This window comes from Paroedura picta, chromosome 2, assembly GCF_049243985.1.
Source record: "Paroedura picta isolate Pp20150507F chromosome 2, Ppicta_v3.0, whole genome shotgun sequence".
Lineage (NCBI taxonomy): Eukaryota > Metazoa > Chordata > Lepidosauria > Squamata > Gekkonidae > Paroedura > Paroedura picta.
Window position 1 is genome coordinate 82,356,005 of NC_135370.1, and position 72,089 is coordinate 82,428,093.

At 44.4% G+C, this 72,089-nt stretch overlaps 1 protein-coding gene across 1 annotated transcript; it reads left to right on the top strand.

Moving 5' to 3' along the window:
• The first annotated feature begins 3,341 nt into the window (after positions 1 to 3,341).
• LOC143829824 (ras-related and estrogen-regulated growth inhibitor-like) lies at positions 3,342 to 57,541 on the top strand. Its single transcript, XM_077321281.1, has 4 exons — positions 3,342 to 3,982; positions 33,492 to 33,548; positions 50,449 to 50,522; positions 52,144 to 57,541. The coding sequence occupies exons 1-4, from the start codon at positions 3,886 to 3,888 to the stop codon at positions 52,627 to 52,629; spliced, it is 714 nt and encodes a 237-aa protein (XP_077177396.1). The 5' UTR covers positions 3,342 to 3,885; the 3' UTR covers positions 52,630 to 57,541.
• The last annotated feature ends 14,548 nt before the right edge of the window (positions 57,542 to 72,089 follow it).

Here is a 72,089-nt window from a genome sequence, read left to right on the forward strand (position 1 = left end):
GGTGGTCTCCCTTCCAAATACTGACCCTGCTCCACTTCCAAGATCTGACAACATTGGGCTATACCAGGGGTAGCCTGACTGCAGCCCTCCAGATGCCCATGGGGCTGCAGTTTGACTACCCCTGGGCTATACCATGCCCCCTTCCCTCATTGCGGTCTATTGTAGAGACATTTAAAAATGTATACATGTTGTGGAACGTATGTGAAGAAGTGAGGAAAGGGTAAAATAAGGGAAACGTGGCCAGCTTGATAAAGGAAATAAGCAATGCTGCTTTGTAAATCATGATCTATGTTGTACTATAACAGCAGGCGATGCTTCATAACCTTACATGGAAAGGAAAGGCCGCATTACCAAAAAAACACAAACCAACCTTAGAAGTACAATTATGAAACTCTGTGTTAGCTTCGTTTTTAAATGTCACGCAACTGTGATTCTCAGCCCACCCTGTTCACTGCCTGCCCTAGTCACATCATGCTTTGTATTGCAAAAGGAACTGCTGACCATAAGAAACCTAAGACAACCTCAAACACTGAAATGATTCGAGGGCACCGCCAATGTTTAGATAATCCTGACTTTGCCTAAACAGGAGTGCTGTGCGAACAGGGCTGTGGAGAGCAGAGGAATGCAGACACCTCTGATCCAAAAGACAATACGAAGGGCCTCTGCCAGGCATTGCAGATCGGTGGTTGTTTTCAATTAAAATAGAAAGCTGCCAACAATGTTCTAGCCAAACCTCCCCCCCTGCCCCCGAGGAACAATCCAATTTATTAACCATGTATTTATTCGAGCTTTTAAAAATAACTTGTCTTGCTGTCTCCACCAAGGGCATTCAATGGCTACTGCAGTTCCAACACAGAATAACCCCATACTAAATCCATGCATTTCTTGAAAGACAGATTTTTTTGTTTTAAAAATTGTATTTATTATTATATTTGTATTCTACCCTTCCCTGAAGACTCAGGATGGATCACAGTAGTTAAAACATACACAATACATATAAAACTAGAATTTAAATAATCTTAGGTTTTAAAAACATTAAAATGAAGAGCAGATTTTATTGTGAACTGCTGCGAGACCTTTTGGTGAATGGCGGTATATAAATCCAACTATAAATAAAGAAATAAATAAACAAACAAACAAACAAATAAATAGAAAACTAAGTTGTCCGAAGTTGCCTCCCTCTCAGGGAAGAGAGGGCAGGGGGACCACACAATTGAATCCTTGATGACATTGTAATTAGGTGGATGTTGCCAGGGAGACCAGCAGATTTGATGTTATGTCAGCCCTCAGCCATAGGTCTAGTGGAACACCCACAACTTAGAAGTCCAGCAGAACAGTCTGAGGTCCTACAGGACTCTGATCTCACTAGGCAGAGTGTTCAACCAGGCCAGGGCCAAAACAGTCCTGTCCCTGATTGAGGCCAGTATAATTTCTGGTTTCGGGATCCTAAGCAGATTTTGATCACTAGATCTTAGTGTCTTCTGGGGAACATAGTGGGAGAGGTGGTCCATCAGAAACAATGGTCCCAAACGTGTTTTTGTTTTGCTCTCCTGGAATCAACTGTACCAACCAATTCTTGTCTCTTTCACTGAGTGAAACCTGAAACTTTCCCGTATTTGCATAGTGGTGAAGGAAATGCACTCTGTGCATAAACAGAGGGATGATGTTGTGTCAAATGCTCCTGGGCTGAGATCTACTTTTGAAAACAAGTTCAGAGAATTTTTTATCCAACATTTAATTCACCTTATTCTTGTTTAACTCCAGGAAGTGTCAGGTAGACCGTTTATGCACTGGGAACTTCAGTGCCCCAGCTCCCGTGCAGGAGCACAAATCTGGGGCAGATGAGGTACACCAGGCCAAATGCTTCCCCATGTGGATGCAGGAAGAAGTAGGGCAACCTGCCACAACTTAAACTCCAGCCTGCAGCTCGGCATGAAACCTCCAGTGCATAAACGGTCGTAGTGGTGCTTTCCTCGAATGGTGAATGAAAGTGCTCAGACAACATTTGCTTTGCTAAACCCACACATACTCTAGTATTCGTAGTGTTGGCTACTTTGAGTGCTACTGAGTGACTTCCACCAAGCTGGCATTGCCTGTCTGGGTGTCTATTATATTCCTCTAGGACCCCAGGTTCTTCCTGCCTCTGTTTTATCCTTACAACAATCCTGTGAGTAAGCTTTGCTTGAGTGAGAGAGGGAGAAATGGAGTCAAAGTTCCCTCAATGAGCTTCATAGCAGACTGAGGACTGCGCACACATTGTGATTGTGAGGAAAACATTCAATACAAAATGAAATGTACACAGACAATGAGACTTTTCTGTCTGTTCTCAAAATCTTGCAGCCACTCTTTTATAAATTTGGGCAGGAATAGACAAGGCAAGCTGTCTTATACTTACAATCCAATCCTGTACTTGTCAATTTAGGAGTGTGTTTTCTTGTGGTAAATGAAATTCCTACTAAATGAGATCTTGAAGTGGTCAACTGTATCAAAAGCCACCTGAGAGATTTGACACAGATGTGCATCCTTTATTGGTCCCAGGGAAGACTGCAAATTTTTATGTGCGGGAGAGCAGAATTTCTTTAGTAATAAGCAGGAAAAGTCTCAGGTAACTTCCTGTGCTGCTGCATCTGGATAGTACGAAAGCTTTCCCTCATGGATTTCTACTTGCTGTCAAAGATGCAGCAGTTCCGCAAGAAAAGAGGCAGCACGTATCTTCCCAGGGTGTCTGTTCATGGAACTAGCCTGGCATGGAATGACCCCAGGAAACCCTGAGCCTATATCATGCCATGCTTTTGGCTCCCCAACAATCAGTGTCAGAAAATGGTGTTTGTGATAAACACTGCATAGCAGTGGCTGAACACAACTCTTTGGGGGCCAGCACATGAAGGCAGGATTTTCAAGTTCCTGTTCCACAGTTGCTATGTGCCGGGTGGACAGATGGGAAAGGTTCTGCCAGGCTGTAGGAAATGGAGGCACAAATGACTCCCCCCTGAGAATTGCCCAGAACTTTCCTGTGGAAAGTCTGCAGGGTGGCCATCATGCGTCAGCATGGTGCTGTAGCTGTCTCTGACATTACACATAGGAGACCAGCATGGAGGGAAATTACTGCACCGTTGGGAATCAGTTGAAAAATTGGCAACAGGGAAGTAATCCAACAGGTGCTGTTTTCCCTAACTTGTAAATCTAGCCGGGAGCACAATGGCGCGACACCTCCGGACTTTCTGCCAGTCCGTGCTGTGGTTAGGAGGGTCCTATCCGAAGTAACCGCGTGCAGGAGCCTATAAAGCCGCGTCTCCTTTGTGCCAGCTCCGCCGATTTGAGGTCGGGGGTGGCTTCAACCACTTCCGTCGCGGCGGCCCCGGGAGCCCGAGGCCGGACGCTGCCTTCTCCGCCCGCGGGGACGTGGCCCGGACGCTCGTCTCGGCCCGCCGAGAAAGGAAGCGGCGAGGCTGCTCTGGCCGGCCTCCGCGCCGTCCCAGCCCCAAGCGGCCGGCGCACACAAAGGGCGGGCGGGCGGGCGGCGGCGGCGTCCCGCACAAGTTTCGTGGCGCCCGCTTCTCCCGACTGCGCTTCCGCCCTGGGGCCGTCGGGGAGCCTGGACGGGGCTCGTCCTCCTGAGCTGCCTGGCGGCGGCGGGGCACAGGAGCCTCCCCTGCCGGCCGGGGGCCTCTTCTCCGGGGGCGCAGGCAGGAGGAGCGGGCCCGGGCAGCACAGCCCCCCACCCCCTCCCGGGGCGGAGCTCCCCGCCGCCGCCGCCGCCGCCTCCTCCTCCTCCTGTGCCTCGGCGAGCCGTAGAGGCTGCGGAGCGCCCGCCGGAGCTTGGCTGAGCGGAGCCGCGGAGGGCGCGGGGAGCCCCGCGAAGAGTCCGCCCGGCGCGCCAGCGGCATGAGCTTCCCGCGGCCCCTGCGCCGCTCGGTCAGCCTGAGCCCCGCCCGGACCCTCCGCCTGGTGGTGCTGGGACAGAGCGCCGTGGGCAAGACAGGTACGCCTCGGGGCCGGGGGGGGGGGGAGGGCGGGGGCCGTTGGGGCCGTCCCCGAAGCCTCCTGGGCAGGCGCTCCCCGCCTCTGCCCCGCTGTCCGTGCGCACCGTGCCTGTGCCAGGGAGCCCGCCGCCGGCCAGTGCGGGCACACAGGCGCCTCCGGCCGGGAAAAGAGGGCGGCGTGGCCCCAGGGGGCTCCCGGAGGGCCCCGGCAGGCCAGGACAAGGCGAGCTCCTCCGGGCAGGGACAGGGAAGCGCCAGGAAAAGGGTCCCCTCACGGAAGTGTGACTGACAGGCTGGCAGGGGTCCCCAAACACCTGTTCGCGGACGCCCCTTAGCCAGCGCCAGCGCCTCATGCGGGCAGGGCAAGGAGAGGACACGCATCTTGCATTCGCACGTGGCACTGCTGCTGCGACAAACCCCGAGGATGTCTCCAACAGCTTGTGGGTCACTTGGACTGCCAGCTACTAATGTCTGTGCTCTTTAATGTACCGGTGAGGGGCCTTCATTGGTGTGTGGCCTTTTGCAAACAACAATAACTAGAACCACCAGACCCCACCAATGTGTTCTAACTTTGCAAAAGCCAGATTGCATAGAATGGCACAACATTAATGCCTGGTTTGTGTTAAATGATGCCGAGAAAGCACTTGAAAACATGAAGATGCACTTGTTGGATCTGCCTAGTCTGGTTTTTGAATTCTCAAAGACAAATTGATTTTTTAAAAAAATCTAGTAGCCTTTGAAACATCTTAATGCCCCTTTTGCACCCAGTTCCAGGTAACCTGATTAAATCTGCAAAATCCTCCATTCCATGTTAAGACTCTGCAAACTGCAGACCAGAGAATCCGCTTTTATGCAGGGAAATGCTTTCTTGTCTCCCCCCACCCACACCAGTAGAAACATGTCTTTCTCTGCCGGACACCCAACTTGATGGAAGTTCTGGGGAAACTGGAACAGTGGCTGTTCATGGCTGCACACCTGGTGCACCCTGTCTGCTTTCACAACAGTCTGGGGAGGAAGGCTGAGAAAGTGACTGGTTCAGCAGGGATTTGCATACAAGCCTCCCTGTCAAAGAATGATACTTTATTCACTGCCCCACCATCAATGAAATCTTGTTCTATCCTAACGCTGGCAGAGGGGCTTGTGACCAGCCTGGAGGCAGTCTGTCACTAAACCTGAACCTTCCACCTTCCTTTCAGTTGATTTGGTTTTTCCCAGTCTCCCCCCCTCCCAATTTGCCTCCCCCACTAACATCAAAAACCTTTTAACATGCCTTGCAGAGAAAGGGGGAAGAATGACCTACTGGTAGCTTCTTTCATGTGTTAAGCATTGGTGGAGATCAAAGGAAGGGGGCTACACTGTACCTCTCCCATAATTAACAAAGCAACTTCCAGCCAAAGGATCATGCCTCAAAGAACTAGCAGTGCAGTCACTTCTAGATTCACTGAAGTCAGTGGCTTTAGACCGGCAGAACTCTGTTTAGCGTGCCACTGTCAAGTCCCTCCCCTCCCACGTCTCATGTAAATTTGCCACTAGATGGATATTTTGACTGGATCCTGAAGGGATGTTGCATTCTCTGTGATTTCTCCAGCGGGGCAAGGGGGGGGGATGTTCTGTGGGGCAGGGCTGGCTGTCAGGCTTTGCTTCACTAAACCTGTAATAAAGGCTGCCCTTGCAAATGTGGAAGCTGAGCATAGTGGGAGATTATTCCTAAAAACAGACTGCAGATCCCCAGAGAGTAATTTGTGCAGCTGCACCACCACCTTCTAACTCCAGCTAGATCCATTCAGCTGTCTCTCCTCAGCAACTCTCAGGTTATTTAAATGCCAACCTTTCCCTGCCTCTCTCACACACATCATATGCATTTGCAGCCCTTGTGGGCCCCATCTGTGCAAGTAGACCTCCCATTCAGGAAACAGTCCATGTGCCTTAAGACAAATCATGCATCAGGTTACCTAGTGATTAGCGCATTTCCACTTAGAACAATATCCCTCGTCTCAGAAAAGTTACCTTGACAAATGAATTCTCAATGCTTCTGGCTCCGAGTCTTCTAGGGCGACGGTGATGGTGGTGGTGGTGGGTAGGGAGAGAATAGAGCACATTGAGAAAAGATAAGAACATTTGATACATGGCATGGTCAGCTATTCATATATTACAACAATCAGCGTTTGTTTTTCTCAAGGGGGCAGGAGATCCCTAATCAAACCATTATAACTGTCAATTTAAAAAAGTTTAGCCCTTATTCCCCAAGGCGTAATTAGTTCCACAAATCCAGTTTGGTTCTTAATTGCTTTCTTGCCGCTCTCAAAAAACAAGTTGGAATTTTCTTAACCACTGTCTCACTCCCAGCCCAGCCCTCCGCTGCTTTCTACAAAGGAGGAGCCGCGTTTCCCTCATAGATTGGGGATATGAAGGATGCCAATTTGTTCCACCAAATCCCTATTTTAACTAACATTTTCCCTTGGGACCTTCTAAAACAGACTTGCCATTTCCCTGGACATCTTAGCACATTCCCTGACCGCCACCACTCCTTTGTTGTTAGGGGCATTATTATCAACACTCTTGATCCGAAGAACAAGATGACACATTTTGTCTGATGGACTGCATTTCAGTTTCTCCAGAGGCAGCACTGAAGGATGCCACTTCAGTGGGGAATTCCTGCTGGCTGGCAAAGGCCAGGCACATTTCCATGAAGATCACAGGAGAGTTCCAATCAAAGCCTCTCTCTCTTTGCAAGGGTCTTCTGTCCTGCCCTGCATTCATTTTTAAACCTCTTAAAATCCTCAGCAAGCTGTGGGATGCTTCCTCCTGCTGCCGCTTCTTCTTGCCACTCCAGAGCTGATTTTGGGCCCTCTCTGCTTTGTGCCTTGGTCACAACTTGTTGGCAACTAATTCACCTCATGGACTTCCTCGGCCACAGTCCACTGGGTGTTCTGCAGCTGGGCTCAATTTGACGCCTTGTAGTCCTTAGCACTCAGCCTCCAGACGCTCACTAGGGTCACTTTAATGTCTGCTGCGTGCTGCCCTTCCATCTTACTTTAGTCTGCTCTTGAATCCAGCTTTTCCATTTCATTTAACCCACTAATCTCAATTTCCCATAGTCAACAGCACTTCAGACATGTGTCCTGTCCCCTCCAGTTGTGAGGTGTTCCACCAGCAGGGCTACCCTGCTTAACTTTTTTGGGCTGATAAAGCACAATAGACTTCTGGTATCTTCTTAATGATTGAATTTATATATAAATGTTTAAGTAGAATACAGTGAGAAGTTACATTCTAAAAAAAATAAAAATAAACCAACACAAAAAAGCAGACAGGGGATCCTTAGAGTGCAACTTTCACATCTTTCCGTGACAAGGCAGGAACTCTGTTTCCTCTAACTCCTGTGAGACAGTGCTCTCTCTCTCCCCCCTTCTTGCCCTCTTTGTAACTCACATACCCCTGCAGATAATTCACTTCAGACCTTGCAAGTAACTGTCCATTAAAAAACTCACTTTCTTTTGTAAGGTTCTTGACCAGTCATGCACAGTGACCCAGCAAGCTGCATTTACAACAGAAAAAACCAACTGGCTCTATCACAGTGTCAGAATATCAGGTGTCTATTATTTAACAGTTATTCCTGTCTATTATTTAACAGTTCCTAGAGTAGTCGTGCTGTGTATCACTAGAGAAAGCCATATTTTTCCCAGGATACCTTTGAGAATTGATTTGACATTTGTTCTGGTCTTTCATTTGGAATTAGGGGCACAGACCTAGCTATTGACTGTATCTTAACAAAGTTTGATGGATTACTGCTTAACAAGTAGCCCAGGGCTAAAGGGCTGATGTTGTGGGTACATGTGTATATGCTGTAGCAGAGTGTATTTTACTGGCTCATAAAGACAAATAAAAGAAATTCTAAGGCATTGGGCAGCATCCTGAGAAGCACAAGTAAGACGACCGCCTGTTGATCTTTCCTGGTTTCCTTTTCCCCCAGCAGTCCCACAAGACCTGAAAAGTTGGTGCTTGGTGAGAGAGAAGCCCTGAGGACATAATCTTATAGAATACTGGGGAATGTGGTGCAAAAGCCAGAGAGTCATTTTGGGTTCTGATTAGAGTGTTGAATTAGGATTTGAGTGATCTGGGTTCCAGCTCCCCAACTACCATGGAAGCTCAGTGGGTTGCTTTTGGCCATTCATTTTTTCTCAGCCTAATCAATCACATAGCATTGTCCTTGAAAGGATAAAAGGGAGGAGGAGAGAACAGTGTCATCAGGCACTTTGGGGGGAAGAGTGAGTATGAATAGTTAAATAAATAAAATTAAATCTAGTGATGTTGACGCTACTTCTTTCTTGCACTAATAGAGCCTCTTGCATGACAGAAGAACTAAGAGGCATTGTCCTCTGATACTTCCTCACTCCAGCCTTCTTGGGTCCTGTTACATTTTGATCACAGTGTTCCCATGTTTCCAAGCATGACTTCTTTGAATGCCTTTTCATAGAATCATAGAGTTGGAAGGGGCCATACAGGCCATCTAGTCCAACCTGTCGGGGACCCGCTTGCTAACTGAAAAAACAGGGTGCCCCTTTGAAGAAAACGTCACGCCAGGCCTGGTGAACGATACAACAGGAACAAGCTTTATTTCAGCAACGTGGAGTCCGCTGGTATGGAGTAAGAGCTTCCACCGAACTCCAGGTGGAAGCTCCCTTTTATAGAAAACCCACCTCCTTAGGCTGTATTGCCCCACCCAGTACTTGCGGAGGGAACATGCTGATACAATCATGACTCATGCACATATGCGAGGTTTTCCGGGGTTCCTGATGGCCCATTTTCCTGGAACAAAGGGCCATCTCCGGGCCCTTGTCAAAAGGTGGAGGGGGACATTGAGGTTCTTTAGCGGCCATTGCCACCTCAACGATCGGGTGGGGCGCCCAGCTGCCGGCTTGCCTATGATCACCATGCCCTACCTCCGTGATCGCGGGCGCCTCTGATGGCGGGGTTCGGTCCGGTTCCCAAGCCACCAAGGACCGAACCACGACATTCTGCCCCCCCAAAGGTCCATTCTCCAACCCCCCGGGACGGCCAGGATACCGCTTGTGGAAACGTTCAGTGAGTCGGGGCGCAAGGACGTCCGCTGCCCAGACCCATTCCCGGTCCCCCAAAGCGAAGTCCTTCCATTCCACGAGGTACTGCAACTTCCCCCTGTGGAGTCTAGAGTCCAGGATATCCGCCACCTCGTGGTGCTCCCCCCCCGGCAGGACCTCGGGCGCTGGCGGGGAAAACACGGGGTGCCAAACGTCACCGTCCGGAGTTTTTTTTAGAAGGCTCACGTGAAAGACGGGATGGATGTGCCGGAGGTTCTTGGGGAGCTTGAGCTTGACCGAAACTTCGTTGATCGGGGCCAAGACCTCGAAAGGCCCCAAAAACCGAGGGCCTAGCTTCTTGCTGGGCAAATTCAACCGTAGGTTCCGGGTGGAAAGGTAAACTCGATCCCCCGGTCGGATCTCCTCAGCTGGTCGTCTCTTCCGGTCGGCGTCCTCTTTCTGCGCTGCCTTGACTTTGTGGAGCTGCTCCTGCAGCGACTTCCAGCAGCTCCCGGCACGCTTCCCCCACTCGCGAAGGTCGGCCGATTCCCGGGCGGGGACCTCTCCAAGCTCCGGGAAGTGTCTCAGGTCTGTCCCGTAGACGACGGCAAAAGGCGACATCTCCGTGCTGCTGTGGTCTGCGTTGTTGTACGCGAACTCGGCCAGGGGGAGCAGGGGCACCCAGGTGTCTTGATGATAGGAACCGAAACACCGCAAGTACTGCTCCAGTACTTGATTAACCCGCTCGGTCTGCCCGTCCGTCTGGGGGTGGTAAGCGGAGCTCAGCCCTTGCTCGATGTCTAACAGGCGCAGGAAAGCTTGCCAAAACCGGGACACGAATTGTGAGCCCCGATCGGAAATCACTTTGTCCGGCAGCCCGTGCAGTCGGAACACGTGATCCAGGAACATCCCAGCCAACTGTGAAGCACTGGGGACACTGGCGCAAGGAATGAAATGGGCCTGTTTGGAAAATAGATCTACCACCACCCAGATCACCGTTTTCCCCTTGCTGGGAGGCAAGTCTGTTATAAAGTCCATGGAGATCACTGACCACGGCCGGGTCGGGACCTCGAGCGGGTGCAGCAGACCTTTCGGCTTGCCAACCCCCGGCTTGCAGGTCAGGCAGACAGGACAACCACTGACGTAAGCTTTTGTGTCCCGCCGCAGACTGGGCCACCAAAACCGCCGCCGGGCCAACTTCCAGGATTTTACGAAACCGAAGTGCCCGGCGGTCTTAGCATCGTGGCAGAGGCTGAGGGCTTCCCGTCGTAGCCCTTCCGGGACGTAGACAGCCTCCCCCCTCCGCCAGAGACCGGAGTCCAAAATCAAAGAGTCCCGGAGCTCAGCCAGCTCCTCGTCTGTCCCGTAGGCTGCCACTAGGCGGTCTCGGAGCGGGGCGGTCGCCGGGTCGGGCTCCCATTCCTCCCTGGCCCGACGCCTAGTGACGACCCCCCGTCCCAGCTGCTCCTCACCAAACACGGACCTGGTGCAGGGAGCGTACCCCTCCCCATAATGCGGCAGACGGGAGAGGGCGTCCGCGAGGAAATTCTCTTTGCCGGGGATGTGACCAAGCTTGAAATTGTACCGCGAAAAGAACTCCGCCCACCTCATCTGCTTGGCGTTCAGGGATCGCGGTTGCCGGAGCGCCTCCAGATTCTTGTGATCTGTCCAGACCTCGAACGGCTCCTCTGTTTCCTCCAGCCAATGCCGCCATTCGGTGAGGGCGAACTTAATCGCAAACGCCTCCTTCTCCCAGGTAGACCAGTTCCGCTCCGTTTCGGCGAATTTTCGTGAGAGGTAGGCCGCCGGCCTCAGCTGTCCCGCCTTGTCTCGCTGCAGGAGAACCGCCCCGGCTGCTGCGTCGCTGGCGTCGACTTGTACCACCATCGGCTGGGTTGGGTCGACGTGCAGTAGCGTGGGCTCAGACGCGAAAGCTTGCTTGAGGGCCAGGAACGCTGCCTCCGATTTCTCATTCCAGCCGAGCGCTGCGCTGGGCCGCGTGGCGCGAGGACCTCTCCCCTTGGTACCTAGCAAGTCCGTGAGGGGAGCCACTACGGAGGAGTATCTGGGGATGAAGCCTCTAAAAAAGTTAGCAAACCCCAGGAAGCTTTGTAGCTGTTTCCGGGTGCGGGGCCTTTCCCAGGCCAGCACCGCCTGCACCTTCTCGGGGTCCATAGCTATGCCCTGGGCTGAGATGCGGTAGCCCAAATAGTCCAGGGAGGGACGGTGGAATTCGCACTTAGCCAGCTTCACGTATAGGTGGTTTGCCAGCAGGCGCTTTAACACCTCCCTCACCAGGGTCACGTGCTCTTGGGGATCTTGGCTGTAGATCAGGACGTCATCCAAATAAACAACCACCCCCTGAAACAGAAGGTCCTGCAACACCTCATTAATTAGACTCATGAAAACCCCAGGTGCCCCGCTTAAACCGAACGGCATCACTTTAAATTCGAATTGTCCCAATTGACAGTTAAACGCTGTTTTCCACTCATCCCCCTCCCGGATGCGTACCCGGTAGTACGCCTCCCTTAGGTCCAGCTTAGTGAACAGAGTCCCTTTGCCCAGCCGGGCCAGCAAATCCGGGATCAGCGGGAGGGGGTAAGCGTTCCCCGCTGCGATGGCGTTGAGGCCCCGGTAGTCCTGGCACAGCCGTCGGGACCCATCCTTTTTCCGGACGAACAAGACTGGAGCTCCCATGGGACTGGAAGCGGGCCGGATGAAACCTCGGGCCAGATTTTTACCCAAAAACTCCCGGAGGTCCTTGAGCTCACCCTCACTCATCTTGTAGATGCGCCCTTTGGGTAGTACCGCCCCCTCTGGGATGTTGATAGCGCAGTCCGTGCGGCGGTGTGGGGGTAGCTCGTCCGCTTCCCGCTCGCTGAAAACGGCTGCGAGGTCTCGGTACTCTGGCGGGACCTCGGGCTCTGGTATCTCCTGCTGCGCCGCCGCCGCTCCCCTGGGACGCGCCGCCGTCCTCTTGTGGCTGGAATTCTCGTGGGGGACCCGATGCCGTGCACCCACCGTCAAGTCGAACTTCAGGGTCCCCGCCCGCCAGTCCACCACGGGGTTGTGTTCCTTCAGCCAATCCAGGCCCAACACCGCCCGATATCCCGCTACGGGGACCTGGATCAGCCACCGCAGCTCTTGGTGGTCCCCTATGTGGATGGCGATAGGACCCACCTCCTCCCCGAAAGGTCCCCCCTGAATCGGGCTGCCGTCCATCTGGACGAAAACCAGGGGAACCTTCCGAATGCGCTTCGGTAGCCCCAAAGCCCGGGCTATCTGGGGGTGGACCATGCTGTGGTCGCATCCAGAGTCCAAAAGAGCCTCCCCCACCCAACTTAGTCCGTTCTCCGGGTTCCGGAGCTCTAAAATTACCACGTTCGGAGGTCGCGCCTCATGCTGTAGGGGTTTTCCCTCGCACCGCGGGACCTGCTGCCCGGCGCCGTCTACAGCAGGTCCTGGCCGTTTCCCGTCGCCTGGGCGCTTCCCGGTTCGTTGCGGAGGTCCTCCGCCCGGCGTGCCTGCTGGGGGCGTGTCGCACCTCCCCCCTGGGAGAGCCCGCGGTCCTCCCCCCCTTGCCGTTGGCACGCTGCTGCGAAATGTCCTGACCCCCCGCATTTCAGGCACAGACCTTCCCGGCGTCTCCTTTCCCGCTCGGGGTTCGGGGGTCGTTTGGGGCGAGAGTTGTCGGGGCCCGGTCTCGGCGCCTCGGCTGACCCGCCTTTGGCCTCCCGGGGGGGGTGCGGCGGCCCAACCCAGGCTGGCTTCCAGCTTGGCGACCACAAAACACCACCCCTCCAGTGTAGACAGATCTTCTTCCGTCCCCTTGATCACGGCCCATTCCCTGAGCTTCGGGTTAAGGCCCTCCCGGAAGTACTCGATTTGGGTCTCCTCGTTCCAGGAGAACACCTTGCCTGCTTCCCTCCGGAAAATGTCTATATAGTCCATAACCCCCCTAGTACCCTGTCGAAGTCCCTTGATCCGACTCTTTGCCTTGTCCTCAGCCTGGGGGTCCTGGAATCGTCGGCGGAGCGCGACCACGAAGTCCTGCAGGTCCCGCGTTGCCGGGTCGCCGCGCTCGGCCAACCCTAGGTACCACTGACCCGCCTTGCCCTGGAGACACGAGGCCACCCCCCAGACCAAGTCCTCGGAGTCCTCATACCGGTCTCCATACCTCCGGGCATGCGTCAGCGCGTGGAGGAGGAACTGCGGGAGGTCGTCCGGCGTCCCGTCGAAACGCGCCTTAAGCTCTGGGGGGGAACGTTTTGGAGAGTAGTCCGACCCCCTCCGGATCCGGGATTCTCGGCGTCCGCCGTCTCGTCCTGCTCCGCTCCACCGGCTACCAACTTGCCCAACGACGCCGTGCCGCTCCCTGCCTTGCACGTCGCTCCTGCGTTGGTCCGGCTCTCGCCGCCCCGTCGGCTCACCCGCTCCCCCGAGATCCTCTGCTGTCTCGCCTCTCCGCTGGCCGTCTCGCCTACTCGGGACTGAAAACTGCTCCGGGTCGGGGTCCGGGGCCCGCTCACCAGTGCCGGGCTCGTCCTCGTCGCTGGAGACGTCCTCACTCGACGCGATCCCCTCCGCCGTTGTATTACCAGTCCCTCCGGGCCCGGCCCGAGCTTGCTCACGGGCTTCAGCTGCCTGCAAGCGCCTGGCCAAGTCCGCCATGGCCCGCCGCAGGTCCTCTAGGGATTCCTCAGGTCCTACCGGGCGAAGCGCCTGCCTCAGCTGGGTGTCCCAGGTTGGGGCCAACCCCCCAGACCTCGGCGCGCTCCCCGCCGTGCTTGGGAACCCCATGGCCCGGCGCCTTCCCTTGGCCGCCGCTGCCGAGGGTCTCGGGGTCCCGGACAGCTGCTCCTGGCCCCCCGATTTTCGGAGGAAATCTCCCGGGGACATTAAACTCATGTTCCCGGGGTTCGTGGGGGTCGAGACCGCCCCGTTGCTTGAAAACGCCATCTCTGGATCCGTCCCGATAAGCGCTCGGATGCGATGCCGACCCTGGAGTTCGGAGGGAAGCTCTTACGATGTCGGGGACCCGCTTGCTAACTGAAAAAACAGGGTGCCCCTTTGAAGAAAACGTCACGCCAGGCCTGGTGAACGATACAACAGGAACAAGCTTTATTTCAGCAACGTGGAGTCCGCTGGTATGGAGTAAGAGCTTCCACCGAACTCCAGGTGGAAGCTCCCTTTTATAGAAAACCCACCTCCTTAGGCTGTATTGCCCCACCCAGTACTTGCGGAGGGAACATGCTGATACAATCATGACTCATGCACATATGCGAGGTTTTCCGGGGTTCCTGATGGCCCATTTTCCTGGAACAAAGGGCCATCTCCGGGCCCTTGTCAAAAGGTGGAGGGGGACATTGAGGTTCTTTAGCGGCCATTGCCACCTCAACGATCGGGTGGGGCGCCCAGCTGCCGGCTTGCCTATGATCACCATGCCCTACCTCCGTGATCGCGGGCGCCTCTGATGGCGGGGTTCGGTCCGGTTCCCAAGCCACCAAGGACCGAACCACGACACAACCCCCTGCTCAACGCAGGATTAACCCTAAGCATCCTAAAGCATCCAAGAAAAGTGTGTATCCAACCTTTGCTTGAAGACTTCCAGTGAGGGGGAGCTCACCACCTCCTTAGGCAGCCTATTCCACTGCTGAACTACTCTGACTGTGAAAAACTTTTTCCTGATATCTAGCCTATATCGTTGTACTTGAAGTTTAAACCCATTACTGCGTGTCCTCTCCTCTGCAGCCAGCAGAAACAGCATCCTGCCCTCCTCCAAGTGACAACCTTTCAAATACTTAAAGAGGGCTATCATGTCCCCTCTCAACCTCCTTTTCTCCAGGCTGAACATTCCCGTCCCTCAACCTATCTTCATAGGGCTTGGTCCCTTGGCCCCAGATCATCTTCGTCGCTCTCCTCTGTACCCTTTCAATTTTATCGACGTCCTTCTTGTAGTGAGGCCTCCAGAACTGCACACAGTACTCCAGGTGTGGTCTGACCAGTGCCGTATACAATGGGACTATGACATCTTGTAATTTTGATGTGATGCCTCTGTTGATACAGCCCAAAATGGCATTTGCCTTTTTTACCGCTGCATCACACTGCCTGCTCATGTTTAGTTTACAATCCACAAGTACCTCAAGGTCTCGTTCACACACAGTGCTATCTAGAAGCGTATCCCCCATCCAGTAGGCATGCTTTTCATTTTTCTGACCCAGATGCAGAACTTTACACTTATCTTTATTAAATTGCATATTGTTCTCATTTGCCCATTTTTCCATTGTGTTCAGATCTCGTTGAACTTTGTCTCTATCTTCCGGAGTATTTGCCAGTCCTCCCAATTTGGTGTCATCTGCAAACTTGATGAGTAGTCCCTCCACCCCCTCATCTAGATCATTAATAAATATGTTAAAAAGTACTGGGCCGAGCACCGAGCCCTGAGGTACCCCGCTACTCACCTCTCTCCAGTCTGATGAAACACCATTGACAACAACTCTTTGAGTGCGGTTCTCTAACCAATTCCCTATCCACCTAACTATCTGAAAATCCAGATTGCAGTCCTTCAACTTATCAGAACATCATGGGGAACCTTGTCAAAAGCTTTACTAAAATCCAAGTAAATGACATCAACCGAATTTCCCCGATCCAGCAAGCCTGTTACTTGGTCAAAAAAGGAAACTAGGTTGGTCTGGCAGGACCTGTTGGAGACAAATCCATGCTGACTTCCTTGGATCACCAAATTGTCCTCCAGATGTTTGCAGATCGCTCCCTTTAATATCTGCTCCATTATCTTCCCCACAACAGAGGTCAGACTCACTGGTCTGTAGTTTCCTGGGTCATCCTTCCTCCCTTTTTTGAAGATCGGAATAACGTTTGCTCTTTTCCAGTCCTCCGGGACATCTCCAGTCCTTAAAGAGGTTCCGAAGATGATGGACAAGGGCTGTGCAAGTTCTCTGGAAAGTTCTTTGAGTACTCTCGGGTGCATTTCATCCGGACCAGGGGATTTGAACTCATCCAGTGCAGCTAAATGCCTCTCAACAACCTCTCTATCCATGTTAACCTGCCACCCAGACACTATCCTTTGGCTATGGCCATCTCTAGATGTGCCTAAACACTTTGACCTGTGGGAAAAAACAGATGTAAAATAGGCACTAAGCCTTTCTGCTTTCTCTGCATCTTTTGTTAGAGTTTGTCCATCCGCACCCAACAGTGAGCCTATTGCCTCCTTTACTTTACGTTTGCTCCTCGCATAACTGAAAAATCTTTTCTTGCTACAATGGACTTCCCTGGCCAATCTCAGCTCACTCTCAGCTTTGGCCTTTCTGATGATTGATCTAGAGTGCCTAGTAACCTGTAAGTACTCTTCTTTAGAGCTCTGTCCTTCCCTCCATTTCCTGAACATTTTCCTTTTCTTTCTTAGTTCCTCTTGAAGTTCTCTGTTCATCCAAATAGGCTTCTTAGAGCTCCTGCAGTGTTTTCGTCTTTCTGGGATAGTCATTGATTGAGCATGCAATAGCTCTTGTTTGAGTAGCGCCCACCCTTCACATGCTCCCTTCCCTTCCAGCATTCTCGTCCATGGTATGACACTCATCATGTCTCTTGAGTTTATTAAAGTTTGCCCTACGAAAATCCAACATCCGCGTCTGGCTACAAGCTTTCTTGGCTCCCCATCTCAAAAGGAATTGTATGAGGACATGGTCACTTCCCCCTAGGGTCCCCACCTCCTTCACCTCATCCACCAACTCTTGCCTGTTGGTCAGTATTAAGTCCAGTATGGCTGAACCTCTTGTGGGTTCATCTACCATTTGATAAATGAAATTGTCAGCCAGGCAGGTCAGAAAGTTGCATGACTGAGGACGCTTTGCAGAGTTTGTTTCCCAGCACACATCTGGGAAACAAACTTTTGAGGCTGATGAGGGAAAGGGAAAGCTGGGGAATATCTGTGTTTGCAGGAACCCAATGAAGTTGATGGACAACAGATTCAGGACAGACAAAAGGAAGGGCCAGTTTGGTGTAGTGGTTAGGTGCGCGGACTTCTAATCTGGCGAGCCGGGTTTGATTCCATGCTCTCCCACATGCAGCCAGCTGGGTGACCTTGGGCTCACCCCAGCACTGATAAAACTGTTCTGACCGATCAATGATATCAGGGCTCTCTCAGCTTCACCCACCTCACAGGGTGTCTGTTGTGGGGAGAGGAATAGGAAGGCGACTGTAAGCTGCTTTGAGACTCCTTCAGGTAGAGAAAAAGCGGCATATAAGAACCCTCTTCCTCTTCCGCCTTGATTGCACTGCACATTACTCAGACCTCAAGACTCGAAGCTAAGTATTGAATTGGTTTGTCCAAATCAATATAATTACAGACCTCCTTCCTACCAAAGGGTTTCTTTTCTTTTTTTTCTTCACTATCACTGTGGTTGCTTGGCTAACAGTCCCTCAACTGCCAGACTGCCTCTGCCAGTTAACCCCCTTCTTTGTGACAGAACATAGCCCGCTCCTGTCTATCACAAATTACCTTCCATGTTTGAGATTCTCAGCCAATGTCCAGATAGTGGGTGCGGGAAGGCCCCAGTCCTGGTGAAGGGAGAACAATATGCTGAGGCTGAAAACAAGTGTGTTAGATTTCAAAGAGCCGGTCATTTTGCCTACTCCAAGGAGGAAGGGGTTTCACAAAGGCACTGCAGAAATGATGTACTTCCCTTGATCTGAGCAAGTGCAGAAACTCTCATAAAACTCTGTGTTTCTGCCTATACTGCCAGTGTAAGTTTAATTTTTAAGTTGGCAGGTACCATTCTTTGATGTTAGTGAGAATAAAACACTTTAATCTGGAAAATCTGTGGCATAAAACTTTTTTTGTATGGCATCATTTTGCTGTTTCTCTGAACTTTAATGTGAGTGAACAGTAACCGAGCAATAGCTGTTTTAATGGAAGTCTACACATTTAAAAAATATATATTCTGATTTCAATATATGAATACATATAAACACTGGAAGAAGGCCTCTTTCAGAATGTGACAGACCAGAAACTGAAACTGCAAGCAAAGAAACTCTAGCACAGCAAGAGCCAAAAGCCCATTAAGGAAGGGAATCCAAAAACTGAGGTATCCCTTTGCAAGTTTCCAAATTCCTACATTCCATATATGTATGATGTGCAGCATGTCTGCCCAAAGGATGCAATTGCATGCATTCTAGACAAGGTATGAATTGGCAAAATAAAGGAATTTTACAGACTGACAACAGCTGTTCCATAGTTCCAGAATGTGTCGTAATTAACACTGGCTTATTGAACATTACAAGGTCCTAAACATGCAAGATATCCCATGTGGGTAGAGCCCATGTGCTCAGATACGCACCCCCTCTCCCCAACTGCTTGCTTGCAAAACATGTATAAAGCTTATCCTATGTATAAAGCTTTCAGTACTGAATCACCATAAGTGGGATTGTTCAGAAAAGATTGTTCAGAAACAGTAAAGCAACAGATGGGAACTGAAATGGCTGTGGTTGTCCAATGAACTATATTTCATACAGCAAAGCTTTTGTGAAGAAGCCCTACAAGGATGTCAAATATAAGGCCTGGAGGCTGAAATTGGCCCACCTAGGGCCCTTATTCAGCCCCTGAGCAACTGGTGAAAGAGAGGGAACAAGAGCTTGTTTGGGGGGGGGGGGGTGTTAGTTCAGCAGGTTTTCCCAGCCCTCTCCCATGGTGGCTTTGAGGCAGAGGGTAATTAGGTAATACCCAGGCACATTGCTTTGGCTCACAGCACTGGCAATATAAGCAGGTTGGGGAAGGGGTTTGCCCCCCTCCAAACTTTGTGGGAGCATCTGCCTGGCACAGCACTGTTGGCTCTCCAGTCTGGCTAGGTATGTTTTTCTCTGTAGCTCCCTCCCAGCCCATGGGGCCTTGCAGTGAGGACACACCAACTCGGACCTTACCAGCTGCTGTCCTTCAAAAAGGCATCATGCTTGATGAGACACATGGCCCAGCTTGACAAAGTGACAGTTCAGTACCTCCACCCTAAGATGTTATAGCCAAGCAAGCTTGTCAAGAGTTTGAGGGCCAGTTGAAACTCAAAATTCCAGAATCCCATGTTTATGTATTGTAGCATAATGAAAAAGAAATCTTGTGGCACCTCAAAATCTAACACATTTATTATAGCATGGGCTTTCAAGGTGCATGAAATGAAACTTCATTCTGCAGCTATATATACATGTAGAGAGTGCAAATTTTGAACAGTGGGCCTAGGAAGTCATAAAACAGAAAACAGTTAACTTGTGACATTTCTTTTGCTTGCCAGCAGATGTGGAGGGAAAAAAAGTACTAACACTTTAATGGAGGTTCAATGTTTTGATATTTTACCTCCAAGCTAAGGAAAGCATCCACTGCCCATTTCTACACATTATTCTACACACTCCAGACAAACTGACAACCGTAACTCTTTTCTGACACCTTTTTGACCATTCCAACTGTAGTGAAATAGAGCAGTGATTCCAACATTTATTTTTATTTCTATTTATTAATGTGATTTATTCACCGCCCCTCCTGACATAGCCAGGTTGGGGCAGTTTACAACATCATCATTCTCCACCCCCCAAAATCATCTTGTGCCGGGACTCATTCTTGATGAATTTCCCAGTGTAGTTGCTGTCAAGGCTAAAATGTAGACATAATCATCCCCTTTGAGTTCCACAGGGGGCTGCTCCATAAACATGTAGCCCTCAAAGCTTTCTGAAAGCAAATACTTTGCTCCCACCCTCTGTTTGAAGAGACTTACCTGGTCCATGTACTGTGCATTAAACTTATATTAAAAGGACAAATCCATTTCTTCAGGCTTGATGACAGCCCTGTTTTCACACAAAACTGAAAGGAATCCAGTATGAGGACAGCAGCCATTCAGCCCCACCCCCCTAGTTAAGCTAATTTAATGTAGTAGTTGAGAAGTGTCATTTTGGTTGAAGTCCAGTTATTACAATCAAGCCTGTTGGAATGGATTCTAATTCAGGAATTTCACTCTGGGGTCTCCCACTGATGTTCTTTTGTTGAAAAATAGTAGCTTTCAGGTCACCAGCTGAGTGTGGCATAGTGCTGAACTACTGTAGATCTTAATGGTTATGTCAGCATGGTACAGTCAGTTGAACATTTTGTTGGAATACAAGACCATAACTTGCCAGTATTTGGTTGTGTGTTACAGTCTACTGATGTAACAGAATTGATTTTTGCTATATATTCCCATGGTCATGTAAGGAGTTCATAGTCTGAGGAAGAGTGCTTGCACTCGAAAGTTCACGCCCTGAATAAATCTTTGTTGGTCTTAAAGGTGCTACTGGACTCTGATTTTATTAGATTAATAAATGTTTAGCTACATATGGGTTTTGGTTCAGTGGCTTTCCGATCTCTTATGCAGTGGTCTGTTCCTACATCTGGTACTTAAGTCTCTTTTACCTGGGAAATGTTGCTGGGGCTAGAATGTGGGATCTTTTGCAAGCACAGTGTGCCCTCTGCCTCTGCCTTCTCAGTGGTGGCTTTTGCTATTTTTTTTCAATTACCCAGATGTCATAATTCCAGTCCTTTCAGTGACAGTCGGAAGCAGACAGCAGTTTTTCAAGCTATAAAACAAGTGGTGGTTTATTGCTATATAGTCCTGGGTGGCACACAGACTTGGCTCATCTAGGAGCCACGATAAGAAACAGGTGTGTCTCCCTAGTTCCCTTCTGCATTGAGACAGAGGGCCAGCTCTGATGTTCATTTCTGCTTCTTTCTTAACCAGATGGTAAGGTTTACCTCTCATGATTGCTTGGTGAACATTTCCTTCTGGAAGTCCCAAGTTATAAAAACAAACAGCTGCTAAATAATTTTTGATGGCATAAATGTTTTTGTCCATGTTTTGTAACTGTAAACTACTTTGTAGATTAGATTAAAGATTATACATTTAAAAAGAGTATTTAAAAATAATTATGTGCTGATTAATAAGTCTAAAGCTATGCACATAATTCAACCAAAATACCCAAACAGATTAAGCACATTTTGACCCTGAGGGCCTTCTTCAGTGGTCTAATAGTAACACTCAGTATGAAATGTTTCAGACAAGGCAGGTAGTATGTGAATCAATGAAATAGTGAGGCTCTAAATAATAATTATAAAGTTTTGCCAACAATCAGGCCTGCATATATTGAGGAGCCTACACACAATCAGAAATGATAACTTTGTGCGGCTATTCTGATCTTCACTATTTACTGTATTCACAGTGTGTGCCCATGTGTGAAAAGTGAAACAAATATATTTTGTTCTGTGTTTTAGCTGCTCAGCCTTCTAGGTTCCTCACTCTTCAAGGGTAGCCCCAATCACCAAGCCTATACGAACTAAGGCATGGATTGTTCTGGCTAGACAGAATCAGAAATATCTGGTGTACCAGCTGAAGTTGGCCAAAAGACTGCCAAACCATAACAGCCATCCATTTTCCTAAGGTGACCACGCTGTCAAGCAGCACTCACAAGCTGAAAACTTTCTGAAGGGAGCGTAACTCTCTCCAGGAGAGGGTCTAAAGTCCTTGGCCTTCCTTTCTATTAACCCAGAGTACCATGTCTTGTCAGGATTGAGTTTCAGCTTGCTCACCCTTATCCTGGACATTATGGACTTCAAGTGATGGTTTAGAACATAAATAATTTCCATGGAACTAGATGGAAAGACAGGAAAAGCTGTATATTATCCATATATTAGTGACACTGCAGCCCACACATCCCAGTGACCTCTCCCAGGGGCTTCATTTTGATATTAAATAGCATGAGAGCTAAGACTGAACCCTGCAGAACCCACTGGCCAGTGGCCATGGAGTGCAGTAGGAATCCCCCAGCACCATTTTCTGGGACTGGCCTTAAAGATAGGACTTAAACCACTCTATCACAGAGCCCCTTTTTCTTTGAATGTTTATCTCCAACATAAATAGAAATGCCTTTGAAATCCTGATCTCAGTAAGAACTGGAATACAAAATGGGGTGGATTTATTTGACATCAGCATCAACCCACATGCCTCTGTGCTCAACCCCTTCCTTGTAATGATAACTTCTGTTGTTTTTCTTGAATTTTTAATCAGTTTAATTGGGTTCCATTCTTAATTTAGTCCCATGCACTTTAGCTTTGGGAGCCTGCCCAGTTCCTGTTATGGAAGCAGGCACTTTCCAGAACTCCAGATTGATTTGTTCCACTGTCTTGGCCTTTACCAGTAAAGTCCATAAAGATGTAGGTAATTAGAGGCTACAGGACTTTGTTGTTAATAATCTAGCTTTGTCTGCCTATAGCATGGCTCTCCATGTGCTGCTGTTTTAAAGCTGTGCCTAGAAACTTTCTACCAATTATGCCTGACATCCAATTCTTCAGATTCTACTTTCCTATTGTTTGTCTTATCCCTCTGTCAAACCAGAATGAATGTAATCCACAATTCCAAATGGTATGGTGCAATAAGGCATGGTGATTTTACTGGTGCATGTAAGGAACTGGATGCTCTTTTTACTTATGCTTGGATTCCATGCCATGCCGCAGGGAGGGGATTGGAAAGGTTCATAGAGGATAGATCTATATGTGACTGTTAGCCATTGTGACTGATAAGAACCTTCACCTTGAGAGGTAGTAAACCTCTGAATACCAATGTCAGGAGGCAATATCAGGAAAAGGCCTTGGCTCCTATGCCTTGTTGTTGGATCTCTAGAGCAGGGATTCCCAATCTGGGGTCCATGGGAGCTCAGGAGGAGGTCTCTGGCTTTCGCCCACCTGCCTTAATGGACTCAGCCACAAACTATGGAACAGGCTATTTCCATTGCTCCCCCTCCCCCCTCCCAATCATGTGAGTTTTCTTGTCGTTTCTGTACATAGGAGGGGGTGGAGCCTGCATGCCTACTCCTGCCTTAAACTGCCTCCTGTCTCTTCACCCCCCTCCTTAGTGCTCCTCAAGCCTGCCTGTTAATGCAGGTGGTGATGTCACTTCCAGTGACATATCCCTTTTGAGGGGTTTTGGGAGGCATGGCCAGCTGACTACTTACGGGGTTCCTTGAAGCCTGAACAATAATTTCAGGGCTCCTTGATGGTCAAAAGGTTATAAAAGGGTGCTCTAGAGGAACTGGTTACCAACAGTGTGACACAGGATGCTGTACTAGATGATCCCTGGTCGGATCCAGAGGGACTCTTCTCATGTTCCATTTTCACTATTCTTGTTCAGCAGTGGAGGGCATCATCACTTGAAAAGTATTTCTCTCATACTAGACATTGTTTTGCTCCTTGACTGAGTGATGACGAGAGCCAATAAGTGTAGTGGTTAGAGCATTAGACTAGCTTGGGGAGACCCATCTGCTGACCTTGGGACAGTCATTCTCCAGAACCAAGATACTACCTCACAGAGTATTATTGGGATCAAACAGGAAGGGAGAACCATGTATATCACCCTAAATTCTTTGGGGGAGAGGTGGAATAAAAGTGAAACAAACTGTCTTTGGGACATGTTCTAGGTTCCTTATACAGGGTTCTATTACCTGCCATCACAGCTATTAAGCTCTAGGACTGGCTAGCATCTTTAAAGCTCTATGTGGCCTAAGCCCAGCAGAGGGGGCTTAGGGGTATGTTCTTCCTTTTGAAGCTCTTCCTCAGACTGGACATTGTGTGCAAGCTAACAATAAGGCTGTTTTCTCCAGGGGAGCTGTTACTTAACGACCAGTTGAAATTCCATATCTCCAGCCCCCACCTTGAGGCTGGAACCCCTAGTGGCAGAAGGCCTTCTCCATCACAGTTCTTCTACTGAGACACTCTTGGAAGGCCTAAGTAACCCTGCTGATTTACACTTCCAGGGGGAGGCCTGTAATTTTCAATGTTTCGACTTGCTTTTCCAGTTTTTGCTATGATAGAAATGTTTTTATTGCTAGTCTGGGGTGCAAAACCAAATTAATATTTTATAAACAAATTAAATTTTGCAGGGACAGAATTGGGGGGGGGGTGCACAACAGTCTGTCATGAGAAGGGGGAGGTGGGGAAATAACCCTCCAAAGGCAGGAGGACTTGCTCCCACAGAAATGCAAATGTGGATCCAAGCCAATATTTTGAGTTTCAAGTTTTGGCAAGAGGGATATTCTGTACTCTGGATTTAGTGAGGAGAAATGTTAATTTGGAAACCTCTAAATCCAAATGCTTCCCTGGAGGCATAATTTTCTCTGTTGAAGCCTAAGAAACATACTTGTGTTTCACTGAGGTGACCAGCTGTAAACACATGCAATGAGAATGAGAAACACATGTACAAAGCAACTGAGGCCACTTGTTGAGGTAGACAAAACTGACCATCTCCTGGTATGTGCCCCCTGTTTTTTGGCAATGCAGGTGTTCTCCTCACACTTTTCATGTTTACTGTGAGCTGCTTCAGCAGACTTAACTGTGCACTGGATTGTTGCCCAAACCTGTACGTTTTCAGTTATGAAGCATCCATGAAGGAGGAAACAAGGGAGCTTTCCATGAAGAAAATACTGCAAGTGTTGCAGTGAGAGCCTATGCAGTCCATGGATTTTAGTGGGGGCTGCTGCATAATTCCCCCCCACCCCATGCACCTGTTTCAACAATTACAACAAATGAAAAAATGAGAGCCCCACTCTTAACATGACTTACTGACCTTCCTATGCAAGTCAACATCAAATATGACTTTTTTTTTTAAGTCCAATGTGTGTGAAAGAACATATTGTATGTTCTTTCCTGCTCAGGTTTTTAATGGCTCTCCCTTTGGCATTTTAGCACCACTTTCTTCAGTTACTAATCCAGGAGTGCACATTTTTTCTCCAGGAAGAGGGTTATGTTAAAGTATGAGCTGGCTGAGCCAGGGCCTAAACAGATTATAGCCGTTTTCATGGACAACAGTCATTCAGACATACAGATCCCTGTTTACTGGGTAATTCAGAATGATTGAAAATTTCACAGCTTTTCTCTCTTTCTGTCTTTTATTATTTGGTTGCTGTCAAAACAATATTTATTAACATACTGGAGAATCTTCTTTTGGTAGTCAAACCCTACAGAGAACTTAAGCCTTCCTAGGTGCATTTTCCTCAACCACTCCTATATTACCTTTCATTTGTCAGCTGAGGTGCCATTTTGATTTCTTAAAGGTGATTTTCTGTCTATTGTTTCATTATAAATATGTATAACTCTGAGGTTTATAGATTCAAGCAGGTAGCCGTGTTGGTCTGAAGCAACAGAACAAATGTTGAGTCCATAGCGCCTTTAAGACCACAAAATTTATTTAAGGTACTAGGGGCCAAGCCCGTTGCATTTAGAAATACAACGGGCACTAGATTCGGGTGGTGGTGGAAGAACTCTACAGCCTCCCCCTCCCCCCAGGACCTGGAAAGGCTGCAGGCAACTGTTTGGGAACTCACTGGCAGGGGCAGCTCTCACACGGCAGGGATCTGCAGCCTCCAAGCCTCGGAGGGAAGTGGAAGGATGAGGGGGTGGTCAGGGGTGGGAGGCAAGCTGGTTGGAGGAGGAAGCATTCAGGGGCAGGACAGCCCCCCTGAGTGGGTATTAAGCACCGAGTGGCACTTAAGCCATGAGACATGCTCCTCCTCCAAGGCCTTACCAGAAATATTAAGTGGAACAGATGAGCTTCCATGTGCATGCACATTTCCTCCGAGACAATTGTTTATAGTTGTTAACCTACTGTTATGTGCCACACACTATTAATGCTCATATATTATTGCTGCTGTGGGGTGTTGTATGAGAGGGGAGGGCATTTCTGGAGGCTGTTATGACTGCCATGTCAAAAAGTGAAATGATATAGCAGTCATATCCAGTCCTACCTTATACTCCTTGCTGTAGATAGTCAGTGATAGCGTTTAATGACCGTAACCATTTGACACAGAACCATTTGACACATTAAGCTAGTGCATATTGGAACATGCAAAATAAAATCAGGCACGGAAGCCAAGCGAGACAAGATAACACACAGAATTTAAAATCCTGATGTGTCTCACTCTGAATTTTCTCATCTGTGTTTCCAGGAGCTATTGTTGTTTTTGGGCTAGTGACCATGACCAACACAGCAAAACCATCCAAACTCTTTAATTATGGGAATCATCTTTCTAAAGTTATTCCATAAATGGTAGAGACAAACAGAGGTCATGCTTAGTCTAGTCCTTAATCACAACCCTCTTTCACAAACAGGAGCCCACCCATCTTCTTCTAGGTCTCTGCCAAAACCACCTACTTCCTTTAATCTCTGAATCCTGGATAGTATCCCTGTCTGTGCCTCTTGCCTCTGGCTTAATGGTTTGCACTTAGTATGAGTATTTGGAACAGTAAGTCATGCTTTAATAATCCGGCCCATTGTATTTTGTCTGGCTGTAAATGACCATTTTGGTCAGGGCAGTGTGTTTACATTTCTCTTTTCTGTTAGAAGAATGAGTAATGCTTAGTATAACAAGACTCCTGGTGGCCATAACTGCCCAGACAAAGCATATCATATGAAAATTACTGTCTGTTTTTAAAATGACCATATAATTAGTCTACGTTATTTGAAATGGGAAGGGGGGCATGCAAACAGTTCTTCCAAGTGGCTGAGTGTTTATTTTGTGCAAGTATCATTTACATTTATGACTTTTATTTCCACTGACAAGAAAGAAACATATTTCTCAAGGAGCCATTTTGAATATTTTTCCTTTGAGTGGCAATTTGTTACATGTACAGAATTACAAGGATACTCCTCAGCCCTGCATGTGACCAAATCCTGACATCTCTATGCATGTTGTCAAGTGAGAACTGATTCTTAAGCTTTACAAAAAGCGTGATTACTACCTGGGAAGCTGGGAATTTAGCCAAGAAGAAAGGGGAATCCAACAATGTTACTTATAGTTCTGTCGTCTTTCATTCTTTAGATATAAAGTTACATCCACAGATTCCCACAATTTATTCCTACAATAGAACCATTTCTTTCTTCATGATGAGTCGTGGAAACATGCCTAAGGTCTCTCATCTGTCTCTCTGAAATGGTTACCATGTGAATGGACAACATTTTTAGCAATCACTCAAGCCATCAGTTGATACAAACCAAGACCAAGGACACTAAAATTGGAGACTGATAACAGTATTCATCTTTCCCCAGATGTCTGTGTACTGGAAATCCAGATATCTATATAGTAGGAATTTATAATTTCCAAGAATTAGGATTTATGGTTTTACCTAATTTACAGTAGCTGCCACCACTGTTATGTTGTCAGGATAATGGCTTGTACTTTCCATTTATGCTTCATGATTGGTTGCTTGGGGAAGGCACTGGCAAACCATCCCGTATTGAGTCTGCCATGAAAACGCTAGAGGGCGTCACCCCAAGAGTCAGACATGACTCAGTCCCCTTGCACAGGGGATACCTTTACATTTACCTTTTTATTGGTTGCTTATTCAGTAGGGGGGGTCTCTCCCGCATGACTAAGGATTTTTACATCCTTGAAGATATTCTTTTGGCAGGGTGGTAAGGCATTAGGCAGAGGAAGTTTATAAGCTAGATCTGTACACAGTTTTGAACTCAATCAGGCATTTCATATATGCTAGCAGTAAGCAAAATTAGAAGAGTAGGTTTTTATACTCCACCTTTATCTACCTTAAGGAGTCTCAAAACTGCTTAAATCATCTCCTCTTCCTCTCTCCACAACTGGCACCTTATGAAGTAGGTGACTCTGAGAGAACTGTGACTGGCCCAAGGTCACCCAGTGGTCATCATTTGGAGGAATAAGGGATAAAACCTGGTTTTCCAGGTTAGAGTTTGCTGCTCTTAAGCATTATACCACTGCACTGCCTTTTAATTTTAGATTTTAAAAATGAATAATTGAAGGCAACAGTTTCAAAGAGCTTGCAAGACAGAGCTGTTCTGCCAGGCCAATGGTTGAGGCCAAGAAATTAACACAGTGAAAACGCTGGCTTCCCTGTTCACAAAGCAACAATGCGCTATCCAAGACACATAACTGCCCAACAAAAATGGAGTTCCCCCTTATAAGGTTTAATAATGTAATGCAATTAGTATATTTTAATTTAATAACTGTTTATCAATGTATATGCTTTATTGTTACCCACCCTGAACCAACTAGGAAGGGCAGGCTATAAAAACCAACATATTATTATTATTATTATTATTAATAATAATAATAATAATAGCAACAATAATAATAAAATAATAAAAATATTCTGGATGGATCCTCCAGTACACTGGACTGTATTCTGGTCATTCATCATTTTCCATTTGCATCCCGTCATGGTGAGATATGTGGAACTTTTTGTGTATTTTCTCAGTCATCTCCTTGTCAGTGATTCTTAACAAATTCTTGTTTTATACTGCTCATTTTGCCTGAGGATAAAATCCCAGATTCCATGTTTCTCATCTTATAATTTGGTGCACAGCAAATGTGACTCAAACTGAACATGAAATAGTTGGGTAATGGGCCAGCCATCAGGTGTGATGGTTTCACTGAATGACTTCTTAAGAGCTATGTACTATTTATGTACCACAATGAGCCCTGGCCTGGACAGGCCAGGCACGCCTGATCTCAGAAGCTAAGTAGGGTCAGCTTTGGTTAGCATTTGGATGGGAGACTTCCAGCTAGAATGAGGGTTGTGATACGGAGCCATGAAATGACGAACCACCTCTGAGTATCCCTTGCATGGCTGCCAGACAATCCTACAATCACAGGATCACCTATGCCATACACATGCCATACAGTACACAAATATCATAATAATTGCATGTACATGCAGATCCTCCCAGGGCTGCTCCCTTGCTATTGAGCTCCCCTCCCCCCTTTGAGCCGTTCAACTGGCTAAACATACAGACATTATTTTTAGGTGGGCTTTTTGGCAGTTAATTTCATTAGTAGTTTATTACTTTGAGGGAAAGTTGTACAGGTGTGTGTTACTTTTCATATAAATCTTGTTTGTCATACTTTTCAGATTTGGTTTGGGGTGGGTGAGCTTCCTAGGGGAGGGGAGGCAACATGGTATGGCCCAATCTTGTCAGATTTCTGGAAGCAAAGCTGAGTGGATACTTGGATGGGAAGCCACTAAGACAGACTCTGCAGGGGAAGGCAATAACAAGCCACCTCTGTTTCTCACTTGTCTTGCAAGCCTCTTGCTGGAATTGCTATAAATCAACTAAGTTGAAAGCAGTTACACATATAAGTTGCCTAGAGCTGCTGTGGTTGGTGGGAAGGGAAGGATATATTCTAATTAATAAATAGGAAGAGTACAAAATAAGAATGTTGTGTACCTGGGAGGTGGTAATGCTTTAAACACTAAAGGAACAATGTACAAGAGGGAAGTTAACAATTCACTACACTGGATTGTTTCAAGACAATCGGGTGGGTGACCTAAACCAATTATGCTTTCTGCATCTAGTCATCCATAAGAATTATTCCAGAAACCATCCCATAAATGCAAAATGCTGACCAGAGCAGTGCCTTCTATTCATTAACTAGTGCCTAAGGAATCCAGCTTCTCCTCTGCATTGTAAAAAGCCTAACAAATGACATGGCACTCTGTGTATTGACACCTTTGACATTTGACACCTGGTAGTTGAGTGTAACATATCTTTGAAGAAACTCATACCCAATTCACAGTGCATTTGTGTTTCACTCAGCAGCCTTTCGAAAGGCTTATATGGTGATATACTTGAGTAGCTTCACTTTGAGAAAAGTCGTTTCTGGCTCTACCTTGGAGTATAAAGGCTTCTTCTTTGCGCAGGGTGAACATGCTGGAAGATGCAATGCAAGTCAGTACTTTCCCATGGCAAGGCAAGAAGGGTTGGCCACAGCTTGCTAAGGGACCTACCACTGCGAATGACCATTTCAAGAGGAGCCCTGGCCCTGGCTAAACCCAACAGAAAGTTGTGGAAAATGAATTTGAGCTGTAGGCACAGGCATCTCACTGGGGGAGGGGATGGGGGGAGGCCCCTTCCTGGTCTCAAGGGATTCTCACTTGTTTTATTTAATCAAGCAAAGAAACAGCCCCTAAAGTAGCTCACTAAATATCTTAGTCTGATGATTTCATTTTTGTTCTCTCTAGCTACTCAGCTATTATAATGAAGAGTAGCAGTTTCTGCTCTTCTATTGTTTACCAGGAAACAAGACAAGCTCCCTTAGGGACTCATATCAGGGTCAGACCAAAATAATCTCCCCCTGTTCTTCTCAGAGGGTTGGGTAGAGATTCCCAGGCAGAAACACAGTGTGTATTATTATATGTGGTATACTTGTTGTTAAAGGCATCTGGCTAGTAGGGAAAGGCGTTGCAAAAGGCAGTTAAAAACAATTTTCTGCATTATTTTTCTCATTTCTTCCTGTAAATATTCATCTTGAACCTTCATTTTGGGAGGTTTGCCAGATTTGCATTACAAGCTTAGACTTGTCCCCTTTCCTCACTGTGATGTTGCTTGTACCTACTGTGTGCTTGCAGTTTCTGAGCTAAGTACACTTCTGCATTTTAGTTTTCTAAAAGCATGCAAGAAGCTTCATGGAAGAGAATGAATGGCTGGCTAGGTGATGCACAAAACAGCTTTGTAAGCATTTGCTTGCTTGCTTTCTCCATTTAATTGTTCTTACCTTCCACTCTTTCATACATTGTTCTGCCCTCCTCCCATGCAATCAGAAATGCCCTGGAAAAAAGAAAAAAATATATAAATGTTATATTTTACATGCACAATGTTGACACACTGTGATTCTAAGTGTAATTTCTACAATTAAAGCTAGAATGTAGGTAAGGCCATTTCCAAATGAAAGAATGTGGGAGCTTTGTGTTTCACTACACTGTCAGCTGCCATCTGCCCTCTCTATTCACATTCATACAGTCATACATTCTGCCATGTCCCCCACATTCCACACTTCTGCAATCCAGAGAACAAGCTATTCTGCTTCTCCTGATGAACAGGATATTAATATTCTGAACACCTGAGAGAAAATGTAGGGCGTAAAGTAATCTGATACTTATAGGTTTCTCTCTCTCTCTCTGCACATTTGACACCCTCCTCAGGTGATTTCAAGATTCCCTGTTTTGGATTTTATGGGTATAGGAAGGAGCTGATAATTATTCTTTTATATGCTGGTTTGTGGCACATGATCTGAGCATGATCTGATGTACAGGAACAAGTTTTGTTCCATTAAAACTGATGCAGATATTCATTTTCTGAGGCTGTATGATTTTCCACATTCATACTAAAGCTATATGGCTTAAATGTCAGACCCGGGTGAAAAGTCCAAAAAGCGCGAAAGCAATCTCATTTTTCACATGGAAGTCGCTGGTTAAATTGTTCGTTCATATTTTAACAAATCTATCATGCCCTAGTATTTCTGAAGTACCACCTTAAAAGGTACCACCTTTCTGAATTACCCCCCCCCTTTTTTTGCAATAACAAATGGTTGATGTAGGATGTGGTTTTTCACACATGCTTCTTCCTGAATTAGGGCAAACAACAGAGATCTGTTCAACAGGTGCACCATTATTGGCATGGAAATGCAGTGATGAAGAATAGGAAATTGGGTACTGACCTTGTTAGAATAAAATGACATCCTTGTATGTGTATGTTTTAGCCCTGCACATAGATGCATATTCACTGAATTAGAGAGATAAATAATATGTTAGATCATATGTAAGACCTGTTATAAGATTTAACCATGTTTTTTACATAGTAAAGAGGGCACAGTTTCCCCAGTCTTAGGGAGTATGACGTAACAGCAGTTTTGATCCATTAGTGCTGGTGAATCTGGAACTAAGGAGCTCCACTTATTAGGGTAAGAATGGTATTTTGAGGTGTTCCCCACAGCTAATCAGCCTCATTAGTAAGTTGACACTAGTGGTATTTAGTCCAGTTAATATGCCTCGGTTAGCTACAAACTTATGAAATAGGACTTCTAAGTGAATTAATGTCAATTCTAGTACCACTTTCTCAGGTTCTGTTTTTGATGGACATGTTACTTTTCAGGTGCAAAAATCCTTATTTCGACTCTTTCATACATTTTCATTTCCTACCTGCCATCATCGTTACTCTTTTCTGCGGACTCTTTAGGATACTTTCTTTTTATGGAAAGTGGCTTCTTCACAGCATGAACACAGCTTCTCTGCACTGGTGGAAAAAAGCCAAATGGGCAGATATATGGAGGTGGGGCAAGTCCCCATGTCCATATGATGTTGCCACCAGGCTGCCAGTCTCCCAGGCTTGGCACGGATCGGTCCCCAGAAGCCCTGCGCTAAGGGAACATGGATTCTTCCATGTTCCCTTTCAATGCTGCGGGGCCAACAGCGGCCTGTCCCACAGATGGCCCATTAGGAAGGGAGCCCTGCAGGTGACAAATAATACCATGGGTGGCTTCATGGCATGTCCTGGCCCCACAGGGTGGACCAGGGCATTGTTTGTTTCATTTGCAGAAAGGTGGGATTATGTAGAATGTAATCCCACCATCCAGCAAATTACAACACCCCCTGCCGCCACCACCCTATGCGGCGGAACCTACTTGCTGCCATGTTTCCAAGTGAGACTCCTTTCAGCAGGACACTGTGTGTCCCACTGAAATGTGTCTCCCGTGGGACACATTTCTGTGCCAGAGATGATCTGGTGCTGAAATGTGTCCCCTGTGGGGGCTCCGTATACTGTAGAGCATGCAGCTCCACAACTTTGTACTGGCGGCAGCCTGGAATGGCCCCACTGGTGTGGAATCGCCCCCTGTGATCTTAATTTCTGTGCAGGAATGTACAGAAGAAGACTTCAACTACCCTAGTTCTAGTCCCTTTTAAGGTCAAAACCAACCCCTTGAATGTCAAACATAGGCATGACTAGCAGGTGAATGTGGCTGAACATACATGACTGAGCATATATCCCATTAAAATAATGTTGTATGGCTGGATAATGTCTGCACTTGAATGTGCGTCTGTCTGCACTACATTCATTTTGATGGGTTCTATGCATGAAAGTGCATCACCATCCCACACTCTCACCTGTCAACTAAAGGCTCATTGGCTCAGACAGTTGCCTCAGGATCAGGGATGAAATTTCTCACCACAACCCCAACACCTGCTCCCATGCAAAACTTTTTATACCCTTTCTCAAACAGAATATGAAAAATGGTTAAAGGGGGTCTTTTGCAGTATGACAATTTCATTTGCAAAATTTTGCATCACACATATATATATCTGTGATGTGGTGCATGCTAATTGTGAACACAAGAAACTGGACCAAAGCAGTCCTTTTTGTCCAGTGGACCATCTGTTGAGCTTAACCCATGACCTGGAAAAGAACTCTTTTATGACTTTTGCTCTCTTGTCCCTGTAACCCACAGTCAAAAGTTTGGTGACTTGCCTGTAAGACCCCCCTCCCCCTATGGTCTGATAATAATTAAATTATTAGATGTATGTGCTAATTTACTCCTCACAATTTGTCTAATCACAATTTGTATTTTTCCAATGAAGCTTTGACTGTGAGATTCATCACCAAGCGATTTATCGGTGATTATGATCCTACATTAGGTAAGTCTAGCTTCTTGTCTACGTGTACTGAACCCATTCAAGTATGTCTTTTGGAGACATTTATCTAAGTGTTTTTGAAGAAGGACTGGAGACTAGCACTATCATATGTTAAAAATTGATCTTCTGATTGTTATAAATGGCTAAATGATTAGTATGATAGAATTTTGTAAAGAAAAGCTACTCATTGTTCAGCTTCTTTCTTGCCTCCATTTATCAAATTCCCACATTCAAGAAAGAACCCGAAGGTATTATTTATTGTTTGGGTATAGCTGTTTCTTAGATGGGCTTTCTGAAGATCCTGGCTTTCTGCAATGACTCAAAATATCAACAAAGGATTATCAGCTACATGTTGGTAAACTCCCAGAAATTTGGAGGTGGATACTGAAGAGGGTGGGGTTTGGGGAGGGACCTCCATGGGATATAATGACATAATGTCCACCCTCCAAAAAAGCCATTTTCTCCAGGAGAACTGATCTCTGCCAACTGGAGATCAGGTCTAATTCTGGGACATTTCTAGGTCCCACCTGGAGGTAGGATGTCAGTCCCAAAGTGGAACCTGGGGACCCCCCATTTTACAGCTCATCTCCAGGTGACAAGAGATAAATTCCCCTGCATGAAATGGCTGCTTTGGAGGGTAGACCCTATAGAAGAAAAAAAGTCATTTTTTATATACTGATTTCCTCTACCAGGAGTTTCAGAGCGGCTTACAATAGGCTTCCTTTCCTCTCCCTACAACAGACACCCTGTTGTAAGTCTAAGAGAGCCCTGATATTACTACTTGGTTAGAACAGTTCTATCAGGCTGTGCTGAGCCCAAGGTCACCCAACTGGCTGCATGTGGAGGAGCGGAGAATCAAATACAGCTCACCAGATTAGAAGCCACCACTCTTAATCACTACATCAAGCTGGCTCTCTCCAAGCTGGTTTCATGCATTATACTCCAGTGAGGTCCCTCCCTGCCCCAAATCCCATGCACTCCCAGCTCTACCCCCACAGTATCCAATATTTCCCAACTCACAGCTGGCAATCCTACCTGGAGGTTGGCAACCTTATGCCCACTTCATCACTGATTCTCATTTATTTTGGAAAGCTAGATCAGTCGGTCCATCCGTCCATCCATCTGTCCATCCATCCATCCATCAGCCTACTATTTAGAGATCCTTGTGAGGCATATTCTTCCCCCTTCCCTCTGCTATTCATCTGAAAAATTAAGCTAATCCACAGTGTGACCTAGTTCTCCTCAATTTTGTTCCCAGGCTTTGTTATGATAACTGGGGAGGTGTTTTGCAGAAAAGTATGGCTTGTCTTCCAAGGGAAGGGGAAATAATGTTTCTACTCAGAGATGTTTTTAAAGAAGCAGTTCTTCCTTTTCTCCCTCAATAGACCATAGATTTTGTAAAAAAAATGTTTTTTGTGTGTTCATATTGGCATAGGCAGCTCAAGCTTGTGTACGTGTCCTGCTCTTTTCAGTGGAAATAACTTTAACGGAAATGTGCATGAGAATGCTACAATCTTCTTCAGCAATAAATCCTCAATATGTATGGCAACTGCTTTTAGGTAGAACAAGAACAAGACAGCAAGAAACTGCTCCAGATTCCTGATAAAAAGAAGAGCAAAGTTCCTCTGATGGAAATTTCCAGGTTCCTTTGCCATTTGAATTCCGGATCAGGCTTAAGGTGTTGGTTATCACCTTTAAGGCCATACACAGTCTGGGCCCAGTATACCTGAGGGACCGCCTCTCCACCAACACTCCTCAAAGAGCCTTGCGCTCTACTACTTCCAACCTCCTAGTGGTCCCTGGCCCCAAGGAAGCCGCTTGACCTCAACCAGGGCCAGAGCTTTCTCCATTCTGGCCCCCACCTGGTGGAACGAGCTCCCAGAGGAGATCAGGGCCCTGACAGAACCTAAATAGTTCCACAGGGCCTGCAAAAGGGAGCTTCTCTGCCAGGCATTTGTTATGATCATGTTAAGTTATTATTGTTATAATGTTATTACTGTTATCACCTGTTACCATATGTTATCTGTATCTTTTCCTGTTTCCTGTAAACCAACCCTGAGCCCTCGGGGAGGGTGGTATATAAATAAACAAACAAACAAGTTTGTTATTCTTACATTTATTACTTGATTGAATTTCCCAGATTGTTTTTATAGTATAAAGTGATTGTTTTCAGTATTTTCACCCTTATTTTTCCAATAGAACAAAAGCAAATACTGAGCCCCCCCCCCCTACACACACACAATATTTTTGGCCTGATGCGAACTTTAAAAGATAGCTATGTTACCCAAATTGCTGGGGATAGCAAGAGGCTGGGTAACACAGGATCTTTACTACCAATTTTTACGGGGTCCTTTCCCAGGAAGAAACCCTTTTTAAATGAAGAAGACAAAAGCTTACACTCAGGGGATTTATTTGGGGAAAATATCAGGGTTACATTCAAAACACACACAGAAGCAAAAACATACATACACTAAGTTCTACAGGGGGACAAGTTCACTAAATTCTACAGGGGGACAAGTTCAAGATACTGCACCTTTCTTGGATCCAAGCAGCCCAGACACAGGGTTGACGACATCAGGGGATGGACAGGATGCCGGGTGTGGACAACAACACACACACACAGGGTGTGCGCAAGGCTTGATATAGTGTTTGAAATTCCCGGGTCAGCCCCAGAGACTGCCCACTAGGAGGTCCGTGATTGTTGATTGGTCTCTAATATTATGAGTACCTGATAGGTGAGTTTGAACTGTGATGTCACTAGAGTGGGAGGTGTGGAGTAATCTCATCAAGTAGAATAATACCTTGGCTAGGTGTAATGTGTGGCTAATGGCCTTGTCTTTGTTTTATCAGGAAGGACTGGGGGAAGACATTTGGGGATAAGAGATGGTGCTAGACAGAAATTACACTGGACAAGAAAGACAAAAGAAGTTGCAGTTAGTACCTTGAAGGGATATTCCTTTCCTGTAGATAGTCTAATGGTCTTTGGCTGGGGGGGGGGGGTGATTTAGATAACGTGCACATTTAGCTCAGTCAGTTGGGCAAGGAGGAAATGTAAGAAATCTAGTGAAGCCCAAACAAGATGGAGCCTTAGCCTGTCTTCCTAGGTTTCTTAAGGGCCCCTACTGACTCCATAGTCAGTCTCTGCCAGGCTGGTTTCTGTGTGTGCCAACCTGCTCAGAGTCCAGTCATGGGCTTCTGTGCATGAAGGTATCTCTGTGTGAGGCACCCTTCCATTATGGGCTACCTCTCGGGTAACAGCTATATGTCCAGGAACAGGCAAGGTGCCCCAACCCAGCCTGTACAGTGCCTCTACTTACTGCAACAAAGCCCCTGATGGTGAGCTGCTCTATAGCCCCAAGAACAGGCTATCCCCAAATGGCAGGGACATGGCCCAGTGACAGCTGGAGGCCTGCACCTTAGGTCATCAGGATAGTGAGGGTATGGCTGAAAGGATGAAATGTACCAACCCCTCTGACTACTCTGACTGTGAAAATGTTTTTCCTGATATCTAGCCTATATCGTTGTACTTGTAGTTTAAACCCATTACTGCGTGTCCTTTCCTCTGCAGCCAACAGAAACAGCATCCTGCCCTCCTCCATGACAACCTTTCAAATACTTAAAGAGGGCTATCATGTCCCCTCTCAACCTCCTTTTCTCCAGGCTGAACATTCCCAAGTCCCTCAACCTATCTTCATAGGGCTTGGTCCCTTGGCCCCAGATCATCTTCGTCGCTCTCCTCTGTGCCCTTTCAATTTTATCTACGTCCTTCTTGAAATGAGGCCTCCAGGACTGCACACAGTACTCCGGGTGTGGTCTGACCAGTGCCGTATACAATGGGACTATGACATCTTGTGATTTTGATGTGATGCCCCTGTTGATACAGCCCAAATAGGCATTTGCCTTTCTTACCACTGCATCACACTGCCTGCTCATGTTTAGTTTACAATCCACAAGTACCCCAAGGTCTCGTTCACACACAGTGTTACCTAGAAGCATATCCCCCATCCAGTAGGCATGCTTTTCATTTTTCTGACCCAGATGCAGATAAGTAATAAGTACTTAGAGTAATAAGCACTCAGGAAATAACATGCTGAGACAGTCCAGCTCATCAGAGCCATAGAGACCGTGTAAGCTGTAGAAAAGCCTTAGGAATACAAACATCCCAATTACAAATATGTCTTCGGAATCTGACTAATTTTGAGGGAGGGTATTGGAGCAAAATACCGCGGGGCTAGATTCAAATGGGTAGCCGTGTTGGTCTGAAGTAGCACAATAAAATCAGACTCCAGTAGCACCTTTAAGACCAACAAAGATTTATTCAGAGCGTGAGCATTCGGGTTATAGCTTCATAGACTTCATGGATGGCTTTTGAAGACATCCTGTTTTCCAAAGTGCTTGTCCTCCCTGATAACTGTAATAGGACTACTCTGCCTACTTTGTATTTTATCTCTTATAGTTTATTTAATCATTTTAAGATCTGTTTGGTCATGTAACCCCATTTTATTATTTTGTTGAAATTTTAAACCCTATTTTATATGTCTTATACATTTTATGCCAATAAAAGGTTACTGACTGACTGACTACTCTGCATGATTCAGAGAGGGCTGTAAGTGGGGACAGTGTAGGGATACCAACCTCTGGGTGGTGCCTGGTTTTTTGGAATTAGGCCTGACCTCTGGTGGCAAAGATCAGTTCACCTGGAGAAAATGCTTTGGAAGGTGGACTGGATGGCACCACAGATGAGGTCCCTTCCTCCAAAACTGTACCCTCTCCATGCTCTACCTCCTTCCCCCAATCTTCAGGTATTTCCCTACCCAGAATTGACCAACCCTAGAAGTGTAGGGTTGAAAAAGGGAGTCTGAAGCTGCAATTTTTTGATAGGCATAATGAGAAGGAGAATACAACCAAGGGCAGTGTGTGGTAATCTCTCTCACACCACGCATATGTACAAACTCTGTTCTCCGCACCCTGATCATAAGAAAGGAAAGAATGCCTCTGGGGCCAAGATGAGCTAATAGGGCTAGTTGAGGCCTGATCAATTCAAATTGGAGGTAATTCAATGCCTGGTCAATTCAAAGCACTTGTTCAGTGGTTGGGCTTTCTTCCTTCTTTCAAGCCGTGTTCTGACAGGGCCTAATTTCCTCAGAACAAATGATGTACTCTCATGGCAATGTTCCTACTACCTGTACTGATGCCCAAAGCTGACTGCAGATATTTTTTTGTTTGAAGTCTTAACTGGGATAGCAAACAGGAGGTTGCTTGATGTGTCACGACAGTGAGCCCAATCTCTGCCTGCAATCACAGCTGAAAGTCTGCATTGCTAACAGCTGTGCCCGTAGGCAGCCCACCTGCTGGCATCCCATCACTATTCCTGTCCCTTTTTCTTTTTTATTATTATTATCTTCTGGGAATACCAGCATTTATTAATTTTAAGACATGATAAAAAGAAAAGAAACAAACAAAAAAGATGATACAAAAGTAATGAACCTCCATAAGATTATATCAGAGCCTTATTCAACTAATACATATATTTACTACCTACTTATATAATCTGTGTTAGTTATGCCATAGCTCTTTCTTCTTCTGGTCTACTGTTGACTAAGCTGGTTAGCTTTGCCATTTTAGTTTGTTCTCCTAACTTACCCAATCAGTTTGTCATTTTTGGTGAATCATGTTGTTTCCAGTTCTTAGCTACAGTTATTCTTACCACTGTGGTTGCATGAAAGAAGTCTTCAGCCTTTCAAGGAATGTTGACTGGCATTACACTCAATAACATATAATCAGGGCACATCAGAAATTTAATATTTATCATCTTTTAAAAAATGGTATGAATTTTTATCCAAAACTTGGGGATCATTTTACATGACCACCACATATGATAGAGCCTACTTTGTCCTTACATCGCCAACATTTGTTATCACATTCTTTAGATGCTTTACTAATTAGTTTAGGCATAACATACCATCTATAAAACATTTTGTACCAATTTCCCCTTAATAAATGACATTTCACATGTTTCTAGGTTTTACCCCACAATATCTCCCACATCTTATGGAATATTTCGTATTAGATTCTATCTATTTGATCATACAATTTTAAACCCATTCATCTTCTGTATCATACTTTAACAATAACCTATAAATTTGCCCTTGTAAGTGAGGGTTAGCTTGGAATACAATATTTTCAAACTCAGAGCAGGAACAATATCTATTTGCCCTTGAAACTCCACCTTAAACCTTGTGGTGACCTGTAAGTATTCAAACCATCTAATGCCTATCCCTTCTTTATTAAGTAACTCCAGAATTTTTAGTTTTCCTGTAGCTGTCAAAAGAACAAGAAACCAATGATGCAATAAACTCAATGAAGCCACCTAAGGCACCAGGACCAGATGGGCTATTGGCTGAACATTATAAAAGAATGAAACATGTGGTGACTCCATTCTTGCATCAACTGATATATAGAATAATGGAATCTCCGGAAAGATTGTTCAGAACATCATGGGAGCAAGCATCGATAGCTCTCATACACAAAGAAGGGACTGACCCATTTTTACTGCAATCATATAGACCTATTTCATTGATGAATGTGGATTACAAAATCTTTGTTAAAGTATTAACAGAATAATTTAAGAGATGTATAGGTGATGTTGTGCATGGCGATCAACAAGGTTTTATGCCAAAAATGTATATGAAAACTAATATCTGCCTGATACTAAATGCAATAGACTATGTACATTAGTCAGCAATGTGCTGCTTTTGTCTCCTTTGATGTGGAAAAAGCCTTTGACAATGTTCAGTGGAAATTCCTTCAAGTAACCTTGCAAACATTGGACTTGGGGGAGATGTTTTTGAAATTAATACAACAAATTTTTTCAAAACAGGAAGCTAGAATTTTGGTGAATGGAATACTTAATGTAATACTATTCAGATAATGAAAGGCACAAGACAAGGTTGCCCATTATCCCCTTTATTATATAACTTAGTCTTAGAAACAATTTTGACAAAAATCAGATATTCAACAGAACTTCCTGGGCTCCTTAGTAAAGGTGAGGAGTTCAAGTTGAGGAGTTATGTGAATGATGTGGTCTTCATACTGTCTAATCCTGAAATAACAGTCTCACAATTATTAGATACTTTGAAAGATTTTGGTCAACATGCAGGTTATAAAATAAACAGGGACAAATCTAAAATAATGTTATTATGGGCTTCAGAACAACGGTCATTGGATTTAAAGATGAAAACTGGAAGCGAAGTAAACACAGGAAAAATGAAATATTTGGGAGTAATCCTAGAATCCTGTCGAAACTTATTTGATAACAACAATGGAAGAGAATTCAGGAAGACTTACAAAGATGGACTAAAATGAACTTTTCATGGTCGGCATGAATGGCTACCATAAAAATGAACATCTTACCTAAATTAAACTTTTTATTTTAAGTGATTCCACTTGACATTAAGGACAAGATTTTTCATATGTGGCAAGGTATTGTTAGCAAATTTATATGGAACAACAAAAGACCAAGAGTAGCATTCAAAATTTTGCAGGATGTTAAAAGGAAGACAAAGCATACCAAATTTAAAGCTTTATCTACATGCTGCCACACTATCATGGTTAACGGACTGGATTATGGACCCAACTTCAAGAGACTTAGCATTTGAGAAGTTCAGTCTTGAAGCTGGCTGACATAACTTTTTATGGCCCACACAAAAGCTTAAGAAAATTCTGGATCCAAATTACTGGGACTCTATGTTAATAAATATTTAGAATATAAACAGAGAATAACAGGAAACTCTGTTTTCTTTTTGGACTCTACACTTATGGTTTGTCTATCCTTCCATACTCTAAAGTTACTTTCATAAGTTATTTTAACCTCTTTGCTGCATCTCCAACTAAACCACCTGCAATTCTATATCCAGTTCCTAGTATACTTCAGACCATTCATTCTTTGGTTGCTTTCTCTTTGCGTCTAAAACACCCGCTAGACCAGTTGTCCCCAACCTTTTTATCACCGGGGATCACTCACCGGGGACCACTCAACGCCTTTTACTGAGGCCCAGTGGGGGGGGGGATAGTTTACTCCTCTACTCTCAACCACTGCCCTAGTGCTCTCTGATCGCTATAGTAATGTTTAAACATCCCATCAAAATAAGATACAGACATGCCACAACAATGAAGTGTGTTGTAAAGGGCTGGGGGGGATGAAGTAAAGGGCCGGGAGGGGGGGAGAAGGCGTCCTTCGAGGCCCACCTCCAATTAGTCAAAGGACCACATGTGGTCCGTGGCCCACAGGTTGGGGATCGCTACGCTAGACTATTAGACTTATCAGCCCTTCTGCCATCTTCATCATGATCACTGGAAATATGTTAACAGGAATTGAGTTTCCCAGGAGAAGAGTTCTAAGGGAACAGAGCTCCATCTCTTGGGCCTGAACTTGGCAGTTTCACAAAGCCTTTTTAAAGAGGTGGTAACAACAGGAGAAAAACGATTACTGCAAAACATGGCCATGGAAGTTAGTCTGAACCCCCAGTGGATTTCACTGACATCAATCTAGCTCAATGATGGAGTCACTGGAAGGAAGAATTTCAGCTGAATCCCAGAGCCAGGAGGCAAATCTGTGAAGGTGTTGGCAAAAATGTCTACTGTTGGCCTTTCAGAGGAACTGGTTGACTGCTGTGCTAGACAGGATGCTGGACCAGATGGACTATTGGCCTATTCTGTATACTGGACTGACCATAAAATCAGAGGATGATGTTAGGAAAGTAAAGCTTTTATTTTACACGTTGGGGGAGCAAGGCAAAGAAGTGTGCAGCACTTTAAAATTAAGCAAACATTCTAGTATCTCAGGAGTGCTAACAAGTTTTAGATACTTACTGCTTACCTAAAAGAAATTAAACTATTGAGAGGCATAGTTTCTTCTACACAAGCCATAAATGAACCTATGGAATCTCTGCCTTACCAACACTAGACTTATCTGTGAATGCAAATTTCTCATCCCAATTAGACATATCCTTAAATAAAAGCCATTGTAATAAAGAGAGCAACACAAAGTGTTGTTAAGAAAAAAATATACTATGTGGAAGAAATTGCTAATTACAATAAACATCAAATAACAAACTTGTCACAGTTTCTTCCTTCAGTGAAAATAATTAACAGTAGAATTTGCTTGAAGAAAAAATAACTGTAAATGTTTCTGTATGTACCTTCTTAAATCCAGTACTGAAAATCTATTAATAAACAACTCCTTGCTAAAATTCACATCAAGATTCTCAAATCTCTGTGTTTCTGCAGCAAAAGGGCACACTGAGCAATTATGACATTTATTGTGTCCATAGACACAAGACACTCTTAAAGGTAAAGGTAAAGGTATCCCCTGTGCAAGCACCAGGTCATGTCTGACCCTTGGGGTGACACCCTCTAGCATTTGCATGGCAGACTCAATATGGGGTGGTTTGCCAATGCCTTCCCCAAATACACTCTTAGAGCTATGGAAAATATTAGAGTGAATCAGGGAGTCCCTAATGGCTAGTGCTTTCCTAAACCAAATTAAAGGGGCAGTTCAGGGGTGTGAGACAAGGAGTTTTAGCAAGGGGATGTCTTTCTTTTCTAACTTTAGTTTAAAAAATATAATCTGTATTCTGTGGTGTCCTTGCCCAAAATATTATATTGGCAAGTCTGAGCATCTAGTTCATGGCAGAATCAATGAACACGGAAGCAGAATTAGGAATGGTCTTTTGGAAGCTCCTATAGTATCTTATTTCATTACTGAACATCATACAGAAGATGAGCTTAAATTTTGTGTTCTGTATGTTTTCAAATGTCAAATGTATAATTCTGTCACCAGGGTACTTCTTCCACAGGAAGATAGATTAATTCATAAATTAAAAACTAAGTTTCCTTTAGGATTTGTCCTATTTTCTGTAATTTGTCCCCAGAAATTAAGTATATCAACTTACTCTTAGTACATTTGCTAATTGTCATGTCTTCTTTAAGTACTCATGGTTTATGAACTCCTTTGAGTCATTGCTTTCTACTAATTATAGGACATTTGATAGTAGATTGATGATTGGTTTTGTAGATAATTTTGATCACAAGTTTTACAGGTTTGATTGATCTTTCTAAACTGGAACAGCTACAGCTCATTAACTTCTCTCAACAGCTGATTTTTTTTCTTAAATGTTAGTTCTTGCTTTCCTTCTTTTGACTGCACTAAGTGAGCACATAGAGGCAGTCACTAAGGTAAGCAATATGGGCTTTTTTACCTTAAAAAATTGATAATGGTGAACACCTTATGTTTCCTTGAAAGATTTTAATGGTCATTTTTCACTTTATGCCTTAGAAACCAATTGTAGGTTCTTTGCCAACCACCTTTTGAATGTTTGGAATGTGAATCTTTGCATTTTTATTACCATGTAATACAAATTCATATTACAGTAATAACCGGGTAAATGTTTTCATCTATTGTATATGGTAGATGTTATCAATCACTGTATTTTCACAATAGATTGTTTCAATTTAATAGATATTCCTTTATTTATCTTTATATACTCATATAAAATTTCCCCTTTTGTATATGTCGCTAATTTGTGGAATTGTTTATTAATAGATTTCCAGAACTGAACTGAAGAAGGTATATACTGAAACGTTTTTAAGCAAATTCTGCTATTAAATATTTTCACCGAAGAAAGAAACTGTGACAAGTTTCTTATTTGATGTTTATTGTAATTAGCAATTTCTGCCACACAGTATACCTCTTGGTTTCTTAACAACACTAGCAGTGACTTGTAACTTTGGAGAATTAGATGATTCATTGATTAAGGATAGACTAGTCTGTGGAACCTGGGATTATTCCATACAAGAGAGACTATTTAGGGAAACTGATCTCATATTAAAGTGATGTCTTAATATGGGGAAAGCAGCAGAGGTCTCTAGAGAAAAAGTGAAGGCTCTGCAGTGAAACAGCTGATTGAGAAAGCAAATAGCTTTAGGCTGATAATGCACTGAACAGGGGTTTGGGCTATATGGCCTGTATGGCTCCTTCCAACTCTATGATTCTAGTCAGCATAGCATACCTAGTACAAGGTGTATTCCAGACACACAAAGTAAGACTGTAGGGAAAGAGAAAGGATATCATATAACAGTGATGACATAATGGCCATTACATAGACAGCAGGTTTTAGCTTTTCAGTCACAAAGGAAAACAGCAATTATACCTACTGCAGTTTATTCAACAATGCTGTTGGGAAAACAGCCAGTGTGATTTCAGCTCAATAGTGGGGCCTCTTGTAATGTGATTGCACAAAGTGAATTGAATCCAAACACATCCATTCAAAAAAGCAGCCAGATTTTGGTGATATATAATGATTGTACCACGCAATCCATAGGAAAATGCACCCTGATAAGCACAATATTCCCCCCACCAAAAAAGTGGTGGTACCAACTGACATTTCTTATGGCAGGAAAAGGAAGCACTGAAATATAGGCTATGGACCTAATCAAGGTCCCGTACCAGTTTTCTTTTTTAACTCCAGTTCATGAAACAAGGAGTACAGTTGCTTTTACAAAGGAAAACATTGTAAAAATTATAGAAATGTGTCCCAAGGGGAAGGTTGCCTGGAGGGTGAATTGTTGTTGTTGTTGTTGTTGTCATTGATACTATTACTACAAATAATAATAGACTGTCCCTCTCCAAAAGCGGGCTTGGGTTGTTTACAACACAGAAGCATATTCAACAGTAGAACCAGTATGCCTACCTCAGAGAAATTTACCAGCTGCACTATACAACTATGTGCAAGAGGAACTTCATAGGTTACAGAGCAAAGACATTATAGCACTAGTGGATGGCAGTCCTCCATGCTAGTGGTAAAGAAGACAAACTCTGAATTTGCATTAACCCAAAGCTACTGAATTTTGCGCTGAAGAGATGCCAGTATCTATGTCCGACCATTGACGACATATTGCCCGAATACTCTGCTTGTGATGTTACACATGAGTTCTGGCATATTAGATTTGATGAAGAGTCTGGTAGACTCGCTTTTTCCACACCATTTGGCTGATTCAAATGGTTACACATGCCAATCTTGTGTAACTTAATCCATACACATGTCACAACAACTAAGGGCTCCCTATATGCAGCCTTCATTGATCTCAAGGCTGCTTTTGATACCATCCCAAGAAACCAATTGTGGGCCAAGCTGGCCAATTCCTCCATTGATAAAAGGCTGCTACATTTGATGGTCATGTTACATAAGGACACCAGATTGCAAGTGAGATTTAGTAATGAGGGTAACCTAACAAAAACAGTGAACACTCAGAAAGGCATGAGACAGGGTTGTATCCTAGCCCCCTTTTTATTTAACTTCTATGTTGACTCCTTAATCAAACGTTTTCAGAACTCTGATATCCATGCCCCTAAGCTGGACGATAAGAAAATACCAATTCTTATGTATGCGGATGACGCTGTGATCCTTTCACAAACCAAAATTGGCCTGAAACATGCTCTACTTATTTTAAGCCGACAATGCAAAGAAGAACATCTAAATATTAACTATGAGAAAACCAAAATAATGCACTGTAACAACAGGTTCCAGAAACATCGCTGGTATATTGACAGGCACATAATTGATCAGGTTAACTGTTTTAGATATTTAGGAGTCAGCTTCCAATATAACAGTGGCCATTACGCCCATATACATTCGGTAACAGATTCTGCAAAAAAAAAAAAGTGCTCTAGCCATTCTTAGATTCTCACAAAAGTGGTAAATGTATTCCAGCAGCCCTGAAGCTTTATTCTGCAAAGGTATTAGCATAAATCCTATATGGTACCCAATTGGGTCCTTACAGGAGCTATGTGCTGCTTGAAAGAGTGCAATCAAAAAGAGTGCAATCAAAACACCTAACTGCACATCAAATGTTGTTCTACGCCTTCTGAAGGTAGAAACCCATGCCTGGCTGACAAACATCAATTACTGGTTAAAAATCTACCTCCGTCCTAAGGGACTAATCACGAAATTTTTAGCAGTCTCCTCGCAATTCCCATGGAATAGTAAAATCATTGGAAAAATCCAAACTCTGGGCCTCGGTCCGAACCATCTAATAGAACTTGGCCTTAAAACAGCCAAAGCTGCCGTATGGCAACGTCTTTTTGATATAGATTCTCAGGAGGAATTCTCAATTCTTCCTAGAATCTATAGCACTCTGAAAGGATGGTCAGGAAATACTCCAGCACCATATCTCACAAACATCTCAATAGTAAAATACCATTGGGCCTCAAGAGCACATTTTAACTCATTCCCCTCACCCTCCCTCGAGGGCAGGTTTTTCAATCGTCCGCTGGAGCTAAGTATATGCCCCTGTGATAATGCACGGCCTGAGACAATTTCACATATCTTATTATATTGTCCTTTTTCTGAAAGCATCCAAAAATATCTAATCCTACCTTTACTATCCCACTACACTAGATATTCATCTTTATCATCACACAATAGCGACATTCTAGTTAAATTTTTGCTAAGGGATAAAGACCCAATTATTTCTAACACTGTAGCAAAATTCCTTTACATCTCCACTAGAATTAGTTCGAAAAGAATGTCTTATCACTTGGGTTAATGGGCGTATTGATTCCTTGTCCCTGCAGTTAACTTCCCCTTTGAGGTTATTTCCCCCTTCTTCTTTACATGTTATAACCCTTTCCCCATACCTACAATAACATATTATATGTTCCCATCAATAAATTGTTTTTAACATTGTTTTAGAATCATAGAATAATAGAATCATAGAGTTGGAAGGGGCCATACAGGCCATCTAGTCCAACCCCCTGCTCAATGCAGGATCAGCCCAAAGTATCCTAAAGCATCCAAGAAAAGTGTGTATCCAACCTTTGCTTGAAGACTGCCAGTGAGGGGGAGCTCACCACCTCCTTAGGCAGCCTATTCCACTGCTGAACTACTCTGACTGTGAAAAATCTTTTTCCTGATATCTAGCCTATATTGTTGTACTTGTAGTTTAAACCCATTACTGCGTGTCCTCTCCTCTGCAGCCAACAGAAACAGCATCCTGCCCTCCTCCAAGTGACAACCTTTCAATTTTTTTGACCAGGTGACAGGTTTGCTGGATCGTGGAAATTCGGTTGATGTTGTTTATTTGGATTTTAGTAAAGCTTTTGATAAGGTTCCCCATGATGTTCTGATGGATAAATTGAAGGACTGCAATCTGGATTTTCAGATAGTTAGGTGGATAGGGAATTGGTTAGAGAACCGCACTCAAAGAGTTATTGTCAATGGTGTTTCATCAGACTGGAGGGAGGTGAGTAGCGGGGTACCTCAGGGCTTAGTGCTCGGCCCGGTACTTTTTAACATATTTATTAATGATCTAGATGAGCGGGTGGAAGGACTATTCATCAGGTTTGCAGATGACACCAAATTGGGAGGAACAGAGCTCTATCCCTCAATAAAGCTTTTTTTAAAGACCAGAACTGTTTATTGATGCACTCTTAATAACATAACAGTAACTAGTTCCCTTCAGCTTCTTCATACTAATCCTTCTTGTCTCAGAGGGCAGACCTACCACTAACTTAAGATGAGGGAAACAATGCCAGTTCCCTGATGGCTCTGTCAGCTCATGTTCTTGTGCTTTTGTTGAACGGTTTTATTGATTTATTTTCAAAGTGTGCGCAGTGGCTTACAATGATATGAATCATAGATGCAATAAGACATATGTAACAAAACTATAAAACCGATTTAACCACTAAAAATATAGCAACAATTACCAGTTCGAAAATCCAAACTCAATCAAATTATAAGTAACTTTATATCAAAGGCCTTCTAAAACAAATTGGTCAGCATTTTGTTGGGAAGTAAAGTGGGAATGGGCCAAATGGATTAGCAATGGCAAACGATTCAACACTCTTCAGGCAACACCTCTCTCTGGGGGACAGCATGGATTTATAGAACTGGGCACCACCAACAGATTCTCATGGATGGAGGTAGACTTTACAGTACCTTGGTCCCAGGCCTTTTATGGTTTAATGGTCAACAGCAATACCTGGAAACAGACCTTTTCCACACCCAGGCCAGCATGCCAGGCTGCCGTGAGGTATTTCAGCTGGGGCAGGTTGCCATTGTGGCCATTGTACCTTGTCTGTCTCAGATTTGTGCTCCTGCATGGGAGGTAGGTAGCAAGCTTCCTCTGCACTGCAGTGCAGTGGGGGCCCTTCTTTTGTTTGTTTATGAATGTGCTGGGATACAGTACCACATTCCTAAACAAAAAAAATGCCCCAGGCAGCCCCACAGTGCTGGGCAGTGCAGCATAGCCACCTGTGGCATTTTTTGTCCCTTCCTGGATGCTGTACCCATGGCCACGGGTGGGGAGGAACTGGGCCAGGACAGCCTAACTTTTCCCTTTTCAATGGTCCAGGCGCGGCATAGGCCCTGTGTGTGCCCAGGGCAAAAAAAGGGAACATGGAATTATCCATGTTCTCCTGCTGTGGGGCAAATGAGGGCCTGAGTCAGGCCAGGCCTGGGACAGCTCCGGCCCAGCGACATCATGTGGAACAAGGAATTTGCCCCACCACCAGACGAGCAGTGAGTCAGGACAAATTCCCAGTGTGGAAAAGGTCCAGGTGATGGTGAAGTTGATGTAATACTGTCCAAATACATTCACTGTAACATATTCCAATTAGGTTCCTCAAAGCCACCAACTCTGAAACTGCCTGGAAAAAAACTGAGTTGAGTGTCATCATCATTGATTCTAGCATATGAACCAGTAGACTTCTCATTCTCCTAGTGCACGTGTGGCTACAGCACATTTAGAATGCAGTCATGACCTAACCTTGAACCAGTGACCAAGATTTAACAGGCTACACAAAAAGAAGAGAAACAAATCTTTCTGACCCAAGTTAAGTACAGATTTATTACAGCTAACTAGAGAGCACCAATCAAAAGAAAGTCTGCATGCACATTGTTCGAATTTTTCTTTGAGTGCAGTTGGTGCTCTCTTGCCAAACTCACTGGCTATAATATTAAGCTCCATTTCCCAAGGGATCTTTTAATGTCAATCTAGACTAGAAGAACCACGTGACTGAACTTGGCTGGTATCACACTTGAACACAGAAAAGGTCTTTATTCTATAAAGTCATGAGAATGACTTTTCGGATGTACAGGATGGAAAAGTATAGTCAGGGCTATTTTAAAAGGTCATATTGCTAAGGAAATGCTTGGTGAAGAGTGCAATATCATAAAAGAAACACATTTGCTTATTCCACGTTATATCTTTCATGCCTACAGGGAGCAGAGGAGAATAAGTGATAAGTGTTGCTTGTGATCCTATTTGGTATGCTCACAGACTGCCCAAACCAAGAGGCATCACACCCCCCACTAACTTTTTGTAGGGACTTAAACCTCCTAGCTTTCTTATGTTCATGGTCATAAGAGCACAGTTGCAGAAGAATGGGCTTCACAGCTTTTTAAGAGTGCAAAATTATTGTGCAACTTGCTCTCATGTTCACAATATGTGTAGGAAGTTCCCATATTAGAATCATAGAGTTGGAAGGGGCCACATAGGCCATCTAGTCCAACCCCCTGCTCAACGCAGGATCAGCCCTAAGCATCCTAAAGCATCCAAGAAAAGTGTATTATATTATGTATGTATTTAATAGTGGTCTCCATGATGCCAAAGAAATAATTAATTAGCTTTATTTAGAATGCTCTTTGGCTTTTTACTAGGTCTTTTTGCAGATGTGGGGGTGTTAAGTGCCTGTCAAGTCACTTCCGATTTACCATGACCCTATGAATTAAAGACTATTGTTAAAAGTCTTGCTCAAGTCTTGCAAACTGAGACCTGTGGCTTCTGTGAGTGAGTCAATCTATCTCTGTCTAGGACAATTCTCATACATATTTCTTTTTCACAGAGATGATTTACAGGCATACAGCTGTTATTGATGGAGAGATGGTGCATTTTGAAATTCTTGACACAGCAGGACAGGTATGATTATCATTTAGTGGATGGTATCACAGATTACTGCATTAAAACAAGCTCTTGTTCATGTCACTGAACATTTTTTAAAAATATGCATTTTCCTCATATACTTCCAATTTTGTTCAGAGACCAAAAATGTCAGAAGCTCAAAGGCTCATATGAGAGTGGAAGAAACAGGAAGTGGTGATGTGCATGCTGATGTTGAAAGATTAGATGGACTTTAATAGTGATAAGTTTCATCTTTATGGGACAAAAATACAAGATATCTGGACAAGGGTTAGCTGATGGGAGCATTCAGATACTTGATAGTATTTGAGAGTTGATTGAAGGGTTATTAAGCCAGCTCAAGGACAGGCTGGCTATAATTTTAATAGGAGGTTTATACCAGACCATAAATCAAAACTGAAGTCACAGACGGGGAAACGAAGATCCATTTCTCTTATAAAGTCAGATTTGCAGTTTCCATATTTGGGAAAGAGAAAGGCCAAATGTAGTGAGAACTAGAGAACAGCAGAGAAGCTTGTTTAGGATACATATGTTACATATCTCTGTTGTGATCCATCTGTTGTTTCCTGATCAGATGCTCTGGAAGCTTTTTGGCACAGATGCACGTATATTAATTGTTATTGTAGAGTGATATTCAGCACTTCAATTCTTGGCACTTCAGTTCATGCAATATTCGTTCTTGGGTGGTAGATTTTTAATGGTTTGTTACAAGAGGACACACTTTTAATTTGGTTTTGCATGAATCCCAGTGATTCAACAGTTATTCTAGCATGCAGGAACTTGCATTAAAATGTATATACGAGGGATTCAATTCATATTAATTTTAATTTTATAAAGAGAACATTAAATTGTGTTAAGAGATGAGTAATCTACACAAGTTCACCTTGAGAGTGTGCCCTTAGGCATATGCTTCTGAAAGCAGGTGTAGTGGTGACTACTTTATGTACGCAGGTTCTGTGGCTGACTGGATTGCCCTCCCTTTTTGCACCACATGACATTCTACCTTTGAGAATGAGGAACAGTGTCTTGCATTAAACTTGCCTTTCGCTTCTGTCTTTAAGCTGCACTGTACAGTTAAGCAGTTGTTGCATTGCTGCACACCTGCTTACTGTGGATCAAACTATATGGTCAATGGCAGACCAGATTTAGAAATGGGGTCACCACTGAGCTGCTGCCAGGCGGGGGAGGAAGTGATTTATTTATAATTACACTTATTTGCAGTTGAGAAGCAATGAGTGGGAAAGATCTATTCTTCTCTTTCCTTGCCCATCACTTATCCTGCAGCCCCTTCTGTCCTGTTCCTTTATGAGATGAACCACATGTACAGCCCTGTGTCAAAAGGAAGGGGTTGCAGGGTGAATGCCCACAACCTTGCTTCTCCATGATCAGTCAGACTTCCTCCTACCTCACTGCATCTGTTTGCCAGCCTCCCAGGGCCAGACTTGCTTCTGAAAATCCAGTTTGGTCCTTCCTGCCTATCACTCTCCACGTAGGTGGATGCATATTGACCTGCCAGGTTCTCAGCTGTAATCGATAACTGCATGTAGAATCACTGTAGGTTTGGCAGAAAAGATGCTGTGTGCAGAGAGTCTTTGTTTTGTTATTTGTTTTTCTGTCCTAGGAGGAAGATTCCCTGCAGATAGAAGAGAAGATTAAGTGGGGAGATGGCTTTGCCGTGGTTTACTCAGTCACTGACAGATGCAGCTTTGACGAAGTCATGAGGCTGTGTTTCCTTATCAACCACATCCATTCCAGCCCAAAGAGGAGCAGTGGGAGTGAGCAGCCGCCAGTGGTGATCATTGGAAATAAGAAGGACCTGCAGTTTGATCGGATGGTGACCTCTGAGGATGGGGAGAATCTCTCCAAGGCCTTGAAGCATCCTTTCTATGAGATTTCTACCAGGGACAGCTACGAGGAGACTGTGATGGTGTTCAACACCCTGTATAATGAGCTGATGAAGCAAGGGCATTTTTCTCCGGGGACGTTCAAGAGGAGAGCTGTGTCTAAACTGATGGAGAAGATCCCTAGGATTCATGCCAACTCAACCCTGACCTCAAGTGGCAGGAGCCTGAGCTTCAACTCGTTCAGAGACTACATCCCAGAGTGAACTTCTGCTCAGGCATTGTGTGGTGGTGAATAATGCATCCAGGGACCAGCAGGAGTGGGCAAAAGGGAAGCTGCAAAACTAGGCACACTCCTTGTCCAGAGTCCTGTAAATAGTTAGGAAGGGGGATTGTTTTTGTTTTTTTTAATTATCATATTTAATCCAGGAAGATAATGTGATGACCTTATATGAATTGTAGTGAGGGAAAGTTGATATGGGCAGAAATGTATCCCCTCTTTTAAATCTTGGCCACTTCTCCCTCTGACCTCACTGCATATTATGACATTATGACCTTGGCTCAAGGAAGCAAAGGAAACTTGTAGATCCAGACTGAGGCACTGAGCTCAGCCCTTGCTGAGTATCGACATCTCTTGTGGAGGGTTTGGGTGGAGTCTCCATACTGTGGCCAGGCGGAGTTGAATAAGACTCACTCTTCCAGCACAGTGTTCACAACTAATAGTATTATATTTGTACCACATTGTGGCTTTTTGGCTCCACAAGTCATTGATAAAAGTACTGTCTTGCTTATCTAGGTGTAAGAGGAGGACAGTGAAATCAGTAGCTTGATGAGAGGTGGACAAAAGCAAATGTTGCTAACAGAGTTACAAGGATATAAATAAGATTTGAAGGGAGAGAAAATACAGTCAGATATTACGTTAATTTATAGAGCTAGATTGACCAAAAAATCCTTGGGTGCAACGTAGTGCCCTTCTTTTGAGGCAAAGTAATCAATAAGGCCCATCCATCCCCCCGCCACCGCTGAGAACTTTGCATGAAAATGCAGGCCACTCTTCTTTGCCTGGTGTGTGAATGTCATTGCCAAGGAATATATTGAAGCCTCTCCGTCCTTTCAGGAGACTTCTGTGAGTAAACCATATAACAGACACATGCAGCTTCTTACACCCAGTCAGCCTCTCTAGCCTGGGACTGTTTACTCAGAGTGGCATTTATTCTGCAACAACTTCATTTCCTCCTCTTTTTTAATGAACTGGAGAAATGAGGGATTGAACCTAAATCTTCCACAAGCAAAGCATGTTTCTGCGACCGAGAGAGAACGTTTTCTCAGGCTGTTTTTCCTCCCTTTTCTGAAGGCCACCCTGACCTGCCCTTCAGTGGCTCCTGAGCCCTGGCTGGCTTTGGAGGATAGGGGACTGATTTACTAGCACTGCTCAGAGGCTTCTACCACACCTTTAACTCAGCTTGCTCCCCACTTCTGTGTGGGCAGCACAAAACAACACCTTGTGCTTCAAGCATTTAGAGCTTTTTTGTGAGCGATGTTCCTTAAATCTAATGATGCTAAATATGCTTGATTAAAGCTTCCAACCATGGCTGTCTTATTTTCCTGTCCTCCTGTACCCAAGGAAAAAGACCCCCAAAGTGAATAAGGGTCTTGTAGTAAAAGCAGCCGACTCCTCTCAGCAAGCTCAAGAAAGTGGACTGTTCTTAAAATCTTGTTAGGTTTCATATTAGAGTTATACTTTCGTCTTTGTTTGTTTTTTTCTGCCCTGAAGCTGTGTGGCTTTCTAATTACATTTTGTATTGTAAAATTATATTATCTTCTGCTGTTGAAGGGAGGGGGAGGAGACACAGATGGCACAGGGCATGGAATTTGGCTACACCAAAAGCTAAAGAAATGCTGAGGCTAGAGCAACCCGTCATTAGAAACCAGAACAGCTCATGAAGGGTTGCTTCTTGGTTGCTACCAGCTCTTGCTGCCCCTCAACATCTGACCACCTGCTCAACCCCTCTACCTCTTATTGTCCTACAAAGGAGCCAGTGCAGAGACATGAATGTTTGGAAAGCTGCACTGGGCATGCAAGACATGCCATCCTTTCTCTAAGGATGCCTGGGAAGAGGAGGAAAGGAGCCTTAGCTACTCCAGTTCTTCAGTGGGGAGCAGGCAGTTTCAAGACACTGATTGTTGCCCTCTAGAATCTGTTGCCTGAGGCCACCACATCACCTTGCCTCATCGTAGACTCTGCTGTGAGGCGGATATATGGCTGCCTGCAAAAGCAGCAGCTCCGCAACTCCTCCTCCTCTTTGCCCAATAACATCTAGTAAAACTTGTAAAGGGTTGCCAACCTCCAGGTGGGGCCTAGAGTACTCCCAGAGCTACTATTAGCCTCCAGACTGCAGAGATCAGTTCCCCTGGAGGGAATGGCAGCTTCAGAGGGTAGATTCTATGAAATTGTGTCCCTGCTAAGCTCCCTCCCTAAATTCCACCCTCCACAGTCACCACACCCGAATCACCAGGGATTGCCCAAGTCAGAATTGGCAACCCTGAGGAAAGCAAATGCATGGAAAGCTTCTTCTTTCTCTGTGCACACAAGCACACTTACCATTAACTTCATTGGCTGCTGCTTGTGGTCACAGGGTAATTCTAGCAGTAACTGCACCATTTCCTGCACATTACAAGGTGGGGGAGGAAGAGATGCAGAAAGCTGCAGTCACTTGGCCATTTGTCAGTTCTGCATGCAGGCTATTGCTGGGCAAGCCATATTACCCTTGACCCATAATGTGCACTAAAGGAGCAGAAATTCTCAGGCTGCTGGGGGTGTTGTTCTGTGTACTATAATGTACCTTCTTTTGTCCCATATTGCTCCTGCCTTTCTAGGGACTTCCTTCTGCATCTGCACTTAACACTAAAGTGCTGAGGTGACAATACAAACAGTTTTGTTGCCAACAGGCCCAGAGATGGACTAATAGGTGCTTTATTGCCATATATGGAACCCAGAGGGTGGTAGTGATGGAATCCAGTTTTCTTTAATTTCATTGACATATAGGAGATGAGAAAAGAAACACATATAAGAAGTCTCCACCAGGTAGCTCATGAACTGCTGGTACCTCTCCATCTGCTGCAGAGCAGCTCATGGATATCCTAGAAAAGCCAGGGAAAGGTCACAAAAAGTCCCCCCTCCCATTGCCCTTCATTTGGGTGATGGACTTATTGGATAACTGAAGCAAGGCACTGGTCCCTAACAGATGGGAGCTACCTGTGCTGCTGGTGGTGCTACAGAACATGTGCAGGAAAGTGGGTAAATGTCCAGGGGAAAGGTAGAAGGCCTTTGGAAATTATCATAGGAAGCCAGGAGTGTCAACTGCACAGCCTGCACTGGTCTTTGTCGGCTGTGGGAACTCAGAGACCTGACAGCTCCAAGCTGCAGGGAGTGGGGTATGTGGATCCTGTGTACAGATATGGAGCCATCAGACTAAGCTTCCAGGTGCAATTTGATGCCCTTAAGAGATGCTGTGGCAGCCCATTTCTGTGTTCTGTTTCAAAAGGGCAGCAAAGCCATTCTTTTAAATAAATCCATTTCTTCAAAGGGAACATTTTGAAAGGTAAATCATAAACCTCAGATGTGGCATAAAGAAGGAAACAGCCTTCTCAACCACCACCACCCTTCAGTCTACTGCATGCTTTTTAAAAACCAGAATTAAATTTTCAGGTTTTGCTCTTGGAAGTACCTTGGCACAATCCTTTGTGTGATAAGTGCCAGTTGCTGCTTTGTTTCCTTTGAGGAAGCCTCCTTTTCCCAGCTATGTTTCCAAGAAACAAATCCTATAAGACGAGACCATTTCCATGGGAGAAGGATGTGACTGGAAGACTTCTTTCAATTGGCAAGCCAAAGAAAGTATTCAAAATTTTGAGTTTGCCAGGTGATGTTTTAGTTAAGGTCTGATTGTCAGAATATGTGTAACATTGTTCCTGACCAGGAGGCTAGGAATCTATATATATTGGAAATGTATATTAAGAGTCCAGACTGGAAGATTTTCTTTCTAGCCTTGATGATACTTGTACAATGAAAATTAAACCTATCTTGCTTTTTACCAGTACTCATGCTCCTTTCACCCAGATTGAAAGCATGTAAGCGACAAAGTGTCACCCAGTCATAGCTCTGAAAATGCTACAAATTCATGTGGATAAACAATGGTTTACAATCTAGCATGCACAGCAATGTACCTTGCTATATAGCACATTGATCGCTATTTTCAGTGGACACATCCTCCTTAATTTCTCACTCATCCCATTTCTTCTCTGACAATGCAGCGATCCTACCAGTGCTAATTTTGTATCACTTGGACCGTTTATGCACTGGAGGTTTCATATCGGGCTGCAGGCTGGAGTTTTAGTCGTGGCAAGTTGCCCCACCTCTTCCTGCACCCACATGGGGGAGCATTTGGCCTGGTGCACCTCATCTGCCCCCGATTTGTGCTCCTGCATGGGAGCTGGGGCAGTGAAGTTCCCAGTGCATAAACGGTCTTGGCTGTTACATTGACCATCTCAAGTGCAACATTAAACAGCCATACCATCCACAGAATAATTTTTAAAAATGGTTCTCTTTTCCTTTTCCATTCAAAGGCCCTGTGATGATTGGCTGCTTTGTCTGCCTGTCTGTACAAGGTGATTCAAATAGGGGTTCATGAGCCAGTGCAGCATAGGTGTTGGAGCATGAGGCTAAGACTGGGGAGAGGCAGATCTGAATCCCCACTCTGTCATGGCAGCAACACTGTGTGATCACTCTCAGCCTCACCTACTCTCAGAACTACTGAGAATGTAAAATGTGGCAAGGTTAGTTCTGTGTTCTGCCCCAAGCTCCTTTGCGGAAGGACTGGGTAAAATGTGATCAAATTGAAATGGATTGAGATTTCAAAGAGAATACATTTGGAAAATGTGATCTTTGGCTATGTCCCAAAATACATTCTCTTTGAAATCCCAAGGCATTCGTATGCTGTATTTTTTTTTAAATACACATTCTTGTTATTTAACTTTACATACTGTATTTGTTTGCATTGTACCTGTAAAACTGACAGCAGAAATCTTAATGGTTAGAAGATAAAGAAATATGGTCATCATTGCTGCTGTTTGTATGAGTGATGGTGATTGTGCTGTGAATAAAACATTGTTTCGTTTTTATCTTTTGGCCACTCCACTGTAAACGTTCATATGTAGCGTCACTGTAATATTTATCTGCATTTTTGAATTTGCATTTAATGAAAGGAAATTCTAATCTTGGCACTCTCCTACAACTCATTAAATAAATAAGTTATGTACCAATGAAATCTGGAGTGTCAGTAAAGAAAATCCCCCTTATAAATGACACACAATGTTTTTCTCAAGCATAGAATCATAGAATCATAAAATCATAGAGTTGGAAGGGACCTCCTGGGTCATCTAGTCCAACCCCCTGCACTATGCAGGGCACTCACAGCCCTATTGCTCATCCACTGTAACCTGACACCCCTTTGCCTTCACAGAATCAACCTCTCTGTCAGATAGCTATCCAGTCTCTGCTTAAAAATTTCCAAAGATGGAGAACCCACCAGCTCCCGAAGAAGTCTGTTTCACTGAGAACAGCAAGTGCTATTAGTTTTTCAATCCTGAACATTTCAAAGTTTGCAAAATATGGCCCAGTACCAATTCTTGCTCTATCAGCATGTTGATAATTCAGGTGAATTTTGTCACTAGCTATGCCACTGCTCCATGATGCTACATTGTGACAATGTTTTGAAAGGTGTAGCCTTTCCTTGTTTGGGGAAGGGGTGTTTTTTCTTTCACATTTTCCATTAACTTACTCTTCTTGGCTGCTTTCACGGAGGTACAGAAATGGGTCCCTGCTGTGGTTGGAACAGTGACCAGAGGGGAACTGAATGGGAACAGTGCTCACATGCTCTATTCCCACTGTACTCACTGCTGCAGCTACCCCCCTTCTTTTTCTTCATCACATCAGCGCACAAGTGCCAATGTTACAGCAACCAGGCTGCCCCAGTATGGCTCAGAAACTGCCCTCCCTTCCCAAGTTTCCAGTATTCCAGTCATTAACAGGAAAAAAGATACCTGTTAAATGGTGAAAGGAGCCACCCTGCAATTTCCACAATGCGCCAGATTTAAGGATTTAAAAAATATTATCCAGCTCTTCAGGTTAATATGGAGCTGCAATTGTTGTGCCTGGACTGGGCATGCCATCTCATTGGTATTCCTAAATATTGGCAGGGACTTCCTGCTGTTCACATGGGAAATAATCTTCCCTGAGGAAGCACCCTTTCTTATATAATGATGCTGAGTAACTATTTTGGAACTCCAAGCTGTACACTTTAGCAGTAGTTTTTCCAACATTCTTTACTCAGAACTGTTTCTGCATCTATTCAAACCTCAAGTATTGTGGAAGATTTTGTTGCATGGGCTTCCAGGCATGTACATAGCTCAGTTTTAGAGCATCTGCTTGGCATGCAAAGGATCCCCAACTTAATTTCTTCCTATTTCCACTTAGAAAGGTCAGATAGTAGATGATGTGAAAGACCTCTGCCAAATCCTGGAGAATCACTGCCAGTTGGAGTAGACAAAACTCACTTTGATGGACTAATGTCTGATTCAATATAAGATGGTGCCATGTATTCATGGTAGGGTGCTTGTGGGGTCCCTCTACTGATTGCTACAAATTGGAAATGTGACTTAGATCACATCCAACTCTTCTTTGCCTGCATTTTGCAGGAGAATATAAGTAACTAGAGGCAAAGCACACAGTAATACAATAGGCACTAGGATACACACCTGTAATGTAGCCTTCCTGGGAGCTGGCTACATGGCAAAAGCTCCTGCTCCACCTCCAAACCTCAAGGAACATTCCTGAGCCAGGGGTCACCAGTCTCCAGCTGCGGCCAGGGAATCTCTTGGAATTGAACTATAGAGATCAGCTGCCCAGGGGAAAATGGCTGTTTTTTTTTGGGGGGGGGGGACGACTCATCTCCAGGCTCCTGGATATGAAAGGGCTTGCTTGGGAGGAGGGAACTCTGTGGCAGAGAGGTTGGAGGATAGGAGACGTTGGGGTTTGCTGGAATTTCAGGTCATTTCCAGGCAACATAGATCTGGATAAAAGCTCTGGCTTTGGATCCCGTGGAGGTGCTGGGATGCCAGGCTCCAGGTGGGAAACAAAGAGAAAAGCTGGATGGCAGTAATCACTAATAACAATAAACACAAAGGAATCAGAGTCCAGTAGCACCTTTAAAACCAACAAAGATTTATTCAGGGCGTGAGCTTTCGAGTGCAAGCACTCTTCCTCAGACTAACTCCTTACATGACCATGGGAATTTATAGCAAAAATTAATTCTGTTATATTAGTAAACTGTGTCACACATCCAAATATAGCCAATGATAATTCTTTGCCAAAACAGCTAATCAATCCCCTTGAAATTCAGTTGTTATTCACACAAACATGGGAGAAATAAAATCTCACCATATGTTGCTTGCCCCATCTGTTCCCATACCAGTGTGAAACATTCTTACAATGCAGTTGCCGGTAACTATCTTATCCCAGGGCCATAATTCATAAACTTGTCACAGTTTCTTCCATTAATCAAAATATTTAATTGATAGCAAAATTTGTTTAAAGTACTGAACAACTTTCAGTCAGTATAGTCTTCAGTTCAGTTCAATATCAGAGTAAATCAAAAATAGTTGTAAGTTACAATCAAAAATGAAAACATTGGTTGGCAAAGAACTTACACAGGGTTTCTCAATTACTGCGTCTATGTCAGCTTTCTTACCATTGAGAACCCCTTGAAATATTCTTCAGGCTTTGAGAAACCCCAGAAGTGGGATCTCCAGGTCCCAGCTGGAGGCTAGCATCACCACCACTGGTGAGGGGTGCCAGCCTCCAGGTAGGACCTGGAGAACCCCCAGAATGAAAGCTCCTCTCCAGACTGGAGATCAGTTCCCCTGGAGGAAAGGGATGTTTGGGATGGAAACAGAGGGCTCTGTTGCACTCCCATCTACACACACTCACAGAGAGAGAGAGAGAGAACACAAGACAAAGGCATTCCTCCCTTCTCAAATTGCAAACCTTATTAACCCCACAAGCACCTCTCCATGTAGGAAATACCTGAGTGTCTCCCTCTTTGGATTGCTCTAAAATGTCATTGGCCTGAAGGTCCAAATTTGAAAGAAAAGAATCCTTTAACAGCAAATGAGCAAGTAAAAAAAAAGACTTACAGTATCCTCCTGAAAGGGAAATCCTATATCTTCCCAGTTCCACCCACATCAGCGTTATTTTCCCTGCTGCAAGTGCCTGTGATGGCTACCCCAAAGCATTCCCCCCTTTTCAGATTGCAAATTGCAAACCTCACATGACTTACTCATGAGTAAACAGTCCGAGGGAAGAGGCCTTTCCTGGCTTATGTGGGTCCCAGAGGACTAGCAGGGGGGCATTTCTGGGCCTCCCACAGTCACCCCCCTCCAGATGGCACACAGAGGCAGCTCACTCCCCTCTCCATGACCTCCAAGTAGAAAGAGAATAGGGCAACTTACGGACAGCAGAGCAATTCCTCTTCTACCTTCCAAACCTCTTGATACTGGCAGGAAGTTGTGGAGAACAGATTCCTTATTAGGTTTTCCTGGCTAAGACCCATGACTTACTCATGAGTAATCATTCCCAGGGGAGAAATTTTTCCTGCCTCTCTGCATGCAATTTGACCTGATTGGCCTTCATTCAGAGTGTGATTTGAGCTGATTGGCCCTCATTGCCAGAGTGCAATTTGAACTGATTGGCCCTCACTCATAAGTAAACATTCCCAGGGCAAAGGCTTTTCCTGGCTGTCCGCACACAATTTGACATGACTGGCCCTCATTAGCAGAGTGCTCTCTCCCTATTGGCGATCGGATAAACACAGAACAGTCTCAGATAACTCAGAGCAAGAAAAAAAGACCTATCCTAGTGGTAGATAAATTTTATTTGTATATGGCCATAGGCTAAAGCAAATAGAGCGGTTTTATATCTTACATTATCAACATGGTCAGATAGAAGATAATCTTTTGGATAGGGAATTGGTTAGAGAACCGCACTCAAAGAGTTGTTGTCAATGGTGTTTCATCAGACTGGAGAGAGGTGAGTAGCAGGGTACCTCAGGGCTCGGTGCTCGGTCCAGTACTTTTTAACATATTTATTAATGATCTAGATGAGGGGGTGGAGGGACTACTCATCAAGTTTGCAGATGACACCAAATTGGGAGGACTGGCAAATACTCCGGAAGATAGAGACAGAGTTCAACGAGATCTGAACACAATGGAAAAATGGGCAAATGAGAACAAGATGCAATTTAATAAAGATAAGTGTAAAGTTCTGCATCTGGGTCAGAAAAATGAAAAGCATGCCTACTGGATGGGGGATACGCTTCTAGGTAGCACTGTGTGTGAACGAGACCTTGGGGTACTTGTGGATTGTAAACTAAACATGAGCAGGCAGTGTGATGCAGCGGTAAAAAAGGCAAATGCCATTTTGGGCTGTATCAACAGAGGCATCACATCAAAATCACAAGATGTCATAGTCCCATTGTATACGGCGCTGGTCAGACCACACCTGGAGTACTGTGTGCAGTTCTGGAGGCCTCACTTCAAGAAGGACATCGATAAAATTGAAAGGGTACAGAGGAGAGCGACGAAGATGATCTGGGGCCAAGGGACCAAGCCCTATGAAGATTGGTTGAGGGACTTGGGAATGTTCAGCCTGGAGAAAAGGAGGTTGAGAGGGGACATGATAGCCCTCTTTAAGTATTTGAAAGGTTGTCACTTGGAGGAGGGCAGGATGCTGTTTCTGCTGGCTGCAGAGGAGAGGACACGCAGTAATGGGTTTAAACTTCAAGTACAACGATATAGGCTAGATATCAGGAAAAAGTTTTTCACAGTCAGAGTAGTTCAGCAGTGGAATAGGCTGCCTAAGGAGGTGGTGTGCCCCCTCACTGGAAGTCTTCAAGCAAAGGTTGGATACACACTATTCTTGGATGCTTTAGGATGCTTAGGGCTAATCCTGCGTTGAGCAGGGGGTTGGACTAGATGGCCTGTATGGCCCCTTCCAACTCTATGATTCTATGATTCTTTTCAGCAACAGAGGGAAGGTTAGAGCCCCATAAGATCTCACTGAGGAATTTGGCTCTGGGTTGAGCGCAAAATAAGCAGTCAAACATATAATGGGGTAAATCCTCCAGAGCTTGTGCACCACAAATACAAAAACACTGTTTTTTGGCTTACAGTTAAAATGGCCAGCCAATACCTCTGTGGGCATCATTTCAAATCAAAGAGATGTAAAAGCTGCCCTGAGATTACGGTTAGTAATCTTAATTAGATAAGAGGATCTACGGTGGTCATATTTAAACCGCTTAAACCATGATGCTGACTTAATTTTCAAAATTTGCGTTCTGTCTAACTGGGCATCACTTTTAAAGATCCAGTCTCTAAGGTAAGAGTTATTAGCTGATGGATTTAGGAGGTCATCAGGGATGGAGTAGCGGGCAAGAAGGCTATTAATAAGACTATACTGTGCTGGATCCTTAGATAACATTATAGTAAAGGACTGATGACTACATTTGTTTGAGTTGGCTAACCACAATTTTAGAATGGCAAACTGTACTCAGGCACTAAGAGAAGGTAGACCCGTTTCTGCCCTCATCAAAACAGCAGGAGTTCCCCTAGGTAGGGCTAGAATTCGCCTTAAGAATGTATTTGGAACAGTTTCTAGCCTAGGTATGATGTTTTCCTTACATCCCCAGACCTCTACTCTATACAATAGGTGGGGGATTACGTTGCACTTGTATAATTTGAGTACTGGATCAACGAGGAAGCCTCCTTTTGTATAATAAAGCTTCAGAATAGTGCCCACTGAGCTTGTTGCAGAAGCTCTAATGGTGTCCAGATGAAGTTTCCAATTCAGGTTCTCACTAAGTGTGATACCCAGATATTTGAATGAATTCCACTGGCTAACAGAATTTTCAGATACACTCCAAGAAAAACTTTTGGCCCTTTTAAAAAAGACCATTGTAGTTTATTTTAAGACCTTCTTCTTTACAATAAGCACCAAGTTGTTATAGTAGTCTTTGCATCTCAATCTTTGTGAGGGAAATTAGGGCCATGTCATTGGCAAAAATAAAATGGATATTTTTTTAACCTCCAAGTGTAGGAGAAACAAATTGTGGACTAGAGAGTCTTTCTACAATGTTGTTTCCTCAGTGGCAAGTCCTCTCTTCTTTTAAGTACAATTAATCTCAGCATGTTTGTTTCAAAACCTCAATACAAGTAGTAATATAAACTGGCCAACAAAATGGCATGGAGATCAACATGGCATGGAGATCCTGGTCCAAAAAGGGAGGGCCAATCAGGTAGGGAGTGTGTTGGCTGCATGCAAGTTCAACTTTATAATGTTTAGTGATGGAGAACAAATGATCTTTCAGAGAAGATTGGCTGATACTGAATTCTTTTTTGTTGTTGTAAATCCCTGATAAACTTCTAATGGAAGTCAAACTGTTAAAAATCCATGGAGCACAGTTTGAAATCCACCGAAATATTGGAAGATAAATTATTGCAGAGGTTTGTGTTTTATCACAGTTTCACTTAATAACTACTGTTTTCCAAGTTTCCAATCCAACTTTAGTTATGGGCAATCAGTTGTGCATACCTAGTAGCTCCAGATCAGGATCCCCATACCCATCCAAATTCATATGCAGCAACTCAGACAGGCCCGAATGAATGTTGTAATGCTGTGTTTTCAGCTGTGCATCATGACCAGTACAAGTGAAAAACTGCTTTTCTACATGGATCTGTCTCACTAGATTTTGCAACGCATAATTTGTTTACAGGTTTGTTTACAAGTTATAAAATCTAGAATGTTTTTTTTTTCAGAACAATCTACAATTGCTGACTAGAATGGATGCATTCGGAAATAGTTGGTTTAGTGTATTGCGTTGTACTCACAGGCAGCTTTGCTGGGAAGGCAGTCTAGAAATCAATCAAGCAAACAAACAAAAAAGTAAATAAATTAAAACATTCTCTTTCAGCATGTCCATACACGTATGTCCTATTGACTAACAGTGCAGTGCAAAGCAGAGTTCCATTCACATGATATTCTTGTTGACAAGTTGGTAAAATGCGGTATGGATTCTAATTCTGTCAGGTGGATCAATAACTGGTTGACAGATCGTACCAAGAGGGTACTTGTTAATGATTCAGCATCCTCTTGGAGAAGAGTGACAAGTGGAGTTCCCCAGGGATCTGTCCCGGGGCCTGTGTTGTTCAACATATTTATAATGATTTGGATGAGGGATTAGAGGGGATACTTATTAAATTTGTAGATGATACTAAACTGGGAGGGGTAGCAAACACAACTGAAGACAGCAACAGAATACAGGATGATCTTGATAGGCTCGAGATGTGGGCTAAACTGAATAAAATGATGTTCAATAGGGACAAATGTAACGTTCTGCATTTAGGTAGGAAAAACCAAATGCACCAATATAGGATGGGGGGAGACTAGTCTTGGCAGTAGCATGTGAGAAAAGGATCTAGGTGTCTTAGTAGACCATACATTGAACATGAGTCAGCAGGGTGACTCAGTGGCCAAAAAGGCAAATGGGACTTTGGGCTGTATCAAACAGAGTATTGTGTCCAGATCCCCTCTCTCCTTCCCTCTCCCGCTGAGCAAGGACGCTGCACATCCTCCTTCCTGCCTGCCCTGATGCCTCTTGGAGACCAAGAGGGGTTTGGAGACCAAGACGTATGAGGAAAGGTTGGTGGAGCTTGGTCTGTTTAGCCTGGAGAGGAGATGACTGAGAGGGGATCTGATAACCATCTTCAAGTATTTAAAAGGCTGCCATACCAAAGATGGAGCAGAGTTGTTCTCTCTTGCCCAGGAAGGATGGACCAGAACCAATGGGATGAAATTAATTCAAAAGAAATTCAATTTAAACATCTGGAAGAAGTTCCTGACAGAGCAGTTTCTCAGTGGAACAGAGGCTGGATAGCCATTTGACAGAGAGGCTGATTCTGTGAAGGTTCAAGGGGGTGGCAGGTTACAGTAGATGAGCTATAGGGTCGTGAGTGTTCTGCATGGTGCAGGGGGGTAGACTAGATGACCCATGAGGTCCCAACTCTATTATTCTATGATTCTATGATTCTATCCTTTGTAGTCGTCAAAGGGTTTAATTCTGTTTAGGATTGCACAGTACATGCTCATTACATGTCTGGCTCCAGAAACAAGAAAGAGACCATTCTTTAAAAAAAATTGTTCCTAGCTGGTTACAGAAGAATTCTTAGTGGGTTACAGAAGAATTCCCTCAGTTTTTCGCTTTGGCATTTGTGATATGGATAACATGACTTGCAGTTCTGGATGAAGTAGCTATAGTTAGCTTTTAAACAATTATGCAGCTGGATTCTCTTCCAAGAATGTGAACAATTCCGCCCCCCCTTTCTGTAACAACCCAAGACTGTGTTCACTTCTCTGCAAGTGAGTGGGTTCTCTTTGCTATTTATATTTGTATGCATGCATTGTTAATTGTACTGTTTGCAGGAAAAGCCAGATCAGTGCTATATAAATTGCGTCATAGTAAGATTTGCATCAATTACTCATTCTTTGTTTTAAACCTAGGCAATCTGCATGGGGTTGGCGGGGCAATTTCCCCTTGACTGGGGATTCTTAATTGGTATCTTGGTATGCTTTTTCTAATCCGAGTTGCCAAGATAAGCCAATAAAAATTTTAACACATGACTCATAGAAGAAAGAGAAAGTCCAGGAAACAATGATGACAATGGGGGCACCCATATTTATTTTGTTTTGAAGGAATGATTTTGTTATAGCAGTTTAATGGATTTGGGAGCATCAGTCAATCTGGAATATTTGAAATGCCAGCATCAGCTGGTGCCAATTGTAATTGGGGTGTGTATGTGTGACTAGAACTTTCAAAGACTTTGGAAAATTCCAATGCCAATAGGAAGCATGTCCTTTTCCCAGAATTTTTCATAATTGCACAAATACACACATTAGCTGTAAGCCACTTTGAGACTCCTGTTCTGCACAGGAAAATCCAGCTGCCAAAGCACATTGAAAGTGCATTATCTATTGTGTGCAGAATGGACCCTAGAAGAGGATATATAAGAACCAACTCTTCTTCTTCTAGCTGTTCCTCTGTAGTTCATAGGTTTTTTACATTATCTGTGCAAAATAATCTACAATTCCTTACCTACAAATTAGAGAGAAGCTACAGAATAATAAATAAGATGCAAATTTATAGACCTTCTCCCCACCATAGCCCCTATACATGTCATGGACCATCCCTGATTATACCTCCACAGTTGGGAAGAAAATCTTGAAGGTTTTTATTCAGTAACAGCCTTAAAAATCACACACTACAAAAAACAAACCTGATGTTTGTGATGGGTTATGGAGAAATCACCATCTTTTGACTTGAGGGATAAATGATCACATTGAAAAGCACTACTGGGATTTTAGGAGTCTTTTTAAAATTTAAAATTGTGCTTGTGGATGCTGCTCCTGGGAATTGTTTTGCACCCAACCTGATGCATTCCTTTCCTTGATTCAGGGATGTTCTTTTTGCCTGTCTTTTAAAATCCCAGAATAGTTATGTTGTCTGAAGAAATGGAGGTCTTGCTGGTTCACTGAAAAGTGCAAGAATTACATTAGACACATTATTACTCCTGGAGAAACAGTTGCAGAAAACAACCAAAAAAAACAAGGGGGAACTTTGTTTAGTACTGATTCTCCCCGGTCACCTGAATCTATGCTTTGATAAAATTAAGACTAGGCTACTTTAATGCACTCTACATAGGTCTGCTCTTGAAGTCAACTCAGTGATCCTAGTTGGTACAAATTGCCACAGCTTGGCTACTAAGTCGAGTATGCATATTATACACATTCAGCAATCATTCCATCAGTTACTGGACCAATCTAAAATGCAGCTATTCATGGCCTTGGATCCCTCTTACCTGCAAGACTGCCTCTGTCTCTATTTCATATCACAACAGTTTCACTCATCTGCCTTCTGCAGTACTACCCTGAAAATGGGTGAGATCAATGACTGCCTGTACATGTGTACATCTTTCTGGCCCCCCTTCTGGAATGGTCTGCCTGAATGCTTAAAAAACCCCCATGCTTCCTGCATTCTGCAAACTACTTAAAACAGAATTTTTTAGGAGTGCATTTTTAAAGACAATAGGACAATGTTATGAGCATCAGGGGAGGGCGGTATATAAGTAAAACAAACAAATGATAAAATGGTTCAGTATAGTGATAACAGATAGAGAACAGGACTGTGGGATGTATTACTATGTACAGCATATGCTATCACTACATACTTACCCAGCTATGCAATTTAACCTTTTGACATTGTCGACATAAGACTAATACTTATGATTTGGTGTCAGTTTTCTGTGATCTCAGTCCTATTACTTTGCCTATCAAATGTCTTATTCTACTGGACGCACTGATTTACATTCTGCAAATTGCCTTGAGCTCCAATGAGAAGAACAGACTATAAATAACATAACTCTTAAGCAATAGCAGTTGGGAGTGGATTGATGGGGGGGGGGGAAGCACTAAGATTTAAAAGTAAGCCCCCTTCCCTGATGCCGTACACCCAACCCAAGTGGGAAAAGCTGCTTGGCAATACTAAACTATGCATCAAGGGACTCAGCTGCTGATCCCGAACATCAACCCTAGTTGGCTCTTTTTTTGAGTTAAGGAAACCTCACAGAGGCTGATTCCACATGGGCGGAAAAGGCTGAGAGGGTGGTCATATGGAAGTGGAGCTAATCCCTGTTCCACATGATGCTTAGAGGCCTCCTCCCGGGCCTGCCACAGATTGGGTCCTCGGTCGGCCTGGGCTAAGGGAACACGGGAGAATCCACAGTCCATTAGCCTGCTGTGGGGGCCAAGAGAGCCTGTCCTGCAGCAGGCCTGAGTGGTGGCCCATAGGGGCTTCGCTGTGCCGCGGGGCAGACCAGGGCATTGTTTTTGTTTTTTGCAAGAAATTGGGATCAAAGTTATTGTTAAAACACTGTTCTTGTTGGTATGTTCTTGTTCTTGTTATATTGATTTTGAGAGTGTTCTATGTAAAGCCGTAGGGAAGGGCGGTATAAAAATCAAAACAAACAAACAAACAAATATGCAATCCCACCTTCTGGCAAAATAACTCTCCCTACCCCTGCATTCCCCCTGGCACAGCGGAACCTTTCTGCTGATGCTGTGTTTCCCAGGGAGACACAGAAAGCTGTGGCATATTAAGCTCCACAGCACCACACTGGCGGCAGCCTGGAGCAGCCACCGCCATGCAGAATGGGCCAGAAGGATTATTTTGCCCAGTCTTCATACAGGTGGAATGGCATAGTTATCCTTCATCTGCAAACATGGAAACTAGGGAATGTGGGAGAAACTTTCAAAATGGCCAGGCTGCAATTTTGCACAATTGGTGCTTGTCCAAAATAAAGTATTCAATTAGGTCTTGTCCAGTATTTGAGGCTAGCTAGTGGTAATGGTGGATGGTGGGGGTGGGGAAAATAGGTAGGGAAGTAGTTCGATAGTGAACTAGCTAGTTTTAGTTGCCAGGCAGAGAGGAGTTATTTTAATGATTAAAATTTTTAGAATGTTAATGTTTTATTAAACATGTATCTATGTATATTGAATAGGTTGTAAATTGTCTTGAACCCAATGGGAGAGAGGTGGTTTAAAAATCTAGTAGTAGTAGTAATCTGACCAATAGGAAGCTATGATTCTCTATAATGGAAAATATTCCCTAAAAAATAACGAAGAGGCATTTGCTCTTGCAGGAGGAGATTTGGCCAACCAAGGTCCCATCACACTGTTCATAAGCTGGTCAGCGTGCTGCTGTGATGATGCCAGTAAAGAACTTTCACATGCACTGCATAATGCACTTTCAATTGACTTTAGCAGCCGTTTACAAGTGGATTTTGCCAATTCACATATTACAGTCTAGTTGCAAAGTAGGTTGAAAGTATATTTTTCAACGTGTACAAAAGCACCGACATTGTATGGCTGAAGAGCAAAAGTGTGTTTGTTCTTGCCTATACATGTGGATAGAGATCAGCTGTTGATTGTCCTTGGAGAACCCTTTATTTAACCCTGTGCAGTGAGAATATTTATTATAGCCTCTCTGCTATGCTTCCTCCTCTCTCTCCAAATGGACATGAAATCATGCCAGCACCCCCATTGTTTTGATCAGGCCCTGCAAGGAAGTTGAAAGAACCAGATTGCTAGTCCAGATGTGAAACAGCTTCTTTCACTCATGTATCAGTTAATCTTTTCAAAATCACCTTCAGGCTTGGAAAGGATGAGAGCTGGATAGTATAAAGATTTTCCATTCCTCCCCCACTCTAGCACCCTTGTATTTTATGCATATGTGTTTCAGGGAACAATGGCCCTGCTTTTCAAATTTTTCAAGGGCTGGGATGTTTAATTAAAAAAAAAACTTTTACATGTTCCTCCTGTACATTAGGAGGGAGGTAACATGAAATTCAAGCCATGGACTTTTCTCCAGCTGAAACCATCAGTCTCTAGAAATCTATATTCATTACTGTTATAAGACTACTCCTGGTAGCAGGGACCCTGGAGAAAGCTCTCCATGTCTTGCCTCATGTGGAATAAAATTGCAAATTGTATCCCATTTATGTGTTTACTTCATTTATACACCATTTTCCTTTACAATGAGGATTCACAATGGATCACAAGATTCTCTCCTTCTCCATTTTATCCTCACAATAATCCCACAATAATAAGGACCCAAGAAAGTGTTTGGTACAGTTTCCACAGGGACAGTTTCACAAGTCAAAATGAGGATGTGTTTTTGCTTCACTTTTCTTGTGTTTCCTCCTTTTACACATGCCCTTTACATTGGTTTTCCTAGTGAAAAGGTTCTTTCCTGGTGAAAGAGTTCTTTATAAAGAAAGAGTTCAACGAGATCTGAACACAATGTGAAAATGGGCAAATGAGAACAAGATGCAATTTAATAAAGATAAGTGTAAAGTTCTACATCTGGGTCAGAAAAATGAAAAGCATGCCTACTGGATGGGGGATACGCTTCTAGGTAACTCTGTGTGTGAACGAGACCTTGGGGTACTTGGGGATTGTAGAAGAAGAAGAAGAAGAAGAAGAGTTGGTTCTTAGATGCCGCTTTTCCCTAACCGAAAGAGGCTCAAAGCTGCTTACAATTGCCTTCCCATTCCTCTCCCCACAACAGACACCCTGTGAGGTAGGTGAGGCTGAGAGAGCCCTGATATCACTGCTCAGTCAGAACAGCTTAATCAGAGCCGTGGCGAGCCCAAGGTCACCCAGCTGGTTGCATGTGGGGGAGCGCAGAATCAAACCTGGCATGCCAGATTAGAGGTCCGCACTCCTAACCACTACACCAAACTGGCTCTCTAAACTAAACATGTAAACTAAACATGAGCAGGCAGTGTGATGCAGCGGTAAAAAAGGTGAATGCCGTTTTGGGCTGTATACGGCACTGGTCAGACCACACCTGGAGTACTGGAGGCCTCACTTCAAGAAGGACATAGATAAAATTGAAAGGGTACAGAGGAGAGCGACAAGGATGATTTGGGGCCAAGGGACCAAGCCCTATGAAGGTAGGTTGAGGAACTTGGGAATGTTCAGCCTGAAGAAAAGGAGGTTGAAAGGGGACATGACAGCCCTCTTTAAGTATTTGAAAGGTTGTCACTTGGAGGAGGGCAGGATGCTGTTCCCATTGGGTGCAGAGGAAAGGACACACAGTAATGGGTTTAAACTACAAGTACAATGATATAGGCTAGATATCAGGAAAAAAATCACAGTCAGAGTAGTTCAGCAGAGGAATAGGCTGCCTAAGGTGGTGGTGAGCTCCCCCTCACTGACAGTCTTCAAGAAAAGGTTGGATACAGACTTTTCTTGGATGCTTTAGGATGCTTTGGGCTGATCCTGCATTGACCAGGGGGTTGGACTAGATGGCCTGTATGGCCCCTTCCAACTCTATGATTTTATGATTCTATAATTTTTAAGTCCAGTTCAACCTCCAGCTACTTCCAAATGTCAGGGGATTGTTTGTCTTGTATGTACCATTAGAATAGAATGAATCATGATGCCGGTAAACGCCTGATATTCTCAAATGGTAATCCACATTTATTAATAGGGTTCCTCTGTCTGCTAATATTTAAAGTGCATGCTAATTTTGTTCACTAGAATCATTCTTGAGCATAGAAATGTCTGCAGTCAGATTATCTTCAGGTTTTAACACACTCCAGTTCCTAAAGGTGCTTAATTACCTAAGTTTTGCTAAGATGTAACTTAACTTGAACTCTGCTGTTTTTATTTCCCCCCGCCTCATTGTATATTAAGCTATGTGACTTTCAACAGGACCCTACACATGCAAAATGGAATGTATTTGCTCAGCATTTGTTCAGATATCCCCAGCCCAGCGTTCCTTTGGTAGTAGCTGACTGTTGCTTACCTATTGGTGTTAGCATCTGCTTTGGAAACTGGAGGTTATTCTTCAAGAATGCAGCCATTAACAACCCAAGGAGGGGTGTGTGTGGAATATAAGCACTGTTCGTTTTAGAAGCAGCTGATTGAAAAAACTTCTATAATGGTTGTCAACATGGTTTGTTCATCAAAGGAAGCTTTTGCAGGAAATACTGGCCTGTA

Coding starts and splice junctions, on each gene's coding strand:
- LOC143829824 (XM_077321281.1), top strand. CDS start 3,886: ATGAGCTTCCCGCGGCCCCTGCGCCGCTCGGTCAGCCTGAGCCCCGCC. Junction 3,983..33,491: donor GAGCGCCGTGGGCAAGACAG/GTACGCCTCGGG, acceptor TTTCCAATGAAG/CTTTGACTGTGAGATTCATC. Junction 50,523..52,143: donor TTCTTGACACAGCAGGACAG/GTATGATTATCA, acceptor TTTCTGTCCTAG/GAGGAAGATTCCCTGCAGAT.